At 34.7% G+C, this 53,630-nt stretch overlaps 2 protein-coding genes across 8 annotated transcripts; one reads left to right on the plus strand and one right to left on the minus strand.

Moving 5' to 3' along the window:
- The first annotated feature begins 7,847 nt into the window (after positions 1-7,847).
- On the plus strand, positions 7,848-35,525 carry LOC117334420 (sodium- and chloride-dependent neutral and basic amino acid transporter B(0+)-like). Of its 7 annotated transcripts, none has more exons than XM_033894030.1 (18): positions 7,848-8,053; positions 8,346-8,539; positions 22,728-22,878; positions 23,231-23,362; positions 23,689-23,829; positions 24,978-25,197; positions 25,621-25,759; positions 26,183-26,317; positions 26,800-26,903; positions 27,336-27,573; positions 28,120-28,248; positions 28,496-28,595; positions 28,871-28,986; positions 29,506-29,679; positions 29,981-30,142; positions 30,865-30,933; positions 32,765-32,806; positions 34,795-35,525. In XM_033894030.1, the coding sequence occupies exons 2-17, from the start codon at positions 8,444-8,446 to the stop codon at positions 32,768-32,770; spliced, it is 2,112 nt and encodes a 703-aa protein (XP_033749921.1). In that variant the 5' UTR covers positions 7,848-8,053; positions 8,346-8,443; the 3' UTR covers positions 32,771-32,806; positions 34,795-35,525. The 7 variants fall into 7 exon arrangements, with proteins under 7 accessions (XP_033749921.1, XP_033749920.1, XP_033749918.1 ...); XM_033894029.1 differs by having other exon boundaries at positions 32,765-32,785; XM_033894027.1 differs by lacking the exon at positions 32,765-32,806.
- Positions 35,526-42,728: 7,203 nt separating this feature from the next.
- Positions 42,729-50,122, minus strand: LOC117334421. Its single transcript, XM_033894035.1, has 11 exons — positions 49,737-50,122; positions 48,734-48,883; positions 48,358-48,475; positions 47,900-47,943; positions 47,532-47,624; positions 47,007-47,204; positions 46,515-46,679; positions 45,698-45,827; positions 44,172-44,338; positions 43,507-43,600; positions 42,729-43,230 (listed from the first exon to the last, which is right to left on the minus strand). The coding sequence occupies exons 1-11, from the start codon at positions 49,956-49,958 to the stop codon at positions 43,115-43,117; spliced, it is 1,497 nt and encodes a 498-aa protein (XP_033749926.1). The 5' UTR covers positions 49,959-50,122; the 3' UTR covers positions 42,729-43,114.
- Positions 50,123-53,630: the final 3,508 nt, after the last annotated feature.

Raw genomic sequence — 53,630 nt, forward strand, 5'->3', positions numbered from 1 at the left:
CATGTGACGCAATTAATGTTTATTTAGGTTTTATCTATAAAGACCACTCTGCTGGTATCATACAGACTTAAGGTTCTTGATGGTCAAAGGTTAATACCACTTTCACCAAGGTGGTCTTAATGGAGAGGTTTCACTGTATGTGGTTTTCTTGTTTTCTCTCTCTCAAAATTAAGGTTGCTGAAATTCTAGAAATTAATTCGCCATTCCCTTTAAGATCCAAATATTGGTACCTGATATCATACGACCCTGGCTGTTGATATTCTCGGGCCGCCCGTCATCATTTGCTCGAACAGGGGACCCAGATGAGACGCATCACTAGAAGTTTAAACGTCACCAATAGACTTAATATTTGTGAAGATTTGGCTACTTCACATATACATATGTATATTGTATCACTATTATATGGAATTTAGAAAGAAACATCTATACAGTTCCCAATGTGTGTAAGGGGGAGGGGGAGGGGGAGGGGTAGAGCCCCCTCCAGATTCACTCAGTCACTACACACCGCTTTAGTCTCCGCATGATGGCTATCTGTATTCTAGCTAGAGAATGGAATAATCTTCTCAACTTTCATGCTTGATGATTTCTTGTGGAATTAAACATTTCTCTTGAAACGATTTTAATCAAAGCTATTTATAAAGAGAGCATTCCATTTTCTGTTCGTTCAATGGAGTGTGACGATAAGTTAAAGGTAGAAAAGTTAACCGCTGAAGTAAGAAATACATTAAATCATGTGAGATTTATAACTGTGTACTTATAAACAGGACAAACATCCAATCATATGACTTTCTAGTTACTTGTGCTATACTTACTCGTCTTTAGAAACACATCAAGGTTAAGTCAATACGTACAGTGACTTCAAGTTCGGAGATGTTATAATTATTATGGGAGACTGAACATGGTTATCTTCCTCCATCTGAGGGAAAGTTGAGTAGTTAAATATGTTCGAATATCTGGTTCACATACATGTACCTAAACTGATCCAGTTTTTAATGGCATTAAACATTCGTTTCTATTGTTTTCCCCTTTAGATAACATCGACGATTTAAGATTATTATAAAATATACGTTCCATTAAAAATGGTACTTATTATTGTTACAATATTTGATATCCTGTTATTGACAGAAATCACAGGGCGTCAATGCGAAAGTGCGGCAAAATTACGCGACAGTGCGACACAAAAAAAATAGGTCGCCCTTATTAATAATAGGCCTGGTTCTCAAGTAGTAGAGCGTAACAAAAGTCCAGAATGTTTAAAATTAGATCGGGACCTTACAACAGCTTCCAATGATTAACATCGCTGCTATAATAGCGATCTATGACTTGTACAGTTTTACTTTGTCCATGGTTTTATTCTGAATTCTAATTAACATATTTTTTCAGATTAATATCGATGTTGATTCATTCAAATTAACATTTTTCTTTAAACTCGCATATAAAAGTCTGTATAAATCTCCGCTTGACCTGCGACAATAGTAATACGATACTTTTATTGTCGTGGTACGAATAAACAGGATTATATGACTCTGTAACCGACGTGTAGGGGACGTCGCAACCGGTAACATTTCTATAGGTACTCATTCCCAACCCACAGTCTGTATCTAAGGAGTGTTGTAATATGTACATGTACTAAGTAATACAGATCGGTTATGGGCTGGGAATTCGTGCAAAATCTCGTGTTTTTTTGTTTTTGTTTTTTTGCAGATGCTAGCAATAATAGATATACAGTATCCCAATTGCTACACTTGAATTGGGATCTTAAATCGTTCCTTTCTTTCCTCGCTAATTTGTCTTTGCACGTTAAACTCCTAAAACATTATGGACCAAAATGATAAACTGAAATTGGTAACAATTCTTTGTGTGACTGTTTGTACATAAATACGTTTTAAGGTAGAAATATGATTTATACATGTATTTGTTTGTTTAGATATGTTTGTGTGAACAAGTGTTTTCATTAATGTTTACAGCTGGTGAACAACAACGAATTTATAATGTACATTTGTACACACATATATCCATTTGAAAGAGAGTCGTTTTAATCACCCGTGCCTAGCGGGCATCATGGTGTGTACAAGTACTTAACCGATTTTGTTCATATCAGGCGGCGTTCGGCGTTGAAAATTTTGTAAAATCCGATGTAAATGATACCTTTAAGGTGGAAATTCAAGATCTTAAATAAATGTATAAAAGAATTTATTTAATGTCCTCGAGTTATTGTGGGATATTACATATATACATGTATATGTTATACAGTACATACATGATTGTGAGACGAGTCCGTCCTATAATAACTGAGTTAGGCCAACTTAATAACCATTTTATGCAAAAAAAAAAGAAATTATTTAAAATTCCACGTCATACTGTGCCCCGCACGAGAGATCGAGTTTTGCGTAAAATACTGTAAAGCAACTTTTGCTCACAAGATTATTAAATAGTGGTCACGAGATCACAACTCGTATCACGACATGGTAAATTGTTCAAGCGCTCATGAGATCAACTGTGCTAACAGCATGGTTAAGTCTTGCTCACAAGATCTTAATTCGTATTCAAAATATCTCAATTCGTGTTCAAAAGATACCAACTTGTGTGCACGAGGTAAATATGTGGAGATTTTGGTTCTTATACACAGTGATTGGGAGCTCTTTAGTTCGGACATTTTCGTTCATATGCAAAATGATTGGTACATCTTTAGTCCGGACACTTTGGTTCATGTACACAGTGATGAAGACCTCTTTAGTCCGGACAATTTGGCTCATGTACACAGTGATGAGGACCTCTTTAGTCCGGACACTTTGGCTCATGTACACAGTGATGAGGACCTCTTTAGTCCGGACACTTTGGTTCATATACACAGTGATGAGGACCTCTTTAGTCCGGACACTTTGGTTCATGTACACAGTGATGAGGACCTCTTTAGTCCGGACACTTTGGTTCATATACACAGTGATGTGGACCTCTATAGTCCGGACACTTTGGTTCTTATACACAGTGATTGTGACCTCTTTAGTCTGGACACTTTGGTTCATATACACAGTGATGAGGACCTCTATAGTCCGGACATATTGGCTCATGTACACAGTGATGAGGACCTCTTTAGTCCGGACACTTTGGTTCATATAAACAGTGATGAGGACCTCTTTAGTCCGGACATTTTCGTTCATATGCAAAATGATTGGTACATCTTTAGTCCGGACATTTTCGTTCATATGCAAAATGATTGGTACATCTTTAGTCCGGACATTTTGGTTCATATACACAGTGACGAGGACCTCTTTAGTCCGGATATTTTGGCTCATGTACACAGTGATGAGGACCTCTTTTGTCCGGACATTTTGGCTCATGTACACAGTGATGAGGACCTCTTTTGTCCGGACACTTTGGTTCATATACACAGTGATGAAGACCTCTTTAGTCCGGACACTTTAGTTCATATACACAGTGATGAAGACCTCTTTAGTCCGGACACTTTAGTTCATATACACAGTGATGAGGACCTCTTTAGTCCGGACACTTTGGTTATTATACGCAGTGATTGGTACATCTTTAGTCTGGACACTTTGGTTATTATACGCAGTGATTGGCATCTCTTTAGTCCGGACGCTTTGATTCATATATACACAGTAATTGGGACCTATTTAGTCCGGACATTTTGGTTCATATATACACAGTGATTGGGACCTCTTTAGTCTGGACACTTTGGTTATTATACGCAGTGATTGGTACATCTTTAGTCTGGACACTTTGGTTATTATACGCAGTGATTGGCATCTCTTTAGTCCGGACGCTTTGATTCATATATACACAGTAATTGGGACCTATTTAGTCCGGACATTTTGGTTCATATATACACAGTAATTGGGACCTCTTTAGTCCGGACACTTTGGCTCATGTACACAGTGATGAGGACCTCTTTAGTCCGGACACTTTGGTTCATATACACAGTGATGAAGACCTCTTTAGTCCGGACAATTTGGTTCATATACACAGTGATGAGGACCTCTTTAGTCCGGATACTTTGGTTTATATACACAGTGATTTGGACCCTTTAATCCGGACAATTTTAGTTCATATACAGTTATTAGGACCTTCTTACTAATATCGTGAAGTCCTAACATTTTGTTTACATAGACAGCGAACGAATGGAAATGTGTATGTATACGCTGATTGGAACATCATCAGTCTGGACACAGAGTGTGGGATTTGTTTTTCTTTTTCTGTTTCCATATATTGTATCATTCCATATTTATTTGTTACTGAAACGACAAAATGCCCATCCACTGAAATACATCGTCGTCGTCGTCGTCGTCGTCGTCGTCGTCGTCATCTATTGATCAATCACATCAGCCCACATGTTCAATACTATACTACACCAGTAATTGCCATCACATTACAACATGTTATACATTACAATACATAAGATCATCATCATCACTTCCATCATCGTGACATGATTACACCTCATTATCATATATCATTTACTGTCCTTCATCGTGTCAGAGAGTGTGTTAGACCGGATATTTTGGTAAATATACACTGGCTTCGTTAGTAATTTGTTGGGTCATATTGACATGGTGATTTCAATATTGGACTCCAATATTTAAGATGATCAACAGAGAGGGGTGTCACTTTTACCGAAGGTTAAAACATATCCTCGGGTCCTTGTGATTTTGACGCCAAATACAAATTGCTCTAGGTTTCACAAATCAATATCATCTTCCCTCTGGCGTCAATTAATAAAACATATATATAGGGCGGTTCTCGGATATAGATTAACTATATAGCTTCTGTATACTTTGTATATACATGTACAGTACTTGGTTTACAAGAATTATATTGTTATCTTATAAAATGAACACTGAGATCGGTCGGTACAATAACTACAGAAAAGCGTTAAATCAATGTATATGTATTTTAACAGTGGTGGCATGGAAGAAAAACTCCATTTCATATAGATATATAAATATAAGGTTTTTTTATAATTAAATCTACAGTATACCTAGTCAACGTTACGGAAGAAAATGTTATATGCACAACGACTTAGACATCAATATGTCAAAATATATCGGCAAAAACATTCAATGTTTAAGTTAATACAATCATTGTGTATCAATATAGCAACAACGATTAAACCGTCTCAGCAAAATCATTTTTGAAGCAAATAAGATAAGAACTGTATTCTTTAAAATAGTATTCCATTTTAGCTCTCTTTTTCACATACAATGTACTTATTATATATTTATGTAATAATAATAATAATAATAATAATAATAAATTAGTTTATTAAAGTGTCACGCATTGATCAACATAAAATACATTATACAATAAAATATACATAGTACAATGATCAACACCCAGCCAGTATGGTTGACTTATGAGACACTTAAAACAGTAAAAAAAATATCACATATGTTATAATAAAAGTGTATCACCTAAAAGTCAATATATATATAGCTTAATGTACACAGACTACGGTATAGTATGGTCAAGAAAAATATGTACATATATAAAAGTATCACAAAACTGAGGCTGAACTATTGTACGAATACATGAATGAGTGAAATTTCAATTATGACCCCTACAACTGTTGAAAGTTCAAATGTTCAAATTTCAGTAAGTGGAAGTAACGAGATCACGCATATTAATTAACTCAATTATTACCGTATTTATTCTAGAACACATATGCTTATTTAAAGTTATTATTAAGTTATATATCCTTGACAATATCAAGAGAGGATATGAGCGAAAGTGATGAGGCAACCCAAACCTACAATCGCTCACTATCTACCCTACATATATTCAAATAATCAATTAAATACTTTTCGCCTATTGAAGAAGGATGAAATGTTACTTGCTACAGTTGGCTGGAGATCATCGTTTAACATAATACTTATGAATTTATTTTTATTGTTCATATCATGAAAACCGTCAATATGCTGAGCACATTCGAGAAAAAGAGTGTGTCTTAAATAAGAGAAAAGTTCACATTCTACTAAGAAGTGTTCCTCGTCTTCAATTTTTTGCAGAGTACAAAATTTACATTGTCTAGAAAAACTCCATTTCATATAGATATACAAATATAACGGGGTTTTTTTTAGAATTAAATCTATAGTATACCTAGTCAACGTTACGGAAGAAAATGTAATATGCACAACGACTTAAACATCAATATGTCAAAATATATCGGCAAAAACATTCAATGTTTAAGTTGATACAATCATTGTGTATCAATATAGCAACAACGAATAAACCGTCTCAGCAAAATCATTTTTGAGGCAAATAAGATAAGAACTGTATTCTTTAAAATAGTATTCCATTTTAGCTCTCTTTTTCACATACAATATATTTATGTAATATGTACGCATGTGCCGTAAAGTCTACAGTCATTAAATCAAATTAAATTGAAAATTTGTTCAACTTCAACAAATAAGTTTACCAACACTTTTGTTAGTCTGTTCGACCGTTACAAATGAAAAGGTAATTAAATTTACAAAAATCTATTAACCTATAACCTGAATTATTCTGTTTATCATCACAGCTTGATCAATATTTAAGAAAAGTAAAATCATTCAAAACATTAGTTCCTTAGTGTCATTCAGAATTTCAGCTCAAAATTCGATATTATTTTCTATTTCACGTGCATCAATAAATTCATTTGAATTTGAAGTTCGTGCATTAAAATCACCTAGGATAAATACATAATTACAATTTTTCGAAAAATGTAAATACTCATTTTCAAGTTCTGAATATGGGTTACCTATACGAGACTTAGAATTTTCAGGTGGTAGACTATACCAAATAGCAAATCTTCATCACAATGACAAACGTTACCATTTATCTTAAACCAACTCACATACTTACTATCACTTTCTATAGCAGGAGCACATATAAGACATGTCTAGTCTTATATAAAAAAAAAATAGCCAAAAACGCCTATAAAGTGTATATAGGTATATCTGGCTAGTTTTTTTTTCAAATTTAAGAGCCAGAAATACTTTTGTATATATATTTTTGACTATTTTTTTTAGATATAAGACTATATGTTTTTTTAATATAAGACTAGACATGCCCCAGTGAGGGGAGTTTTCAAGCTAACGGATTACACACCATGTGTGCGGACAGGTGTGAATGGCAGCTGTGTATTGTATGTTCACACTTGTGTACATTATCTATTATTGTTTACCTTTTGTCTATTGTGAACCGACGAGAAGTAATTGTCTAAAGGTAATACAGAACTGGACTGACAGTGGGTGTCCGGTTAGGATAATGGACAGGGTTGTTATAACTATAATTAAACAGGGGTCAGTTTAAAGTGTACCCGGAACGATTCGCTATATTAAGCTTATAAAATGTAATTTAGGATGAAACTAAAAATTCAGCACGCTACTTTGAAGATATATTGTCGAATTCAAATGTTGCATTGAGTTTATCTGTTTTTAACAAATACAATTTTAATCGGGGTTTGACGCGTGGTACATGTAGGTGTAACAAATTTTAAAGTGCATGCGGAAAAAAGGCATTTTAGTGGTATGATAATATGACTTCTATACACCACAGGGACATGGCATAGATTATAGAAAAGGCAATTATTTTGATAATTACTTCATTCCATCAATTATTAATTAGTCCAATTCATAGGCCGGGTCACAAACTTGTCACGAAATTATACCAGAGTCATAATCAAGAACTCCCAAGCGAGAAAATCATGTACCTGTTTGCACGCTTTCTTGTCGAACCACGCTGTGAAAAACACACACAGCGTGGTTCGACAAGAAAGCGTAACACAGCGTGGTTCGACAAGAAAGCGTGCAAACAGGTACATGTACACAGGCGCTTTGAAAGAAGGCAAGTCGGTCTTTCAAAAACAGGTTTTAAAAGCGTGTGTGTTCACCTGAGTGGTTTTTCATAAAGGATATATGATTCGGCTTTATCCGTCCAAATGCGGAGACGCTAAAACGAGGTAGAGAAACAGTTGTCGTCTGCTGCCATTAGAACACTGCTCTTGGAGGTGAGCAGACCAAAAACTAGTGTTCGGTGAAGACGGTTTGAGTGCAAGGTAAGATTTGAACAAGCTAACTTTCCTTCTACAATTTTACGTCATGGTTTGCACTTAGGCCAGTTGAGGTCCTAGCTACCTGTACTGTAGTTACATTATATATACGTCGCGTGCAGGAATTCGACGAAGCCCAGTTCATGTTTTATTCAAGCATATCCGTGTCCAATCCATAGGTGAATACCCGATAACTTCTTCAGTCTCCGAAACCCAACAGATTCGAGTTCGGATATGTGGCCTTATATAATATAACTAGAATATTGTATTAATTGTATGACGGATTTTCTTTTTGTAGTGACGTTTTTGTTTGGACTACCTACTGAAGTTTTGATAGCGGAACAAGTCTGTTCCTAGTTTCATTACCAGGGTGTGGCCGGTGTGCGTTTTACCAAAATGGCAATGCAACAGAAATTCGACGAGAAAATCGATACCCGATTGGCCGTTCTACAAAACAGAACTGACCTTATCCAGAACTATTTGGAAAGAAAGGTATTTTTTTCATATTCTGATTTATATGTTTATAACGAATCTGTATAACTGTATGTATACAAAAATCCATAAACTATATTCATAATGTGAGTGCGCATATTCAAACAACTTTAATTCACATTTTCAACCTAAATCTGATACCATATATATATACCTAGACCTTTTTCTAAAAGTGTTGGGCCAGACACTACATTCACAAAAGTTTACAATATTATATATAATCACCATTCACATTGTCTTTTTGTATATAAAAAATTCAGCATGAGCAGTCAAATTTTATAGCTGGTTTAAAAATTTGCATGTCTGTATTTACTCAAACCAATGACATGTATAGACATTGATAAAATTTAATTAGCATAATGCAAAAAATGTCTGAATGTATATTGACAATTTCCGACTAGTAATTCAGGGAAAGTAAAATTTTAACTTTTTAAAAAAATATTTTGGCATTCTAAGAATTCTGTTGACTTATATATTTAATGAAAAACAGTTCTGCCACAATAATTATCTGTTGGCTGAGCAGTTGAAGTTAGATTATGTACTACCCAGTTTTTACCTATTGTTTAGGTACAAATGACAGATTAACTTAAGATGAAAAGTATTAAACATCTATTCCACCAAATTATTCATTTTCACTTTTCGAATATGGTAGACTTTTGAACACTGCATGAACTTGGGACTTGCATAAAGTTCATACTAAAATGTTCTGCAGAGAGGATTATTTTGGTGTGGTATTGACCAGCAGGATTAATCAATTAAGGGTAGATAAGTAGAGAAATTCTATAATTACACATAGCAGGTGCCCTGTATTTACCACAAATATCCATCAGCACTTTTGTTTCTGGAGATTATCTCAGAATCTTAGAAGGCCAAACTTACTGAAGCCTGATGTGCTCAAGGGGTTAAAAAAATTCTAAGGTCAAGGTTACAGTACCAGGTCTCTGGTAAGTCCTAAAATGAAATTAGTCAAATTTCTGAAATTGCATGCGATACATCATCAGTGATATGCAAATGTGCAATAGGGGTTTTGAAACGTTAGTACAGCAAAGGTAGTATGCTTTTATCATATGATTTGAGTGGGCATTCTTCAAGGTTAAAGGTCGCACATTTGACCACTTCTGCAGTGTATGAAAGTATATATGAAAATTCCTTCGATAGCAATGCTCAACCATTTTTTTCCTTAATATGTGTTTATATAAACTGTATTTTATTTTGTCTGTCTATGTTTTCTCATTACAAAACAGAAAACAGATTGAAAATCGGTTGAAAAACAAATTTTCTATGCGATTTTAAAAAAACGAAAATCCACTGTCCTAAAATGGCATTTTTTCAAATATGCAAAAAACGTGTACTCAATGCATATTGATAAGTTGAATATGATTTAGTTTGTACAAATGGTGTAAGAATTGGCCAATTGTAATATTCAAACTAAAAACAGAACATTCTTCTATTTTTATGTAAGATATTTTAGGTAAAATGTTCCATTATGACCCTTTTAAGTGGAAGTTACTCCCCTTCTTAAATTTTAGCAAGTGAAACTGAAAGTATATAGATTCAAATATCTTAACGAGGTAGTAATAACACCTCAGTGTAGCTGTAACACGATTTAATTAATTGTGTTTTATACATAAACAAATGATAGTAATGTTGGTATGTGATAAACTACAGTCGACACAAAAAATAAGTCTGTAAATGCGTACATTCAAAACTAGGTCAAGTTGACTTTCGATATGACGTTGAGTCTTCGTCAATGAAATGGTGTGTTCATCCGTTACTGTAAACGTTTCATTCGTTTAATATTGATGCTTAAATTGATTTGATTGTTTGTTGTGTAATTCAAACTAATGGATTCCATACAAAACTAGAGAGAAAATGTGTATTGTGTACCGCCTAGATCAGGGTCTCTCGGCGCTACTTTCGACCGCCATCTTTGATTTTATGATGTTGTTCAGTGACCCCCGTCTCGAATAAATGACATTTTCATGTGTTTCCCGGGATTGTCATACATATTATTATATACCCAAAAAATCAGTAATACAGCCAGTATGGTCAGGCCGTTTGACTCCGCTGGAATTACGGCAATATTCATAATTCGGTTTTTCAAAAAATCTGCATTCCTTACCCTTTTGCCATTGTTAACATACGAAATATAGTTAAATCAATAGGATTCCTTATGGATATTTTCAGGTAATTTATGCGTTTGTTTAGAATGATAAAGACAGTTAAATCCTCCGGATACAAAACCCTATAATTGCCAGGGGTACGTGTTTTAAAGCGTTTCTAAGATATTGATACGAGTTACCTGCCCTTTGCTTGAGCATTGCTACCTTAGACAATGTGTCTACAGAAAATTGAAATCCCATAGCCCAAGTCATTTCTCCATAGATCCATTTTGTAAACATATTGTTGAAAGTAGCATAACTGTCACGCAAACGCTTGCATCATCCAGTAATAACACGCTGTTATGGGTAAAAAAACTGTTGTAAGCTCTGATTTCATATGATCATTTGTCAGAAAATATTGGAATGTTGTTTACATGAATTGTAATGTATGTCAGGACTCAAACTTTTCGTAGCCAATCAGGCCAACACTTTGAAATTTTACATAGACCGACCAGGTTTTCTATAGCCTCTGGCCATCGGACCACCTTTACTTTCAAACACTGCTTCTGAAATAGTTTGTGTACAAGATATTTAATGAGCCCTTCATTAGGTTTTCTTAATTTAGCAAGTTTCATTATATTAAAAATTATGTATGCTGTTATTTCCATATCTTAATTTAGTTAATTGAATACAACACATGGGTTAAGTTCAGGTTTAGACAAATTGTGGGGCCCAGTCACCGACATGTCATTACTATATTCTAGTTATTCCCGATAATGAGAGATCATGACACATTATGATTTTAATGACCTCTAGCTGTCTGTAGGAATTATTTGGATAAGGGAAAACTTTGAATATTGGTGTTTTGCTAGGACTAGCTGTATTGTCTATGGTGGGGATTAACTGTTTTGGTTAGATATGTGATCTCTTACCAAGGAGAGTGAATGAAGGTGAGTCATAGGGTGGGAACTGTTCTTGTCACGAAGTATACAATTGCTAAGTACATGCCTTTAAAGTTTTGTGACTAAAATAGATGCACTTATCTGATCAATATATCTTAGTGTATTTGGGGTATTAATTGGTAGGAGTGATACCAATTTTCTGTTTATCAAACACTATACTCTTTATTATAGGGGTTCACTTAAATATCTTGCATCTAAATGTAAAAAAACTTTTAAACAGAAAAATGTCATTTCTATAATGGGTTCATCAAAGGTGGGTTGGGTGTAGTGGATTTTTGGGGGATGGGAAGGGGCAAATTATAGAAAAGTTAGTTCCATTAGTTAGTTTACTAATTTTATTCATTAGATGTTATTATAATCCTGAAATCCATATTTTTGTAAAAAAAAAAAAAAAAAAAAAAACATTTATGTACTTAAGTCTGGCAGGAAATAAGTAGATATATTGTACCAGCTTGTTTAATGGAGAAATATCCATCCAGGTGTCGGAGAATTAACATTTCAAATTGATGTGATTCATCCAGAATGAATTTAGGTGATTGGGACCATTAAGAATTTGTAGGTATGGGTATGGACCAATTCAGAACTTTCTCTTGGCCTTATCCTCAGAAGCAGCTTATTGATCAATGAAACATATTGCCTCCTCCCAGCTACATGTACACCCCCACCCACCGCCCTCACCGCCTACCCCCATTAAAGGAAGTTTGAAGTTCTAGTTGTATAACACAATCTTGTAAGCTTTTATCACCCTTCTGTCATTTTGTTTTCGTATTCACCCAAGCTCAATGTAAACACTCCCTGATAAGTTCAATAGAGTGGGCCAGCAATTGTTCAAACTAACAGGGTGGAACAGATCTCCTAAAATAACTTTGGTCATGTTCCCTTCAGGTTATCAAAATAAAAGCATAGTCAGTTTAAATTCAAGCAAGCTATTTAAAATTACAAATTATAAATCATTTTGAAATACAATTTATGCAGATCCACATGGCCATTAAGTGTTTTTTACAATATTTTTTCACATTGGAAAATGAATCTTTGTTTATGAATAAAGATTTTGTAGATTTGTGGGTTTTCAATTACATGGCCTGTAAATGTTTATAATTGAGATTTAATAGTTCTGTTGACCAGTATGACCAAACTTATAGGTAGACAAGTAACAAATTGGTGGTGGGGTTTTTGAATACTGGTCTGTAGTAAATCAACAGACATAGTCTAGCTAATAAAAGATCTGACAATTCTGTTAAATCACAGTTGACCCCAATTTTCAGTCTGATAACTCACAAATGATGCTCAGCAGCTGTTTATATCTTAATTAGCATCCATTCTGAATTAAATCCAGTTTTCTTAAAATATCATTTATTGAAAGTTTCTTATTGTGGTACTGTACATACCAACCATTTTATCAACTGTATGCTGAAATGAAACAATTTGCTGAACCAGTGCCGATATTAATCGATGACACTTACCTTCGATTGAGTGGCCTGAATATTTTACTGCATATAAGTGTTTGCAGGCAAACTGTTTTAAAAAATTACCTTGAACAGGTTGGGAACTCCCTCGGTCTGAACAGTTTTAATTTTTAAATATGTTGACTCTTGATTGTATTTTACTACTGAGTGTGCCCTTGAAAACATCAAAATTTCAAATGTTGGCATAATATTGAAAACAGCACCTTTTGCTTATCATACACAACTTTTGTTGAACAGCTTTTGTTTTTGGAAGAATTTCTTGGGTTTTTACATCTTTCAAAAATAGGTGATTTTGGATGCTCCAAAAACTTTAAAAAATTGCATAAAAAACATGTTGAAACGAAAAGTTACTTCTCCAATTGATTAACACATTGGTCTATTATGATGGGAGCCAAATTGGCAAGGGACCATGGGAGAAATTAGACGTACGACCCTTTGTAGATTATCATTCACTCCTAGATGTGGCTTATCAAGATGATAGTCAAAAGTGTTTGAGACAAATTGTAATTATGATCGGCTTTTTTAGATGCTGTCGTTTTATTAGCTCACCGGTTACGATTAACCAAGAGCTAGCTAATGCTGTCACCCCGGCATCCGCGTCGGCGTCCCACCCCAAAACTTTAAAGTTTTTGGAGTAAGTTTTTGGAAAGCTTGTAAGTCCAAAAGTATATACCTCATGCCCTTCTAAGTTGGTTGATACATTCATTAGAGGTCTAGGAGTGATGTTATGGCAAAATTATGCAGAAAAAAATTGTGATTTTTTTGCATTTTACCATTTTGTGGACTTAACTTTTTTGGCACCAAAACCCACTTTAAAGTTTTGGGGGTAAGTCCAAAAGTATACACCTATCACCCTTCTAATTTGGTTTATACATTCATTAGAGATCCAGGAGTGATGCTGTGGCAAGTCATGCAGAAAAAAATTGACATTTTGGCAACTTACTATTTAGTGGACTTACTTTTTTTGACACAAAAACTCACTTTAAAGATTTTGGGGGTTAGTTTTGAAAAGCTTGTAAGTCCACACCCTTATTTTGTTTATACATCCATTAGAGGTCTAGGAGCGATATTATGTGACATACAATTTCAAAATGACATGCTTATACATACATAAAAAATGAATGCATAGTGTGATTGCTGCCGCCGGTGAGCTTTTGCAATCATTAATTGCACTCGTTTCATTTGTTGTCGTTGTTGACTAAAGTATATGATGTCGACGGTAAAGCGTCCTTCAACATACTATATAGATTAGAATCTAAAGTACAGTACCGACATATTAACGCACTTTGTCTTAAGGAACAATAATTACAATTGTTAATTTGATTGAAAAACGTAACAATAGCAAATTGTAGAGGTTACTTCCGTGGGCTATATCTGTCACAATAGATACGTGTGTTGGGGCCGCGGTGGCCGAGTGGTTAAGGTGTCCCGACACTTTAACACTAGCCCTCCACCTCTGGGTTGCGAGTTCGAAACCTACGTGGGGCAGTTACCTGGTACTGACCGTAGGCTGGTGGTTTTTCTCCGGGTACTCCGGCTTTCCTCCACCTCCAAAACCTGGCACGTCCTTAAATGACCCTGGCTGTTAATAGGACGTTAAACAAAAACAAACAAAACAAACAAAACCAAATTGGAATTAATTCTGTAATGAATCGGATGTATTTTCTTCCCACTTTTCAGACAGACTTTTTTCGGTAAGAATGACATTTTGAGGAGTAATTTTTAAAATTTGATGTGTTTTGCATGTTGTGTCAATATGTACTTATGAAATGAATTTTGGGAGTTTGCATAAAACTAACCCAAGTTTCCTCTAACCCTGACAACATGTCTGGTGTTAAGGACCAGAGCATACTACTATACGAAAGCATGGAATTCTATCATCATTAGGTGTTGCCAAGATTTTAGTGCAGATGAAATAAAATCCGGCAAAACGTACGACCACCCTTACATTTATATAATTTATATATAAATGAGATTTATCCCCCCCCCCCCCCCCCCCCCCCCCCCCCATAACATAATATGCCATGTTTTCTTAATTTAAACTAAGTAAAACACAATAGAAAAGGTCAGGTGTTCGGTCATGCCATATCTGTTTTGTCTGCCCTAAAATCTTGGCGTCACCTTTTTGAATTGTTTCCATATAGCACTCTGGCCTTACAGACATTGTATCAGGGCCAGCGGAATCTCGGGCTAGCATAAAACTTAATTGCTACTAATGAAGCAGGACAGATGAGATGTAATTGTGTCCCAATTCTTGACCATGAATCACTTTCTCAAGAATGGTAATTCATTGAGCTAATTCATTTCTTTTTCAGTGTTCTCTAACTTGGCTTGTTGATACAGTTTATGTGCATGATTAATCTTGATATCAATTGTATGAATTAGACTTTCAGACCACCATCTTTGATATTGAGTGTTATTTAATTCTCAGAGTTGTTGCCCTTGATTTTTCTTAATTGGTCCATAAAGTCCGTTTCCTTCTGTGTAGTCATACTTTTTACACATGCATATATAATGGTTTCCTTTGCTAGACATTTGTATACAATCGTTGTTTGCTTCTCATTTCAAATGTCAATTCGGTCCATTTCACCCTCCACCCCTCAATTGAAGTGTCCCTTTATTCAGATATAACTATAGTCTCTTGACTATAGTCATGGTACTCTATACATTGATCACAGAATAATAGCATAGTATACTGTACCATTCCAAAGACGAACAATAACACTGGCCTATTGTAAATAAATATATCACAACTCAATTAGGATTCAATCTAATATTCATGACTATTAATTTATCAAGTTTTATTAGTAAATTTGGGGAAAAAATCAAACTTGGATAGATCTATAATGAAGATTATGCCATGGGTGGGATCTATATGTTCCTTATATAGCTGGCCTAGCTGTTTTTCCACATCTACATGCAAACATTATACATATATATATACATATGTGTATACAGATCTTTACTGTGATTTAATTCAGGCAAACTATCTGCATCCATGATTTTATTGGAGGCTTTCATAATCATATAACCAGGAAGCAATGTTTGAACCTTGACTGAACTTTAGTATATATATATATGTAGACATTGCCAGCCTAGATGAAAAACTAAAAACATTACTTAACATACTTCTGAACACAATGTTTTGTAATTGTTAAGAAATTATAAGTCCTTTTTATCACAAGGAAGAATTGCATGGAGCTTTGTGAAAGTGTTGTATACAAACAGCATGCAGTTAGAAAACACTGAAGAATGGCTTAAATCCAGCCAATTAGTTTACTGTTGGAACATTTGTGTTAAAAGGAAGTCTTTCTTCGTCCTATAAATTAATATCTTTATTTATAGAAATATTTGGTCCTCCAGCGAGGAGCCAAATAATCAATTCCCTGTCCAGCAAAGTTTCGTTCACAAGGATACTGTAGACTCTTACACTTTATCATACTTATAAAGTCTTTATCATACTGTAATTAGCGTTTATATACATTTGCTGGAATTTAGATTTATCAGTAGTTATGATAAATGTACCAACCAGTGTAGATGACTTACTTCCCCTTGTCAAAATATTGAGGTATTTATCTTTGTGTATTATAATTCATTAATTGCAGATGGATAATTGATGTATTTATTAAGTCTTGGGTGTTATTGATATTCTGCCGACTTAGAGAGGATTGGGGTTCAAAGCCTCCATTCTAACCTATTATAGAATATATACACAATTATCCATTTATTGCATTTAAGATGCATGAAAATTGACTTCTTTTTTTTCACCATAATTTTCTGGTTTGAAAGCAACTTTACCATGCTCGACAATCCTTCCTAATCTGAATTAGGTCCCCAAGTTCGAACATTTGAGCAAAACTTGTTAGTTGTACATAATTTTGAAAAAAAAATCAATTAGTCTAACAGATTAAAGCGAGCAGCTTCAGATATGTTTTTGAGTTAATGATAATTTGTCATGGGGATTAGTTTTTCTTTGAATTGAACATGTCTTCCCCATGGAAATTCTAAGAAGTTTGTCAAGAATGTAGTACAAATGAAAAGCAATTGTAGAAAACAAAACATTTCATCGGTTATATGTGCCTCAAATTAAAATAGCCAAGAAAGACATGATGATGGAAAGCTTGTGGAAGTTTCTGCATTATTGAGGGGAGTATTTATTTATTACATATAATTAATTGACAAGCCCCATTGTGTAGAAGTGCAGGACTTTAAAGTTATCATCGTGACTGATTGTAACATCATAGTAATCTCATCTTGTAAATTGCACCCATATGGGACAAGTGTCTAAAACAGGGTACAAATTGCAATAATTGTCTACATTTACAGAAAATGGAGAACTATAATAGGCTGATACATAGGATAATTGAATATGGTACACATGAACTTTTTATATATCCTTCAGTTCAATCATAAAATGTGGTCTTGGATGAAACTCATTGCCACCGAAATTTGTTTTTCTCAAGTACGTTTTGTAATTTACACAATGTGAAAATTCCTGTTTTTCAAAATCTGATGTGATTGTGAAACAACAAAAGCGTTAATGACCGTTCTTTTGTTCATTTATGACAAACAGTATATACTGTTTGGTATATTCATCTTAGTAAATTGCATACAGACTCTTTCATACTTTACTGATACAAAACTGTTTGTATAGAGTTCATCGGGAGCTCACTCAACCTTATAGACAAACCGTGGGAAAGACATTTAGTGTGTGTCTTTATCCTGTCCAGAAGCCTTAACAGGTAATTTGGGGTATGTCTTGGCTAAATAAGGTGAGTCTCCGAAAGGGATATCTAATATCTTAATTTCTGGTATATTATTGGATTCACAGCATTGTAAGTTTTATTTGGGGATGCCTTCAGAATTATGTAAAGGAAGTGATGTAATAGTGTGAAACTTAAATTTATGGTTGAAATGAACGTATTGAAGATAGTAGATCCTACCTGTATGTAAGTTAAACTTATATTAATCACGCATGTTGGCTCTGATTAAAGTCCATGAAATTATACTGTAGGACCTGAAAACTGTAGTACCCAGAGAAAACCTACATGGTCGGGCAGGTGACCCCACATAATACCCTTTTCACCTCCAATCGGGGAAATCCAGCCCTGGCCATCTAGGTTAAAGCTCAAGACGAGTGTTACCACTGTGCCACCGGCCACCTACAGCAGATTGATTCTTATTAAACTTGATTATATCAGACACTAAGAATGTTTTACTTCCAATCTAGACTTAAGTTTCATTTATGACTGTTCTAACATTTAATGTTACCACAAATCTAGCTACTATACCTCAACTTTCTAAGGGTTCTAATTAAAGATGCATAATGTTTACAATCTGATCCATTACTGGCTAACCTCATACCAGTAAATACCTCAAGCATAAAGAAGTCGGGCCTATAGACTGTGAACATTGCTGATCAATTTACCTTTCAATAATTCAGTTTGATATGTTAACCAATATATTAAATGTCAAGCTTTCAGGCTTCAACAGAGAATGTTGAGAAATTTTCCCGATTTGTTATATTACTTAGCATTATGAAGCATATCGGTTACAATGAAGTTTTCACCAGCAGATTTAAAATTCTTTAATTGTATGCAAATTATAATGACTGTTTGAAGAAAGTTTACTTTTGATATAAAGTTATATATAAGTCTGTTCCTAGAAAATCATAGCCTCCTGGTATTGAACACCAAATTATGTTGCAAGAAATGCAGATTATATTTCCATTGACAACATATATTTGGATTCATGTAGATTCAAGCTGATGGTAATTAGAGCACAAAGCTTAATTATTTGAAGCATATAGATGTAGTATATTATACTGAATGGCCCAGATTTGAAAACAAATGACATCTGTTTTTGTTGTATGTCCATATAGATAAAAGGAAGTGAAGCATGAAGGGTAGATATTTAAATAACACAAGTCTGGAGGACACGTAAATGCTGAAAGGAGCGACTGTAATATGATTACAAGGTGGTCATGACGCTCGCGCTTTATTTTTAAAAACCAGAGATCAGATTTTCATAGCTATACATCAAGTACTCCAGTCTTAACACAATACACCTGACAAGACATTCCTTATACATTTTCAAACCATATGAAAAAGAAAATGAGTTGAACTAAACTGGCTGATGTTACAACCTGACAAGTACTCTGGGAGTCTCGTATGTATAGTAATTTTGGAAAAATATCTTCATCTGGGAGTATATAAGCTTACATTTTGTGTTTGCATTGACTTTAGCCCATGCTTAAAAAGCCTATATTAATCCAGACCTTTTCAAAGTCTGTTTTGCAAAATGTTTTAACTGCATTAACCATGATACATCCTATTTTGCATACGGTGTCCTAAACATTAGCTTTTTGTTAAGTTTATGATCGAATGCTTAAATGACAAAGAATTTGTCATTATGTAAAGTTAGTATGGCCGGCGTTTGATAGAATTCCCAGTCTCAATATGCAAATCATCCTACCATACATAGAATTACATACATGTATGTAGCTTGTTACATATAGCTGCATTATGACCTGTTAATATGTATAGAATTGTACAGCGACTATCGCATGAAACATTTAAATTGGCCACAATTTAAAGAATTCTCTTGATCGTTCTCCACAGCTAAATGGCAATATATACTCCATATTTATCTTGTTTATGGTTGCATATATTTCAATAATTCTAATCAATTCTTGCCAAACATTCAATATCATAATTGCTCATTTTAGATTTCATATAAAAACTTGCATGTATAGCATAACATATAGGTCCTCAAGTTATACTTGGTTTCCAATAATTCAGCTGAAAGTTATTAAAATGTGCTTTATTAAGCTTTGTCAGCTACATAAAATCATCCAATAAACTGATCTGTACCATTAAAAGTTTACACTTCCTGCAATGGAAAATTATGATTCCCTGAAACCTATTCAATTGGAACTTGTAAATACCCTGTGCAATATACAAGTGTTAACAACTATTACTCATGAATAGGTTGGCAATCCCTTAGATTTATGTACAGAAAGCTTTTAATGTTCTATAGAATATGTATATACATGTACAAAATGTATTTGTATACTTTTTTCAAATCAAACAGACCATGATATTGACTGAAGGTATGCATTGCACATGCAATGTGACCTGCTGAGGTAAATTTTAAGTCTGTAGGTAGATGTTTGTCTCTGAATACAAATTCACCATGGAACACACCAATACAGATGCATTGTTGCTTGATTTTCTGAAACAACAAAGCCCAAATAAAAACTTGGCTTCTAACACCAATATAAAAAGTGAAATTATATATACTAAAGATTTTTCTCAGCTGATTTTTACATCATTTGTGATGATTTTTTTTTGTTTTTTTGTTTTAATGAATGAATCTTATTAGTACAAATTGCTTTATTTCAGCTGAGATAATTTTTTGCTTGAAAAATTTGTTAAATATTTATATACTGCTGGAATAGAAAGAGATCTGTTAACCCATTCAATTGAAACCGGTTAATTTCCCTGTTTGTTCACAACTCTGTACACATGGACAGGTTAATTTTTAGGTCACCTGAGACGTCTCTTGTGACCTATTCTAATTGCATTTTGTCCGCCGTCGTCTGTCCGTAAACAATTTACATTTTCAACTACTCCAAAACTACTGAACCAAATTCAATGAAATTTGGCAGGAAGCTTCTATGGCTACAGGTCAACTAAAATTTTGAATTATATGGTCCCCCATCCCGCAGGGGCCGATGGGCGGGGCCAAAAAGGGTCAAATTGACTGAAATTTCAAAAATCTTCTCTATACTCTGATATGGTAGAATCAAATACTCTTAATAGATGGAAGGGTCTTGTGGCAATGCTATACCAAAATTGTGAATTTCATGACCCTGGGGTCTCAAGTTTGCCCCTGGGGAGGGGGTAAACTTTACTATAGTTTATATAGGGAGATCACATTTTTGACTTATTTGTTGGATTTCTATTGGAATTAATTCTAACTTGGTTCAAATTATCAGCATAGGATGAGAGTTTGACGGTATGTACATGTTGGCCCTGACTGACCCCCAGGGGCTGATGGGTGGGGCCAAAAAGGGTCAAATTAACTGACATTTTAAATCTTCTCACAATTAACCCAAATAAGGTAGAATTAAATACTCTTCATAGATGGAAGGGTCTTAAGGTGCTTTACCATAATTGTGGATTTCCTGGCCCTGGGGTCTCGCAGTTGCCCCATGGGAGGGGATAATCATTTGTTTTATTTGTTTTGAAATTCATTCTAAATTTTTTAACATCATCAGATTGGGATGACTTCTTAATGGTATGCACATGTTGGCCCTGACTGATTCCTTAGACTGATGGGTCTGGCCAAAAAGTGTCAATTAAATTTACTGAAATATTTCAAATCTCTGGTGACCGTTAAGGCCCATGGGCCTCTTATATTATTTATATTTCAATTTCCTTGTGTTCACAACAGCTCGTTCAGTTAAATTTCAGTTTCCCTGTGTGTTCACAACTCGTACACATGGACAGGTTGTTATATTTCAGTTCCCTTGTGTTCACAACATGTACACATAAACAGGTTAATTTCTCTCATCCCAAAAAGATTATAATAAGACCAGTCCTTCCCTAGTGTAAAAGTTTAGTATAAATGTTTGAGGATGAGGGCTAACATTTGTAGCTTGCATATATATGTGTATAGTTACTATTTCAAAATGGATACTTCTGCATAAATGAATGTATTGTAGGCGGGGGCTTATTTGTGGATTAATATGGTACATTATGCAAAGGTATTTGTCCTTTAGGCTGTTCAACCCTTGTTGTAGATAAATACTTTTGAAATGAAATGGACCTTGACTGACAGTGATACCCTACAATATGCCATCTCAATTTCAGGTCTGAAATCTAGTTATATATTCGGCACAGCCTTTTATTAACCTGTCTTTCTGTAAAATGAATACAAATGAATACAAAATAATTACACAATTATCCTGATTTTAGCTTAGAATTAAGTTGAATAAAGCCTGAAATTGTTTGTCTGCCAGTACTATAACAGGTTTCCTCTCCGTCTGTCATCGTGTATGTGTACGTAATGGCAAAGTTTGCTGCACTCTAGCAGCTTCATTCCATGAAGGATTTTGATCAAACTTCACACAATGATAAAGGACCATAATATCTCGGACAAGTTTGAGCTTCAGTGGGTTTGGGTCAAGGGTAATGTTAATATTATTAGCGGGGGTCGTTAGGGGACATATATATTGCTTTAGCAATACCTAGTTAATAGTTATGGTTGTTAACAGAATAAATATGGTAATAAACTGATAATGCAAGTGTTTCTCTTCCTATTGTAATGGAAGTGATGTTTTAATCTGTATAATGACCATAAACAATTATAGGAGTAAAAAGAGTTCAAACTGAAGGCTTTTAATATTGTATCCATGTGTCACTCACTAGAAATGGATGTTATGCTTATCCTGCTGTTGTAGGATCTAGTTGGTAGAAGCCAACTCAAACTTATTTCTAATTCTAGATTAAAACAAATGCAAAATTTCATTTGATCCAAACACTAAAACATAGGATTTTGATCCAAACTTTCAATTTAGTTTCTATAATTTAGAATAGTCTTTAAAATTTAACAAAACAGATATATACATCTATGGAAAACTTGTATATTACAGGGTAAACGTCTAGATGATGTTGATGGAGATGAAAATCAGGAAAGAGGAAACTGGAGTGGACGTTTTGATTTCTTCCTTTCATGTCTAGGGTATGCTGTGGGTCTTGGAAACGTTTGGCGTTTCCCTTACCTCTGCTACAGGAATGGAGGAGGTAAGGTTTCAGCAATACACTAAAAACTAGATACATTTGTACATGTGTTTATCAGTTTGGGAATGGTGATTGCAGAGACAAAATTCTTGGTTGCATTTCAGATGAAATTAGTATTCAAGGTAAAAAAATAATCCTTAATTTGCAAGTCCTTCCAAAAAATTAGATACAGTAGTGAAGAGCATGTAGCTGTTATTGTCTTGTTTCAAATTCCTGGAACAATAAATATTCCAAAATACATGAAGATAAACTTTTAACACTTTATCAAATGTTCATGGACCTCATAAAATGATGCAAATAACATGTCTCGGGATGAAATTAAGGAAATTTGAACTCTTGACTTCCATTGTTTCAGGTGCTTTCCTCATCCCTTACGTCATTATGTTGGCAATTGTGGGTGTTCCGATCTTCCTGTTGGAGTTGTCCCTTGGACAGTTTGCCAGTGCTGGACCCGTAACATGTTGGAAATATGCACCACTCTTCACGGGTAGGGAAATCGTCTTAAGAGGGTGTTGTATGAATTTTAATCTAAAGTGAAAGTTAAAAAAAATGACATTGGCCTGATTAATGTATCGGTTATATCAATTAACATACAAGGAACATCCTGAATAAATTCTAGACCCAGTCTGTACCAAGAAGATTAAATTTTATTCCACCTTTTTAAAGTGTTGGAACTTTTAGTTTTGTTATATAATTTAGCTATATTTGAATTGAAAATGGGAACACAAACACCAAACATTCTCTAGTTAGATTTTTGAAACAAGAAACAATAATTTGAACACATGGTTATATATTAAATCTATGCCCTTCCAGGTGTGGGATATGGAATGTTTATCGTGTCTGCTCTTGTCTCCATCTACTACAACATGATCATCGGTTGGGCCTGTTACTATCTATTTGCCTCCTTCACTACCACATTACCCTGGGATAAGTGTGGATCCTGGAGTACGAACCGTAAGTATGACTCCACTTCAGTATAGATAACATGTTCATATTCTTGTCAACTATAATTGGCCTGCTGCCTAAAGTTCCACTTAAACAGATTAGACCTGTAAATTTGGTTGCATCATGAATTTGCCTTTATCCGGTTGGCATTCATATCTCTTGTGAATGTCAACTGAAAGGGAAACAATGTGCCAAAATTCCTTCTTCTGACATGCAGTAGTGTAACATATTTCATGTTGTAGGTTGATTGTATTTGTACTTTCAAAAGAAAACTAGGGTTCCATAATTTTCCTTTCCTTATTGTGTACGTTATATGTGAGCTTTTGCAATTTTATACGTAAACTCAACATGGACTGCCAAACGTTCTACTCGACTATGAACTACTGTTTCATGTCAAAAATTTGACAGAAGCTAATAAGATAAGATTTACAGTTAAATTTTTGACATGTTATCTGGTTATATCTTTTTATTTATAATCCATTTTCAAAGCTACTCAGTAAATATGTCGGCCATTTAGAAGTTTATTTTCTGAATCAACTATAAACAGTGTCTCCGATTGTTTTCAGTGGGTGTGGGCCTATGACCCCTCTGGGTCGGAAATGGGGGGTCATTTTCCAAAACCATGGGCCGGTCCCTATTGGTGTTAAAATTATCAAATATTATTGATGATATTTTTTACTAATTAAAACGTAACCACGAACGCACAGTAATTGGGTCATCGGTAAATGTCAGTAATGTTTTGTTTAGTCATACATATTCCCTTAATTTTTTTGAAGTTAACTTGACAAATTTAGTTTTCTCTCCAGGTCCGCCGGAGCTGAAATATCGGCCGATCTGTGTTTGTTTCATTTTCAATTCTCGCGTTAAACGAGACTTCATTAATTCTTGTACTAGTTTAGAAGTTGCCTCCCTTTAACCACAAGAGGCCGATACTGGCTGTTGCCGATGTTTTGGTCACGAACGAAGTTTATCTGAACTCAAGACTAATTCTTCGTCTTTTATTTTGTATTTTATCTATGCGCCAGGGCGGCCCTTCAGGAAATAAAACCATGCGTCATTAATAAAAAACGTGTGGGAATGCCGCGGGCGCACCGCCAATCTGAGACACTATAAAAATTACGCAACACAATGTATGAATTTCACTGATTCTTTTGCAGTTTGCTATGACAAAGTTCACATTCTGAACGTGACAGCTGGTGACACATGTGAATTGGCTGGTGCAAGAAAATGGAATACAACCTGGTACAGCAACCCCAACTGGGGTACTTGCCATAATGCTATGAATTTCGCCAAGTCAAATGTAGTTGGTTTCATCAACAAGACACAAGCCAACGAACATGGTATCAGGCGTGAGCTGCCATCTCAGGAATATTTTGAGTAGGTTTCATTTTTTATACATCGATCTTTTATCAGTCATAAGTTGTTTAAAAAGAAAAAAAAATATTATGGAACTGTAACATGATATTGCTGTATTGTATATATATATGTAATAACCTAATTACTGGTGTCCTTATATACTGTGGCAGCTATATCGTAACTCTAGATCTGCCAGAAATATAAAGGGGCATGCTGGGATAGTTCACCAGGGTGCAAGGAAACCCCACTTCAAAATTGCAGACTGTTTATGGGGTGATAAAACCAGCAAACAAACCTGATTGTTTTATACATTGACACCCACTGACAAAAATGTACACTCTACCAGTAACAAAGAGAAAATGACTTGAATCCATTGCATTGCATAGCTTTAAATAAAAATATTTCGAAATTTAATTTTTTTAAATTAAAAAAATTATTTTTCAGCTTTGTAGCAACTGGTTCAGGCTTCAGTGCAGGAATACAAGATTTACAGGGGCCACGTTGGCAGATGGTCCTCTGCTACCTACTTGCCTTCATCTTTGTTGTCTTGGCCCTCAGCAAGAGTATTAAGACTTCTGGAAAGGTAGGGACATGATGAAAACTCCTCATTAATGGCCAATTCTTCCTTTAACCAAACTGTGGATAGTACTTCTTATTTAAATTATCTGTTCAGTGTTGTACCCATGATCCCAATTTGTAGCTTTCGACTCATTTGATCACATGTAATTCTACAACTATGTTTCACAGGTATATAGTTTACTATTATTTTCTTGGCTGTTTGATATTGAATGTAGCTTTGGTTTTGGAGATTACTGTATATGTAAATCTTATTTCAAAAATTAATAAAATGTGAAAATAAAGAAAAAATAAATAAAATTTTACAACCATACAGGAAGTCAAATACTTATATAATATTCCATGTTGTGTATTTTAGGGCTAGCATAAAATATTTTTTGGTTGGTATTTTATAACTTCATTGTATTGTAAAACAACTGTTAAATTTCAGGTTGTGTACTTCACTGCCACCTTCCCTTATGTTGTTCTGGTCATCCTTCTGATCCGTGGTCTTATGCTGGACAACTACTTAGAGGGCATCAAGTTCTACATCACTCCAGATCTAGAGAGGCTGAGGGACTCTGGGGTATATATCTTGATAATTATTGCTCTGTGTGTTGACACAATTTTTATTTGAGCATTTTCATCAGTCTATCAATGGAAGACTAAGCATAATGTTATGACCTTTCCATTTGTCTGCTGTAAATGTTTTGCGCATTTTAAAACATGACTATTTTCGTTCATGCTTGTGAGCATTTTTGGTGGCATGAATACTTAGAATACACAAGATTGTAAATTCTTTTGTTGGTTATCTTCCCAAATTTCATCAATTTCAATACAGAGTTCTTTTTCTCAATTGCCATGTAGAGTCAAGGTCATGGTATTCAAGACAATAATATCAGTTTTTTTTCTCTAAAAATGTTGAAAACTTAGGTAAATTTACTAAAAATCAAACTACCAAGTCAGAATTGTGACTATATGGTAAGGGGACCCAACTGCAAGATTAATGTCAACTTTTGAACTTAATTGTTAAATTAAGTATAACGATGGATTTTTTTTCTCAAACAGGTATGGAAGGATGCTGCTGTACAGATCTTCTTCTCTCTGTCTGCTTCATGGGGTGGTTTGATTGCATTGGCCAGTTATAACAAGTTTCACAACCATTGTGTGAGGTGAGCAGTCATGGACAGCTACACATACTCTAGTCTTCAACAAACAAGATCTTTAATGCTCCTCAACACTCCAACTTGATGACCCTTAGTTTTTTCCCTCAGTTTGAGACACAATAGTGTATATGTATAACTTATCATGGGTATAATTTCAGATCCAGTAAAGTCCAAATAAGGTTATTGTTTCTAGGCATGGTAATAACAGCTACACTGTAGTTTTAGAAAATGCTCCATCATTATTTAACTTCAAAATGTTTAAATGTGCATTTCTTCATGGAAATTAAAAAAATGTTAGCAATGTGGATTCACAAGTCGGGTGAACCTACATTGCAAAAAATCTTCAAAGAAGTTTTGTTGTGAGTATAAAATTTGAATGTGTAAGCGTTTTTCTCTTGCTGTTGGCTAGATTTAAAGGAATTTAATTTGTTAATACAGAGACACGCTGACTGTAGCATTTGGTAACTGTCTGACGAGTGTGTTTGCTGGATTTGTGATCTTCTCCTACTTGGGCTACCTGTCCAAGCTGATTGATGTACCTGTGAGTGAGGTAGCAAAGAGCGGACCATCCCTGACCTTTGTGGTCTACCCATTCGCTGTAACAACACTTCCAGCGGCTCCTGTTTGGGCTGTCCTTTTCTTTATGATGTTGATCACTCTTGGTGTGGATTCGGAGGTTAGTAACATTGCTGTTAAAGTACACTTAAATTGGCTCCTCTGCAGATGTGATTTACATGTATCGTATTTGAGTATGGAAATGTATCTTTCCTGAGGGAAGCTAGAATAAGATATGACATTGTTGGCTTATCAGAAGTGAGATTATGTAGCATTTCTGACCATATAACTTGGGACAGAATTTATTTGGTAATGCATATGTTAGGATTTACTTCCATTTCACAGATATAATTGAATGAACAAATTAAATAGATTATTTATTTATTAGCCCTCTCCCTAAAGTATGATAGGAGGAGTGATTTCTCACCAAATATTTAAATGGGAAAAGGAGAATTATAACATTCAATTGTACAGCTCTATACCATCAAACTAGCTCTTTTAGAACTCGGGTAATCCGACCTTGAAGACTTTTCAAACATATACATATAGAACATTCACTAAAATTCACAACAGGTGGGATTGAAAATATGGTGCGAGTTAACCAGTATCCTGAAATGCTGAGGACCTCATGAATGATATAAAAAAATGCATTAAAATCATTTTCCAGTTTGTGTTGGTGGAGACCGTTATTACATCCCTCCTGGACAGATTCCCCAAACTTAGGAACTACAAGCTCTTCACTGTCATTGGAGTATCGGCCGTTTTCTTCCTGCTCGGTTTAACAATGACTACAAATGTAAGCAAACCTTTTGGAATGTTGTGGTACAACTTTAACAACAGTTACATCTGATTGTTACGCTGAATGCAGAATATACATTTATGATTATATTTAGAATTTAAAAAAAACTCTGTAACATATTAGACCCTTTCAGTTGACATAAAGCTAGAAGTCCATTATAATTGCCTTTTGCTAGAAATCTTTTAAGGAGTAAAATCTCACATTAAAATACTTTAAATTAAGGTAAAATGTATTTTAATTTTAGGGTGGAATCTACATGCTGGAAGTCATGGATACATATTCTGGTGGATGGAACATTCTTGTCATTGCCATTTGTGAATGTATCTCAGTTGGCTGGATCTACGGTAGGTATCTTCCCTCCTGATTTTTTAGCTCACCTGGACTTGATGGGTAATGAAGAGATGGTGTCAATTTAAGTGGATATTGTGTACGATTGCATTTGGAGAGGCAAGCTATAGATAATGGAATGTGTCTTGTGTTTATTCAGTGAATTATTAACTGGAGATCATTCCTCAACACTTTAGTATGTATAGTCTGAAATACTGATATTTTAATTAGCTATACACAATTCTTGAGTTTAGATGTTATGCTGAAACTTCGTTGATTTTTTTTGTTACAGGAGTGCGACGATTCATGAACGACATTGAATGCATGATAGGAAAAAGTATGGTGTTTACATTGCTGAAGTATTGGTGGGCTTTGTGCTGGTGTTTCCTCACCCCACTCTTGTGTGCTGTAAGTATAACATGTTCTTTATACTGTTCATTTGTTTTTAGCTCTCTTACTTCAGTTACAAGGCACCAAAATTTTCATTTTAAATGTTATTGTTTCAGAACACCTAAACAAGCTCCTAGACTTCTTAAAGGAATAATGATAGTTTTGGCTTGAAATTGGTTTGCTTCTACAAAAAAAATTGCTTGCAATGCTTTAAATGCAATTTTTATGCCCCCACCATGAAACATGAAGTCATGTCAGTCCTGTCGCATCCCGTACCAATGCAATGTAACTAGCTAATCTCAGGAACTGCTGATGTTTCTGGGTGTCAAGTCTGACAGCGCAGGCATTTAAGTCTTAGACATTTTCTAGTTTATATGGTTTTGCTTTTACAGAATGCTGTAAAATTTAGAATTGTTAGAAGAAATAGGAATTCTCCATTTGACTCTGCCTTGGTCTTTTGTGTTTCATTGGTTGTTACATGCAATCTCGCCCATTACAATTTTCCTCATTACCTTAAACTTTTATTTGACCTTTCAGGCCATCATTATTTTCTCCTGGGTGGATTACAAGAGCATGGGAGCCGGTGATAATGGTGATAAGTACCCAGTGTTTGCTGACGTAATTGGATGGCTGATGACACTGCTGGTGATCTTTTGTATCATCGGAACTGCAATCTACCAGCTAGCAATCACACCTGGAAGTTTTGCTGAAGTAAGTTCAAATATCTTTCCAGGTGTTTTAATAAGATACTAATTTGAAATCTTTGGTGCCATATATAGTAAAATTAGTTTGAATATTTTATGTGTATGACGTTAGTTAGCCATTACAAAACATTTTCTAGTATCTTATTTACTTGTAACTTTAAACATCTCGGTGCTGCAAAGACTATTGATTCAACTAAAAATCATTTTTGTTTTATGCTGCCAGAAGCAACAGTATAATTTGAATATTTCCTGATAATGAACATTTTATGAGTTTTACATGATCCATAATTTAACTAATTATTTTACAGCGCTTCAGGAAAACTTGCTCTCCTACACCTGAGTGGGGGCCTGCTCTTGTGAGGCACAGGGAAGAATGTGCAAACTACACCGTTGCGAAGGGATACGATCATTCTTTTGTTGTGGACCCTTGGAATGAAAGCCCTGTCACTAAGTCCAAGGCAGAGCTTCCGGTAGGCAAGAAAACAGAACCCAAATTTTCTGATTTTTACAACCATATCGGTCTAAACTAACAATATTTCATCTAAATACTAATTGGTGACTAGCAGTGAATTTTAGAGGGGAGGGATTTCAAATTTATTCTGTGTAAGTAAAACATACATAAAAAATAGAACAAAGAAGGCTTATAATCCCAATATACTATTTTTCTATTTAAGAATCTAAAGATCTTTGATGGATTAAAAATAACGTGAAAGTTTTTAATGAATTGTAACTTTCTTAGATAACAATTCCTTTTTATATAGGTATAGATGTATGTAAAGTGGACAACGCTTATTTTTTTGATGATATATAGAAGCAATTTTTCATTGATAGCACCTAATTTATTAAGTCCACATTTGATGTGATCTATCATACTAATTCACTCATGATTAACAGTTAGTCGTGTTCTGATTAAATCCTACACTTGTATTCACCAAATTGCTACACCATATAATCTTTATATAAGACCACCACATTTCAGTTCTCAATAAGGTTTGAAATGTGATGTGAATCAAATTTAGTCTTTTTCTGTTATTTGCTGACAAAATTTGTCACTTAAGGTTGCAATCAAAAATGAAAAACATTTTTTGAAATGCTTAAGCCTTCGAGCAAATCTTAATACCAAGGTGTCGGTAGTGCCCTAGTTTTAACTTGGAAAAAAAGTCTGAATAAAAGTTTGGCTGTTATGTTTCAGATGACCACAACAGGTGGTAATCACAATATAGGCTATGTTCCCTGTCAGGACATGCAGTACAAACCTAAGGTCGTTACATTAGCTTTCTCTATCTCTGTAGCTATATTCCTGTGATATATGTTGTAACATCTGACATCAGCCATAGAGCTTGGGTTCATCTCCTTTATGAATGTCACCATTTCAAAACTTTGGGAAATCATTGGTGTTACGGCTTGAATAATTTGTTAAATCGCTTCAATATTTATATGCCACATTATCAGATCGTAACTCCGAGAGTCTTTTTTTGGTAAATTGCACTTTCAAGTAATTTGTACTGCACAAATGTTTCACATATTGGACAAATAACAAGGTAACTTAATCATTACAGGTCTCATGAAAATCATTTTAGAAATAAAACTGAATGACAATGGGAAGTGTTTAATTACCTCTTCTGCAACTGTCATTTTGGGCCCAAAAGTTACAATCTGAAGCTTATCGGTTCTTTCCTTGAAAATGAAAAATGACATTTTTTCCCAGTGAAATTACCTGAACAGGGACATTATATCATACTTTAGAAGCTCTATGACTGGAAACTGTTATAAACTACATGCATAGAGGTCAGTGACCTTATACTCACAGCTGATTGCCCTGCACCCTTTACTCTACACTTAAATTAAAACTTAACTTCCTTAGGTCTATATACTTACATAACCAATAGATTGGGCCATGTACCAATGTTAAAGATTCATCACAGCAGAAGATTTTGCCAATCAAATGAAAGGCTTTTAAATCTATCAAGAATGGGGAGATCATATTGCTCATTGTCACAAAACAATATTCATGAAGTGATACATTTCTTCAATTATCAACCATTGCACTTAATTTTAATAGATAGAAAACTACAAAACATTTCTATACTATCGACTAATATCATTAACATATGTTAACCTTTACTTTTGTCATTGTGCTCTTCCTGTAGTGATGCACTTACTGCTGTAGTTTATATCACTTGCACTTGTAGTTGTAGATCATATTCGAGTAAAGAAAGGATGTTAAAGCTTGCTATGGTCTGTAACTCTGTCCTATCCAAGAAATCTCTTCACTTAGAACCTGCTGACTTAATGCCTAATTGGCTAATGTCTATACTGTCAATTTTCCTGGACTCGTTTTCTTTTTTATCTCAATGGTTTTACATAAATCTGATCTCTTCAGATGAAGATTAAATCAAGTAAAAGTCTTAACTTTTCTGCTGATCTTTTTGTCTAACAAATATCAAAGTTCTTTCTTTCATTGCTTGAAGCATATTTTGTGATACTTTCATTGGCACCCTTGCTATAATGACAAATAGTATTTCAATTAAATTCATATTTTATATTCACTTATTATCAGCCACAGAAACTGAATGTTTATTCCAACATTTGAACCTTCTAGTGTATGTAAATGTCTCTAATGGTAGTTAATATGTTGAGGATTTGATTTTCTTTTGAGGTTTGTAGACGTGGGGTTTATTGGATTGAGGATCTATAAGTTAATTGTAGATAGATTAAACTACAAAGTCCTACCTTTTATAAATGTTAATAAAACTGGCTATCTTATAATCAATATATACTTCATTAAAATGATAATCGTGTTTAAGTGGTGTTGGGAACTCGACTAATGCTCTACGTTCAGTCAGGTTCAAAATCTTCATTCCTTCCTCTGTCTTTTCATTTTGATCGTCATAATATCACTTAGAACAGTATTGTATTCCCATGTGAAATTCTGCATGAATGTACAATTGAACAGACTTAAAGGGCAAAGTTGGATCTTAGTTCAAAATCCATGCATATTTTACACTTTTGTGGTAATTTAAGATTTTATTAATCAAGACAGGGGAAAATATGTGTCCCAAAAACTCATTTCTAGTGTTACTTGAAAACAGGTATGACTCCTTCAATAGCAGGTAATTGGTTACAATTAACAGGTAATTGGTTACAATTAACAGGTATTTGGCTAACAATTTCAGCTAACAGCATGGTCAGTCTTGGTTTGAATTTTATACAGGACAAAACATATTCCATGAGTTTACATGATTAATGCAGATCAATTTTTTTCATCCCAAAAAAATGTAATATTTTTGCTCAAATTTTACATACAATACTTTAATGTACTGGTGGTAATCATTTTAGGTTATAAAATGTTTTTATACAAAATATACTGCAAAAGTTATATAGCACCTAGTATCATATATCAGGTAAACCTGTTAACCCTACATTTAAAGGGGGCCGCGGTGGTTGAGTGGTTAAGGTGTCCCGACACTTTATCACTAGCCCTCCACCTCTGGGTTGTCCGGCTTTCCTCCACCTCTAAAAAACCTGGCACGTCCTTAAATGACCCTGGTTGTTAATAGGACGTTAAACAGAAACAAACCAAACCCTACATTTAAACTTATGGCTCGATCCCCTGTGGCCATAGGGGTAGGGCCCAATAGGAGAAATAAAGGTAAATCCTTTAAATTGCTACTAGTCCTGAAAGACTGAATGGATTTTGAGGAAATTTGGCTTGGACCATCAAAGGAGATCCAGTGTTTTGTAATGCATAGTGTGGCACCCCGAAGCCTACGAGGGTCAAAAAGGGGAAAAGTAGCAAAATCCTTAAACAATGACCTGCATATTTGGTTTGAAACATTGTTTGAAGTGGTAGCTCAACAAGTAGAAATATTTGTATCAATGCTTACATAAGAGCATTTTGCTACGATTACTGATATATCGAGGTGCACGTTTAAAAACAGACCTGCTGAAACTCTAGAAATACCTGAAGCTGTCTCCGAATTTGATTGCATTCATAATGTATGAACACTAGGATTCATAAACAAGATCTAGGTTTAGATAAGTATTCCCACAACAGCCAAGGTAATTTGAACTGTTCAAGCATACAGAACTACAAACACTACATAATGCATTCCTTATTTTCACATTGGAGAAAACGGCCACTTAATAAATAATAAAGAACTATATATATGTTGCATGCTGGTTGATTTATGTAATTTCAGTAAAGAAAAATGCATGTTTTTCATTTTATTACTATGGTCTGATGGGTTTATATAGCTGTGCACCTGTTCTATATACATAAATTATGGCCAAAAGTTTTATCGATATTAAAGGTAGCTTAAGCTTTCTCATAGCAATTTTATTGTTGATAGCACATTTACACACTATAAGTATTAGATATTTAATGCATGTATAATATTACCAGTCCATGGTTTTTTACACTAGGTCTAAGTTGACCTGTGCAACATTTGGATCAAAGTCCATAACAGTTGGTCCACATGTCAAAATCGATATTAAATTTGGTGGAAGTTGGTCAGTGTTCAGATATTTCTCAATCCTTGTAGTCAATATTACATTTAGTCGGTCATTATTAAATTTAGTCCAAGTTATGGTCCAGGTCTAATGAGTTTGTCACAATGAATTGTCACAATCCAGGTTTAAATGGACCATATTACTGTGGGTCTAAGACACTTTCTGTCGCACATGAATATGATTCCCATATTATGTCCATATTATATTTGGTCCAAGTCCTTAGTGAAATTAATCCATGCAGTATAACAAAGGCAATAACGTCCCAACTCTAAGTCAATGCTACATTTGGTCCATATTGTATTGTTTGATTTGATTTTTTTTCTTTTTTTTTTCAAATGATTCAAATATGTACAGGATGCCACCTTTTGCATAAAGAAAAATAATTGACTTCATTTTTACGTTTTTTTTTTCTCAAGTCGATATGAGTGGTTATAAAGCAGTTTTAAAAAGATCAATAATCAAAGATAACGTTTTTTTGCAGTTTTGAAATGATCTAAAATCGAAATTACAACTTATATTTACACTTTTTGTAGAATTCTAAACAATTCCATAAGTTTTATATTGATTTCCAAAGCAATTGAGTAGTAATTATATAAATTGTGTTTTTCAGATGACCCAGAAGGGAGGGTACACCAATGATGGATACGAAGCTAGACTGTAAGCTGCTTTGTATGGAAGAGGAATATAAAACTACTCAAACAAGAACATGACACAAGTTATGACATATCTTCAGATGTTTGAAAATTGTGCATAATACCATATACAGACTAGCTGTGCTGTTCTTAATACTATAGGACTCCAGGAATCTCAATGTGACTAACGACGTTATGAATGCAGTGTGGGTAAAAGGTCATCAGTGGAATTTTTATTTGCTGCTACAACATCATAAAAGATCTTATTACATGACAGAATCATAAGGCATCTCCGACTCTTTGATGAAATACTCTGCTTATATCAATATGGATTTACCTACCCTTAGATGAGCGATGATCACAGTTCTTTTTACCTTTATTGCTCAAAGGAATGACAAGAATTTCATTACGGTCACATGTGTTCATTCCAGAGCTGCCCTGGGTAACTGGATTTGGTTTCGAAAGAGGTTGCTATATAAGTCCCCAACAATTTGTGCCAACTGATGTTCTGTAATCTTTAAATGGGTCGTGTAATGGTTAGAACAGATATTTTATTCACTTTTTGATCTATTTTATAATTCATATCTACCATACTCACCGTCATATTTGTAAGTAAGACTAACACTTTTTTTAAACAGACTATCTTCCTACAAAATCTGTCGCCTCCAAAAAAAAAGAGAAAAAAAAAATTTGAAGTAATTTTAAATTAGCAGATATGTTATAAAGTGTCTATTTTACAAAAGAAAATTTATCAATTTCAATTATTGGAGATGCATGTATTTTAACAAATAGAAGAATTGATGAGATGTTATTTTAAATTATTTAAATTGGATGTAATTTTTTAAAGAAATATTTTTAAGAGGTGTTGTACACAAAGACATTTTTATATATTATATATTATTCACTATTTTTGTACATAATAAAATCTTATATATAAGATGGTTTTTGTATTTTCAATTTGAGTAGCTTTGCAATATCTTGTATTTGAACACTTGAGTTCAAATAAAGATATTAGAATAAGTGACGATTCCAGTGCTGATTCCAAGGATCTGTAGGCTACCTCAGCTAATTTAATTTTTCTTGAAAATTTTTAACAGTAATGTATTTCCTTGGTAACTCGTTACTACTAGTGGAAACATTATTACATATTATATTACAGGTCATCATGATCAGTGGTATACATAAACATTATAAATGTTATATCTTGTCCAAATGAGATTTTTTTTATAGTATTCCATACTTTTGCAAAAGATATCAAAGAAAATGAAAGGTAGCATATATCCTTAAGTAGAACACTTGATTTATACATGCTGTTATATCACTATAACAGTATAAGAGTTGGTCAGGTGTGGGGGGTTTATATGGTAATAGTGGTGTAAAGCCGACATGGATCGGTGAAGAATGAAGTATGGTGACATCTTCCATGGATCAAGTCAAGAAAAGTGCACAGGATGTAGGACTGCAACAGTTTTTTTGTAAATCTTGTGTACATAGCCGCACTAGCCTGATCTAGGATTAATATAAACAATCAAGATAGTTTTAATCAGATTGGGACTGGAGAGGATACAAATTGAAAATTGTTGCCAGTTTAGGAGAAGCAATACAGTAGAGACTGCACATTGAAATAATCAATAACCAAAAGATTTAAAAAAAAAAAATTTTGCAAGAGCTACACTCACCTAGTAGGAAAGATGAATTTCATATACCAAACATTGGCCCAGACCCATTTTTCATCCTATTTTGGTCAGATCAATTTTCATCCTTTTTTAACTAGAGGAAATTTCTTGTTTTTCTAACATGAAAAGTATTATTGAATTGATGGGAATATCTTGTTCAGATTATGCAATTATTTCCGGTTAAAATTACATGTACATTGTATAATATAGGAATGTTGACAAACAGGTCAGAGGTACCAGATACAATCATTGGAAGATGATTAGTGATGCATAACTAAGACATGAGAAACCACTGTACAGATCACCAAATGGTAAATGTAGAGGGGAATTAAATGTCTAGTCACGAAACAAAATGTTGACTTGTGCGGTCACCTTCGCGATGGTGACAAAGAAACAAGTTATAGGTATCTTGAACACTGGTACTAAGCACCCATATCTCTCATATATATATATACATTTTTGTTTGCATGTTAACCGTTTGTTTGAAAGGAACTTGATATACTAAAGGGAAATGATTAGGACATGTTTACCAGGGGCGTCGAGTAAAGTTTTAAAACGTCACTATTAAACATTTAAATGGAGGACAGCCAGCAGTCTTCACAGGTGAATGCGTTTTAAAACTCGCGGACCATTCTTTAATACTTTGTGTAATTAGGGGTTTTACCCAGGTAGAAATCGTGTACCGAATATGTTACTGTTGTGTAATGTAAAGGTATATAGAAATACATGTAGGACATCCCATGTGAATGGTAAGCTACAAATGTGTGTAGAATGAAAATGCCACAACCAGTAGAATTTTTTCAGACTGCCTGGCGTTTCCCAAATCGATCCAAGACGTGCATCTGAACAATTGACTCGGGATGATCCCCGAACCACACCTGCCTTTGATAGACAAGATGGAACTGCGAAACTTTCTTTCTGGCTTGAGAAGTTGACAGTTTTTTTGGCCCTATGATGTTGACGGAGCTTTTCTGGCCCATGCTATTGACTGATCCGTTTTGGCCTATGACATTGAGCTTATATTCTGTCCTATGCTATTGACAGACATTTTCTGGCCTATGACGCCGAAAGAGCTTTTCTCGCCCTATGACGTTGACAGCTTTTCTGGCCGTATGATGTTGACGGACCTTTTCTGGCCCTATGGCGTTGACGGAGCTTTTATGGCCCTATGCCTATGACGTTGACGGAACTTTTCTGGCCCCATGACGTTGACGGACCTTTTCTGGCCCCATGACGTTGACGGAACATTTCTGGCCCTATGGCGTTGACGGAGCTTTTATGGCCCTATGACGTTGACAGCTTTTCTGGCCGTATGATGTTGACGGACCTTTTCTGGCCCTATGACGTTGACGGAACATCTCTGGCCCTATGACGTTGACGGACCTTTTATGGCCCTATGACGTTGACGGAACATCTCTGGCCTATGACGTTGATCGAACATTTCTGGTCCTATGACGTTGACGGAACATTTCTGGTCCTATGACGTTGATGGAACATCTCTGGCCCCATGACGTTGACGGATTTTTTCTGGCCCTATGACGTTGATGGAGCTTTTATGGCCTATGACGTTGATGGAACATCTCTGGCCCCATGACGTTGACGGAACTTTTCTGGCCCTATGACGTTGACGGAGCTTTTCTGGCCTATGACGTTGATGGAACATCTCTGGCCCCATGACGTTGACGGAACTTGTCTAGCCCTATGACGTTGACGGAGCTTTTCTGGCCCTATGACGTTGACGGAACTTTTCTGGCCCTATGACGTTGACGGAACTTTTCTGGCCCCATGACGTTGATGGAACATCTCTGGCCCTATGACGTTGATCGAACATTTCTGGTCCTATGACGTTGACGGAACATTTCTGGTCCTATGACGTTGATGGAACATCTCTGGCCCCATGACGTCGGCAGTTTCCCTGTGCATTTCATACGCGTCTGGAATAGGAAAAAAACAAGAAATCATTGGCATCACTAGGAGTGTTACTGCCGTGACTTATCATTTCCGAATAGTTATTTATTCTAAAAGTTTACTTTAGAAACCTGACATTTTATGTATTTTTACTAAAGGAATATGGAAAACTTTAGCACCATTTATAAATAGAGCAATCAACAGATGTTATGTTTTCTTGTTATCACTTAGATTTTAATTCGTCTTTAATTTTGAATACTATTTGGAAATCCAGAAACAAACGAAAATTTGAAAACCATGGGGAAAGCAAAATATGCGTAGTAAATAACATCATGAATTCTATTAAAAAAAATTGTGTATGCTTAAAACTTCAAAGGAATGTTACTGTGTATGAGACGCATTGAAAGATACATTTGACACATAGACCATGTATATCATTTCAAAAAGCATTAATGTTCAAGATTAGTAAGCCTCAAAAATATTTGAGAAAATACACTGTAAATTAATTAAAACAATATGTACATACTTAATAAGCAAAAATTACTACAATGAATCCTTATACAATCAAATATTTTGTAATGTATCTGGATGAAAGTTGTGAGGAAGAATATGAAAGATAAAACTTTTATGTAATTCCCAAATGCGAGAATTTTGAAGAAAAAAGAAAAAAGAAACCTGACATTTTAACGTCTTTACATAATACACATACTTTAGACAAATGTAGGTACCCGTTCTACAGGTGTTTGATACCTTATACTACAGTATACGTAAATGTATGCTTATCCAGGTAAAGCTCATCAATTTCAAAGGGACTTAAAATCCTTGCAATGTCCTCTACACATATGGGTACATTTTGTATCCTTGATAAACATGCTGATTCACGCATGCAAAATCGCTAGATAGAACCGGTAGATCCACCATAACTTTTCCACGCATCGCTGAACAACTTTAACCTGACATAAACACCCCGTCTCGAGTTGCATAAACTGTATTGCTGAAACCTTTTCAATTGTCTGTGGGTAGATCGTATCGAATTTGCATGGACGCCAGTTGGCCGATACACACAGTCACAGTCAGGAATGTTAGTTGAATTGTTTACACAATCTACAATACTTTCAGTTCAAGGACGGCGCATTTTACAGTTCCAATTTTATATATTCATGACCTACATGTTATTTATTGGAATGTTGGGTGAAATTTGGAGCATGGAATTTCAATGGACAGTTATCTGGAATAAGTTGGTGTCCCGAATAAAGTTTTGTAGAGTATTCAGTGAGTTAATCCTTCTCAGCATGTTACATGTATTTCGATTGCCATTATATCATCTTGCATAAGTATGAATTTAATATTGTACATAGTATGGTGCAAATGAAGTGTTGTTCTGTCTTTATGTAATACAGTTATCTGCTCTTGTGAGCAGGTATTGATTGTTACGTCATTAGTTTGCGTGTGGAAATGATCTCAAAAATATGACGTTACTTTCACAAACAAATGACGTAACAATCAATATCTGCGCACGAAAACAAACGGATTGTAACTCTGCATTCCGAAAAAAACGAAATTGTAATATGGTAATATCTTGTTGGAAGATACTTGTACAATTTTGTATGTTGAAGTGTTAAAAAACAAACCCGAATACGTACATTATCTATGATAACTTAACATGTCATCTTCACTTTTAGTATGATCATGTACGTGTGCCCTCATCCTTGTTCCATCTTGATTTCATGCGTTTTCATCCTGATTTGGGAATTTTTTTTACCGGACATGAACAAAATTTTGTACACTTGTAGAAAACTGTTTCCTCTTTCACTCGGCTCGGAGTATTGGCACCATTTCCCGCTGTTACATTTCAAAATATTATTTTTCTGCACCGTGAACATGTTGTAACGTCATTTTGACGTTATATCCTTCTTTGTTCCCACCAAAATGGTATCGATAAATTTTTGATTTCCAATAAACCGTTGAGTTCTCAGGAAATAGTGAACGGAAAACAAATATAGTTGGCCCTTTATTCAAAGTAGAGAAAAGACCAACCATTCTGACAATAAAGATAATTTATTGTTGGGCGACAAGATTCCTCTTGGATCGCTTTTGACAGTCAATGTACACGCTGTCGGCCCTGAAAGATACAGAAAGATTGTAGTTTAAATAAGCAAGTAAACTGAACAAAAGTCAAGGTCATCAAGTCAAAGGTCAAGGTCAGTAAGTCTAAATGTCAATGTCAAATTTTATATCTTTTCAATGATGAGCACTTTTTATTGCATTTTAAAGTTGGTCGGAATGGAACAAGAGGACAACTAACCAAAGATGGAGGTCATTGGATCAAAGGTCAAGGCCATACGAAAACAATCAACCGGTTTACTTTACTCACAAACCAAATTGTCTAGACCAATAAGGTTCCACTATCCAAGCAAACCAAAATTGTCCAAACTAATAATGTTCCACTTTCCAGGCAAATCAAACTGCCCACACCAATAAAGTTCCACTGTTCAATGGTGATTTGTACAATACACACCAAACTATATTTACGATGTATTAAAAACTTTATTTGACATACAAACTATATATTGACATACATTATTATATAAACATATTGTAACACTTTATTTAATGTATATAAAGATATTGCATGTGTACATGAAAAACATATTTAACAGCCATAAACATAAATGTATAACAAATATTTAATAAAAAAAAAAGAATGTAAGTGAGCTTAACAAAGTTTTGACATGTGTTGTACAACCATATGTTTGTACATCGTCTATTACCCACGGTCACAGGGACCACGGAATTTGGGTAAATTTTTTAGTCTGTGTATGTGGACTAGTACATTTTCAGATACTTATATATATTTGTTTCTGGTGGAGAGGTGGAGGAGGGATATAATTCTATAAAAAAAAAAGAACACCCCTCGGTGTTCATTAAATTCATGTACTGATGACAAAACGTCTCAATATGGGCAATACTACGTACACTAGGTTAGGCCCAGGTACACATTTTGTGACAAATTGTCAGGTCCCTGTGGGGTGTAAGTACATGTCTACATAATCACAGGTGTTTGTATTTGTAAAACTTTATTCGTCAGTGCGTCGACCTAGACTAGTCTGATTTTAGTGTAGAAACATTATTTCCTTTAGTTTTTGTTCGTATCATCTCTTACGAGATCAACCCACAGACACCCATTCCAATGTATGGGACGGCCTTACTCTCGGTTTTCAGGGTGTGATGATCCCTACCCGTGTCGGTTTATGTTCCTTGGGAAGCTGAGAAACGGACCGGTCTGTGCTGACGTGGCTGTGTCTTTTTGCTCTGGATGGCATGCAACGGGCTTCCCTTTGTTGCTTAATGACCCGCGGTGGCCGAGTGGTTAAGGTGTCCCGACACTTTAACACTAACCCTCCACCTCTGGGTTGCGAGTTCGAAACCTACGTGGGGCAGTTGCCAGGTACTGACTGTAGGCTGGTGGTTTTTCTCCGGGTACTCCGGCTTTCCTCCACCTCTAAAACCTGACACGTCCTTAAATGACCCTGGCTGTTAATAGGACGTTAAACAAAAACAAACAAACAAAAACAAACAAAAGCTTAATGACCCTGCCTCATAACAATACACCCTAAAGTGTGCCTGTGTGCCGATCGTTTAACAAAAATGCTTTTGGGGTTATATCTATTAGAAACTAAAAGTGATGTAAGGGAAGCAACTCGTATTAAATGGCTCAATTATAAGCCAACTAAATCATTTGCATAAACTTGCTTTTCCGTCTATCAAGACCTACGAGCACAAGGCTGATTTCCTTAAGAAGCGCAGTCCCTAAATATATCTTAAACAAGATAACTTAAGGTGCTTTCTGCTTGTTATACATGTATATACTGTCCATACGATCAGTGATATATCACAATCAGTCAAAAGCCAAAAGCTGGCTGTTCATGACATTGTACAAATGCGAATACAGAAAAAGTGTAACCAAAATGTCCTCTTCCTTTGTGAAAAGTATATCTGAACACTTCGGGAATGCATCTAAACCCAGATCACACATGAATCATTAATTCATATCAACATTGGAAATCCTCTGATAGATAGTTCTCCTAACGTGGCCATTCTCAGCCCGTCAATGTTTTATACGTCTCGGGAAGTTTGGTTTGGTTTGGTTTATTTTGTTTAACGTCCTATTAACAGCTAAGGTCATTTAAAGACGGCCTCCCGTGCGTGCGACATGTATGCGTGTGGTGAGTGCGTATGTGTGTTTTGGGAGGCTGTGGTATGTTCGTGTTAAGTCTCCTTGTGATAGGCCGGAACTTTTGCCGATTTATAGTGCTACCTCACTGAAGCATACTGCCGAAGACACCCAGCAGCACACCCCACCCGGTCACATTATACTGACAACGGGCGAACCAGTCGTCCCACTCCTTATTTGCTGAGCGCTAAGCAGGGTCTCGGGAAGTCCCTGAAAAACAAATCAGTTTCGCATTGCATGTCACGTGACGGGATTAGACCTTCTGGTGATGACTCGGGTTGCTGTCATCCAGTCACGTGATATGTTTGATCCATCACCCAAGTTAAGCTTTTAAATTGTTAGGGCAACTTGGTGTTCCTGTCCGATTGGGTTTCTAGAAATCCGAGATCAATCGATCATGTCTTCACATATCAAGATATGCATTTTTCAATGTCTTTGCAATATGTTTTTTGTCTTTATTTACATAATGCTGCACTTAATTTACATAATGCTGCACTTCGTCTGTTTCTTTTTTGTAGAGGATACGGGACGAGGGAGAACTGTCTTTGGAGTCGTTGGTAGGATGTTATTAAACGTTGTTGACGGATCTCTGTATTCTGAAACATATATGACAATAATGATTTACATACGGATACATTTATAATGCACTTCAGGAAAGTGCCGCAGGTTTTTGGGTGCCAATTTGTAACAAGAACTTTTTTCTTGAATTTAGCATGAGGTATCATTTTTCATCTGCTTCCTAATCTGTAAAAAATTGACACACAGCATCCTAGCTTTAAGGTAGGTACCAAAATTGTCACAAAAAGGAGCTCTAACAAAGTTTTCCATCTAACCAATGTTCTAGAATGATCAACCTCTTTCCAAACACTCACCTGTCCACCTGTCTTTTTGTGCGTCGTATACATAACTAGGAACTGTAGTTTTATCGAGACTCACATCCCACCAGGCAGCATACACATACCTCTCCTGGAACATAATCAGATACATTTATCAAATTCTCCAAAATGGCTATTAACACGCCAGTTTGCCTATAATATATGCAAAATGTTTCTTTTTGTGTCTTTTTTTTTCACATAATATAAATATGAAAGATAACACCTACATCTACAAATATACCCCAGAATGCAATGCTGTCCTTATTGAGCTTGTCCAGGGAACTGTGGGAGAGGTTACATGTTTTCCCCAATAAGTTTCGCTTGCGGAAAACGCCCAAATGCCTACGTGTAAAAACTGGACTGACCTGGCATCTAGTCAAAAGATCCACAGTCTGATTTCCTTTATTTGTATTATTTAAAGAGTGTTCATGATTATGATTTGTAAATGAGACGCAGTGGATAATGCACTCGCTTTTTTAGTGTATAATTTCTATCAATTGTTGTTAAAGAAATCAGTTGATGTTATATTTTCATTTGAAAACAAACATGCTGAACATCATAGGCCGAAATCAGCAATCATAAACCGGTATGAAGATTTTAGAATATATGTTATTTATTTCCTTACGAAACACTGGGTTTGTTTGTAGTTCCTGGGCACATACCTTCTTCGTAGGTGCTGCCTTCTTGTCGTCTGTTTCCTCAACTCGCTCTGTTGGTTTGGTATCTAACTGCCTAAGAAGATCTTTCGTACCTTCCGAGAGCTTTCCTTCCTGTGCCAGCTCTTCTTCGTACGCCTCCAGCTGTTCTGGGGCCGCCTCTTTGTAGCATACTACAACAAACAAAACAGCGTCAACATACCGGAAGTTCTAAGCGTCAACACACCGGAAGTTCTATACAGCAAATTACAACAAACAAAACAGCGTCAACACACCGGAAGTTCTATACAGCATACTACAACAAACAAAACAGCTTCAACACACCGGAAGTTCTATACAGCATACTACAACAAACAAAACAGCGTCAACACAACGGAAGTTCTATACAGCATACTACAACAAACAAAACAGCGTCAACACACCGGAAGTTCTATACAGCATACTACAACAACAAAAAACAGCGTCAACACAACGGAAGTTCTATACAGCATACTACAACCAACAAAACAGCGTCAACACAACGGAGGAACTATAAAATTAGTTTAATTCTCATTAAATTCACTAAAATACGCGGTCTTGAAATATTAATAGCATCTTTCATTCCTCTCTGCGATGAGACAAGAAGGGCAAGGCCGAGAGAGAAGCGTCTTGACACTTTTGACAGTCAGCTTAATTTTCATGGTATACCTTCGGTATGGTCTTCGGTATACCACACTTTTTTCTCGTCTTTCTAAATATTTAATTGGTTTTATTGTCGGTCACCGAGAAAATAAGATTCTATATGATTTCGCTATGTTGGGTCGATTCCCTCGTGCATTTCATGAAAAAGGTGTGAGAAAAATAGTCCATGTTAGGTATGTGGGATAGTGGGATAGGGAAGGTCTAGCCTCGGGTGTAGAATTTGGGGGCAGAACCTCGGCAAGCCTAGATTCTGAACCCTCGGGTAGAATTTCCCTTTCCCACATACCTGCATATGATGGACTCAATTAGTTTTACCCAAAAGGTGGTCAGGAATTTTTTTTCAATTGGTTCTATTCAGTGCCCGCGTTTTGTATAACGAACTACAAGTTAGCAATATGCTATTGAATTATTCAAAATGCATGTACATTGTAGGTGATTAAATCGGTGACTTTTCCCCCTGCAAAGAATCTATAGGATTCGGAACTATCATACACCAGAAAAAAATGTTTACATTTAAACTGAAGCATTCATTCATAGGTCACTATATATCATTTCAGTAATTCGCCAAAAACATTATACCAAAGAAACGTCTGCAAGTCAGCAAATTGTAGCTATTTTTGGGTAGATGTGTCACCGTTTTAATTGCACCAAATTGTATTTACTTTATTTCGTCTTTTTGTAATTGATTTTTTCGTCATCTGTTTGTGAGAGTAACGTCACAAATATGAGAAAACGACGTAATTTCTCAGCGTAAACTAATGACGTAACAACCAATACCTGCCCACAAGAGCAGATAACTCTACATTACGAAAAGACGGAATTCGCTATCGTGTCTACGTGAGGTAACTTACCAGCCAAGAACATTTCTGTGATAAGACTGAAGTGAACAAGCTTTAGTAAACATCCGCCCGTTTCTTCTGCCAGGAGGCCGTAAAAGTGTTCAGCGGGGCCTCTGTTGGTTCCACAATGGACGCCATAAACCTACAAACGTCATTAGTGAAGTTAATTGTAAGACTACTACATTACATTTAATACGTCACTATTGCTAACAACGATAGTTGCTTGTTATCTTCAACTTTAACCCCGCATTCTGAACATGGTCGGTTTAGCGCAAAAATAACAAAAGTTATTTATTGAAATGGTAGAAAAACAAACAAAACTTAATAAATCCTTTTTTTACTCTCTAGCTATTGTCATTTTAAAACACTTTAAAGCAATTCTTAATTAGTTATATCAACATTTGCTAATTACTTATCGTTGAATTTGACTGGAAACACACTTTTCAAATGTAATCAACACAGTTCTTTCAATTCAAATAACACTTAATAGACGATTAAAAATATTTATTTAAAAAAAAAAAGGATTATGACGCTCCCAAACCATTCAAAATAAAGCGGCCAGAAGGTCACTATCTGGTGCTAATCTAGCATATGCAATATTGCAATATGAAAAGTCGAACCATCGGATAAGTCAAATACAGATTTTATTCAGTCCGGTCTAATTATTTTAATCAAATTCAATTCAATTATTATTTCATTCAAGTGACTATTTTGTCGATTTACATGTAAACGGTAGTTTAATTTAAGTGATACTGTTTAGATTTTAAGCAAGTATTTACATTTTGGCACTGCGAGATATAAGATACAAAAAAGAGTAACTAATGCTTACCTTCACCCCCATTCCCTTTAAGACGTCCATTTCGTCTCGCCAGTTGATGTTCTGGTCAGTATACGATGGAGGATGCGGTTCACAATCACCTATGACCACAAACGCTTTGGCCGAATCCTCAGACCAGTCCAGTTCCTGTGCCTTTCGTAGGGCCCACTCGTAACACTATCAGGGCAAGAACATTAAGGGCATCATTATAGAATTATCATTAACTTGTCGTAGATGTAGGCGATCTGTATAATTAACAAAAAATACCCGCCATTTCTGAAAATATATGACAAAATACTTGCTGTCAAACAAGTGTGGTCAATTATCTCATAACATCATGAATGATAAAGAATATTAGGGTGTGCATTGAGATACACATGACTTATGTTATTACCAACATTAAATTTATTTATTTTTTTTTTTTTTATTATTTTTTTTTTCTCTCTATTTTATTTTTTATTTTATTTTTTTGGGGGGGGGGGGGGGGGGGGGGGGGGGGCTTACCTCCGGGGTGTCCCCTCCACCGGTAGAGGGTGTGTCTGTGGCAAAGTTGACCAGCAGATCCACATCTGACGTCAGATCGATAGATTTGATGACGTATATACCCTGGTCACAGTAGTCACCGTGGGCCATAATACCGATCCTGATTCTAGGGATGTCTCTGATCAGCCGGGTACACGTGTCCTTAATATTTTGTCTCACCTAAATCAGGTACACAAGAAATGTTAGGTTAATCAGTCTAGTTCAGGATGTTCACGGAAAATGTATAAAATATCGTATGTATTTTATAAAACAACTAATATTTCAAGAGATATCTGATCATAAACAATATTTATGATACAAGTATAATCTATTTCGTACATTTTATTGATACCCTTGGTAAACCACAAAACATGATTATCATGCTTTTGACACAATCATTGGAAAAAAAACAGCATTTCTATCATAATCTAACTTGACTGAGAAGGAAGCTTGAAATAACAATGTAACAAAAAACATAGAATTGTTAAACCACGCGGAGATACGTACTGTGACGAGATTGGACGACATACTCCCGGTAGTATCGAAACAGAAGACCACTTCTACGTTTTTACCGCCTGTGTCAAAGCTGGAAAGAACGTCCTGAAAAGGGAGATAATTAAGTTCGTAAACTTGGGGATTTGGAAAAACTCTAAATCACGGTATATTGGCACTGAGGTCCGAACGATTGTTATTACTGACGATAAAGAAAATGGATATTTTTTTCGAAATTAATGATTAAGGATAATACAGGGTTGTTGTACTGATCACAACTGTCTCTAACGACATGGAGCACAGCAATTTACATGTATAAGTAGTGGACAGAAAACGTTTCTCTGGCAACTACCGTGGGTAGTTTTAATGATCAGATAACTCACCTCCTTTAAATCTTCAGGTGGCTTCTCTTCTCTTATGGAACTTTCTGAAAATCGGGAAATATAATAATTATGTGTCATTGTAACTTCACTGTTAACAGTGGAATTTGAAAAGATTGTGGAAAATTACAAATTTTACATGAAACAGATACAGTTTTAATCAAGATAATATAATAATATATTAATTGTTTATATTCAGGATGGAAATCTTCCGATGTTTTTATTATCCTTTTGATATATTGTAGGAATATTTGTAAACTGTGTTTTGACATTGTGAATGCATATCGGTTAAACCCCTTTTTAACATGAAACATCTGAATTTGATATAATTATTCCTAAAACGGAATCTTTGATTGTCAAACCCCCTTTATAGAACCTATATGTGACATGAGAAATAGCGCAGATCAGCGATAATACTCGTTATACTGCCACGAAACATTTTAAGTATCCTATATATGTACCCGCGGGAGTGTCGGACCGTTTGGGTTTAGACCCGCTGACTTCCAAGATGGATTCTTCCTTCACTCCCACCTCAAACAGAAGCATGTCGTTCTGGAGTGCCCTGGTTTGACCGGCAAGCTGCAGTAGATATACAGGTTTAACGGTTATTGAATCGAATAATTAGTTATCATAAAGCTCGTCCGTTCCTTCGTCTTGATTTAAGCATTTCGTTTCATTTCATTAATTACAACTTAATAACTTTACTTTGTTTGTTTTCTTTTTTCAATTTCTTTCCTTTTTTTTTTCTTTTTTTTTGACAGCAACTCCAACTAAAAATCTGGGGGAAGATTGACCATTTTCCATGTTCTATTAGAACACGTAAGAAATAGCATATACCTTTAAAATAATATTGGCCTTTGGGAGGTCTTTCACATCATGTATGTATGATTTGATGCTAGATACATCATCCACATTTTGAACATCCATGGAAATCGTGTGACCGTCTTCAAACCTCAGTATGATGGACATGGTTTTTGGGAAAACTACCTGTGAAATATCGAATGTCAATGAACGCTGTGATGAATGAAAGACAAAGAAATCAATCAACTCAATAAAAAGACTTTTTGAATAATTACTTTAGTAATCAAAATACTTCATACTTATCATAATATTTATTTATTTGTATTCATTTACTAGAATATATCTTATACTATTTTTTTTAAATTGTTATTTTTATATAACAATATTTCTTCCACTGAGACAAAGGTCTAGCATGGTTTTCAAAGCAAATTAACACAATGTACCAATGTTCTTGGTATTTGGTTAAAAATCCATGGTACATACAATTAGCATACTTAATAATAAATTTAATACCAAATATTTTATGAAAGAAAACCAGGAATGTGATGTTTTTTTCTAGATAACATTTAGGATTGAAGAAGGGGATAACATGATATTACTTGAGAGAGAGAAATTTCAGGTCTCACACAACTAATTTACGTAGCTGGTTCTGATCAAAGTCCCTGAAGAAAATGTGTTTCTTAGGTTTGTCGCTTTTTCCTGATGAGTAAATGATACATGAAATGTGTACTTTCTATATGTACCAGAACAAAGAGTAGGGTCTTGAGATTTTGAAAAATAGAAAGATGTAGGATTCTAGGTGTAAAAACGTGGGAATTACCCAGTCCACTGTAAACTTTTGTGCTCTTATATGCTATTAAACCAATCCAATAACATCATTTTTCTGTTAAGGAAATCTTCAAACTCTAATTTAAAATGAATATCACAACATTTTAACTCCAAATGAGGGATTGAGGGGATTGAGTCATTGGTAATAACATAGGGTGAAATAATTAGTTGTGTGAAACTTTCAACATGAAAATGAAAGTAGACGACTTACCTCCCCTTTTAAAATCGTTTCCGGTCTGATAAGGTAACCGATGGTTTTTGTTTTATCCACTACTTTCCCCTGGTACTTCAGGCGAATACGCTTCCCTGACACGCCCTCCTCTTTGCCAATTTTATCGTAGATTTTGCTTGCGCTGTCTGTCGGCATAAGAGCGAATGTAGAGGTCCTTCCATTTGGCATTTTCACGTAAACATCAACTAAGGGAGAAGCCATGGTTTCGGTTTATCAGCAGACACTAGCAAATATAATAGGTCGTTACTGTAAATCTACTTAAACAATATTGTACTAAAACAGTAACTTGTGTTAAATGATATGTTATATAGCAACACGTCCTCTCCTTCGGTTAAGAATGATATAAATGAATAATTACAGACGGTGTAATCACTATTTATGTTGTGCATTGTACAGGCTAAATATAACGACCAATCAAAATTGGTTTATTTAAAGAGCATCGAGACAATTTCTAAAAATAGTATTAAAGCAGGGGCTAGCTGTCGCATTTGCATAGTTTAATGAAACAAAACATTAATGGCTGTGTGGTCCAAGAATAACTCTAATTAAGTTGTTTTGCTATGATTGCTAATAAATATTAATGCTATCTTGATAGGCCTAGAATATAATTATTGATAAAAATAATGATATTGTTTAATTAATTTCTGTCACTTAAATAATTTTGTTCACCAAATCCACTAATTAACTGGACATTGTCCTATCAGATTATTTTCAAATGACTGTTTTTTGTGTAAGTGTTTTTTTTTCAATCTTGCAAATAGGACGTTTATATGGAACAGATATGGAGAATAAGGTTTTTTTCTACAGAAATAGATCTAGCTAAGAATAACAAATGTTTCATATTCTAACACTTCAGGTTTTAGTTTAAACATATTTTATTTGAAAACATTTCAAAAGGAATTGGACACAAGTTTTACAACTTATAATTGTCCTCTTCCATAAACATGAATATAATGGTATTAACAAATGGCAGCATTTACGATACAATATAATGATATTTTACACATATATATATATAAAAGAACACAACATAAATTTATATGTATTGGTTGAAACAACGACGTGTGCCATACCAGTTACCAAAATTACAATAGTGTTATGGCTATCAAGTAAATGATCATGACATAATATTAATAAGTAAACATAAAACAAAATGTACAATATGGTAATAAAAATGTTGGTTTACATGTACTATCAACAATATAGTTTCGATATATATAGTCTATCGATGTTATATATATCAGTATTTTGCATATATATGTCATATATAATTTATTTTGCACAAATTGATATAGGAGTTGTATAGTCTATTGTTCATGACTTAAAATTATGACATAAATGACATCAGATTAATAAAAACGGTTAGTATTTTTTATATATTCATGAACAATCAACCGTATATTGTCATTGTCAATTTGACTAAGTCTATCTGATCCATTAAGTATCAGATTTAGATCTATATGGACATTAGATACAGACAATTTCCTCAAAAACATGACAGGATGATCGTTATATTGGTGACATTGTAAAAAATAATGTAGCGCATTTTCCAAGGGAAATGAACAATTACATGAATGGTTCAGAGTTAAATTAACTTTAAAAAGGTCTGAATTTAATGAGCTACATCCATGTCGAAGTCTAGTGTGAATGACATCAAGTTTTCTGTCACCAACTCCTAGTCTTATTGCTACAGGTATTTTTCGTTTTATTTGTCTTTTAAATTTTGCTATTGTTTCTGAAGATCTTACAGTGATGTCTAAAGAATTCCATGTTTTTACTGTGCTGGGAAGAAATGATTTTTCATATAGAGACAGACGACATCTAGGTGGTACATAATCTTGGTTATTTCTCAAGTTGTAAGTAGTATTTTCATTAACTCTGTTGGGCAAAAGGTCGTTCAAATAAGATGGCGCCATATTATAGTGCATTTTATAGAATAATAAAAGTTTTTTCTGCTTTCGCCTTTCTAATAGTGTTTCCCACCCGATTTCTATATATAGCGACTGTCTACTTGTAAATGAGGTTAAACCTGTGACAATTCTAGCTGCTTCTAGCTGAATTTTCTCTAACTTGTCAGTATCTGAGTTGTTACATCCATCCCATAATTCACTCGCATATTCTAGCAAGGGTCTTATAAATACAATATATAATTTATAAATACAATATATAATTTAGACAAAATTTCCTTTTTCAAAGTAAATTTCAACTTACGTAAAACAGATAAGTGACGTGAGGCAGAATTAGCGATATTTGAAATATGAGTTTCCCACTTAGCATTTTCGTTCAACGTTACTCCTAAGTGTTTGTGTATATTACTGCAAGTCAATGTTGTGTTATTAAATTGTAAATTAATATCAATTTTTTCAAGAGAGCCGTTGAAGATTATAACATCAGTTTTGCTTGGATTAAAATTAACTTTCCATAGTTTTGACCAATGATCTATAGCTGTTAAATCATCATTCAAATGCCGTTCTATATTCATTCTGTTATTTCCAGAGTATGAGAGAGAAGTATCATCAGCAAACATTCTTGACAATGAAAATAAATTTTCAGAAATGTCGTTAATAAATATTAAAAATAGAAATGGCCCTAACACCGACCCTTGTGGAACTCCAGCTTTCAAGTATCCGGTATCTGAGCTTGAGTAACCAATGACAACGAATTGATTTCTGTCAGTTATATAGTCTTTTAACCAGTTATAACTCCTACCTTTGAACCCATATGAATAAAGTTTTTCCAGAAGTCCACGATGCCAAACCCTATCAAAAGCCTTAGAAAAATATCGAAAAAAAACATACAAGTTTGCAGTTTATTTTCCAATGATAGGCAAATGTTATGATAAATCTCAATTAATTGTGACACAGTAGAATGACCCGGAAGAAAACCAGACTGATACTTATATAAAAGGTTGTTATCAAAGAAAAATTATATAGATGTTTATACACAACTCGCCCAAAAACTTTACTAACAGTGCTAAGCAGAGAAATTGGTCTATAATTAGAGGATAAAAAACGTTCACCTTTTTTGAATAGAGGTATTACCATAGCAGTCTTCCATTGGTTAGGAAACTTACACTGAGTTAAGGATAAATTAAATAATAACTGTAAGGGAATGCATACAGTTTCAGCAGTATTTTTCAACATTTCATGACTAATAGTATCTTTACCAGTAGCTTTGTTTAATTTAAGATTCAAAAGAATATCCTTTACTTCACTAACAGATAAAATAATATTTTAAATAGTATTATTACCTCTTGATGTAAATTCAGGAATATCAATTGGTTCATCAATAATTTCAGATATGGAGCAAAAGAAAGAGTTCAACAAATTAGCTTTCTTCTTATTATCATATACCAATTCACCTTTAGTACTGTCGTATAGTGAAGGAATTGATTCCGATTTACCCGATTTTCCAATTAAACGATGCATTAGTTTCCTATAAGACTTAGAAACATGTACGGCAAAATTGTTTATAATACCATTTATATTTTCGAAAAACGATAATTTAGCAGTTTTTTATGTTATTTACCCTGTTTCGCTGTTGTTTGAATTTCAGTATGTTAACCGGACGATTAGATTTGCGTGCTTTTTTATGGAATCTGTCCCTTTTCCTGATCTCTTTGCGTAGTTCTGAATTAAACCATGGTTTGTCAGATTTCCTTATAGTTACAGTTTTCTTAGGTAAACACATGTTAGCAAAGGTGAGGAAAGAATTAGTAAATAGTTCACATGCTTCGTCTACAGTACAGTTTTCCATCCTATCTTGCCATGGAAACTCTCTAATAAGACTATTAAACTTTTCATAATCAGCATTTTTATATATCCAAACATCTCGTTTATATGTTTTGAAAATCTTACCCGGTAATTGTACAAC

This window comes from Pecten maximus, chromosome 9, assembly GCF_902652985.1.
Source record: "Pecten maximus chromosome 9, xPecMax1.1, whole genome shotgun sequence".
Lineage (NCBI taxonomy): Eukaryota > Metazoa > Mollusca > Bivalvia > Pectinida > Pectinidae > Pecten > Pecten maximus.

Coding starts and splice junctions, on each gene's coding strand:
- LOC117334420 (XM_033894027.1), top strand. CDS start 8,444: ATGGCAATGCAACAGAAATTCGACGAGAAAATCGATACCCGATTGGCC. Junction 27,574..28,119: donor CTCTTGGTGTGGATTCGGAG/GTTAGTAACATT, acceptor ATCATTTTCCAG/TTTGTGTTGGTGGAGACCGT. Junction 28,249..28,495: donor GTTTAACAATGACTACAAAT/GTAAGCAAACCT, acceptor TTTTAATTTTAG/GGTGGAATCTACATGCTGGA.
- LOC117334421 (XM_033894035.1), bottom strand. CDS start 49,958: ATGGCTTCTCCCTTAGTTGATGTTTACGTGAAAATGCCAAATGGAAGG. Junction 47,625..47,899: donor CACCTGAAGATTTAAAGGAG/GTGAGTTATCTG, acceptor CTCCCTTTTCAG/GACGTTCTTTCCAGCTTTGA. Junction 45,828..46,514: donor TAAAGGGAATGGGGGTGAAG/GTAAGCATTAGT, acceptor TGACGTTTGTAG/GTTTATGGCGTCCATTGTGG.